At 41.9% G+C, this 72,089-nt stretch overlaps 3 protein-coding genes across 5 annotated transcripts in view; 2 read left to right on the top strand and 1 right to left on the bottom strand.

The window, feature by feature from the left end:
• Positions 1–5,658, top strand: part of rspo1 (R-spondin 1) — a 15,213-nt gene extending 9,555 nt beyond the window's left edge. The window contains exons 5-6 of the mRNA XM_084356571.1: positions 3,771–3,869; positions 3,963–5,658. Coding sequence (XP_084212697.1) covers positions 3,771–3,869; positions 3,963–4,075 — 212 coding nt within the window. The 3' untranslated portion in view covers positions 4,076–5,658. The remainder of the gene's footprint in view (positions 1–3,770; positions 3,870–3,962) is intronic.
• Positions 5,659–20,150: 14,492 nt separating this feature from the next.
• fhl3a (four and a half LIM domains 3a) lies at positions 20,151–51,299 on the bottom strand. Of its 3 annotated transcripts, XM_084356949.1 has the most exons (7): positions 51,079–51,299; positions 50,047–50,106; positions 26,089–26,261; positions 24,942–25,116; positions 22,354–22,523; positions 22,041–22,227; positions 20,151–21,485 (listed from the first exon to the last, which is right to left on the bottom strand). In XM_084356949.1, exons 3-7 carry the CDS (start codon positions 26,242–26,244, stop codon positions 21,334–21,336), a joined length of 840 nt encoding a protein of 279 aa, XP_084213075.1. In that variant the 5' UTR covers positions 26,245–26,261; positions 50,047–50,106; positions 51,079–51,299; the 3' UTR covers positions 20,151–21,333. The 3 variants fall into 3 exon arrangements, with proteins under 3 accessions (XP_084213075.1, XP_084213074.1, XP_084213076.1); XM_084356948.1 differs by lacking the exon at positions 50,047–50,106; XM_084356950.1 differs by lacking the exons at positions 50,047–50,106; positions 51,079–51,299 and adding an exon at positions 38,273–38,337.
• A 7,681-nt stretch (positions 51,300–58,980) lies between these two features.
• utp11 (UTP11 small subunit processome component) lies at positions 58,981–62,003 on the top strand. Its single transcript, XM_084356736.1, has 8 exons — positions 58,981–59,175; positions 59,371–59,432; positions 59,534–59,636; positions 59,739–59,858; positions 60,995–61,088; positions 61,208–61,338; positions 61,516–61,626; positions 61,743–62,003. Exons 1-8 carry the CDS (start codon positions 59,116–59,118, stop codon positions 61,824–61,826), a joined length of 765 nt encoding a protein of 254 aa, XP_084212862.1. The 5' UTR covers positions 58,981–59,115; the 3' UTR covers positions 61,827–62,003.
• The last annotated feature ends 10,086 nt before the right edge of the window (positions 62,004–72,089 follow it).

Below are 72,089 nucleotides of genomic sequence, written 5' to 3'. Positions count from 1 at the left end.
GCTACAGATAATTCGAGCTGTAGCAGTTATTCTATTGAACTGCAATCAATTATTGCTAATGAGGACTCGTATGCAAATATATTTTTCTCCAATTGTAACCATACACTAATCTGTTTTGCAAACTGTGCCATTTTTTAACCAAAGTTGGAAACTTTCTTTTATTTACAAGGATTTAGAGAACTGCAAACGAGCAGTTTTTAAAGCCTTTATTGGACGGTGGCACGCTTAGGCAACGTTGCATAACAATATTTGCACGATGTTGGCAACTGTACAGATGTTGCAACGTGAAACAGATTATACGACTGGATATATGTGAGCAAACATGGAGGAGGCTTGCAGATTCGAGCACTGTCCTCGACACTGACAACTGTTCCTTTAGGGGCTGTGAGTCCATAGAACAGAACATGATCTGACATTGTCCCATATAGATCTGTGGTCATGTCGAAGGGGGAAGGAGGTTGTTGTGGCTCGCTCAGCGAGGCAGCGACAGCATAATTTGAGAAATGAGAAGTGGATTTACTCCGTGTGACGCCTGCATCCTGGAAAGACTTTCAGCCTTGGGTGCCTGAAGAAGAATAATTAACTGTGAAATATATAAAAAACGACAAAAACTGCTAAGCTGCCAAATTTCTAAACTTGGAGCAAAGGTCGGTTATATCAGAAAAGACAAGGATGACATCAGCTGACGAGTGATGAGTCGTAGAAGCCTCGTGGATTGTGACAAGAAGAATTTTAGTTCAGTTTTCCATCTGTTTTGCTGCTAAATGAGAAGAAGACACACACTGCAGTGCAGAGGAAAGAATTTACCTCTGAGAGGTTATAATAGGTGATGGTACTGTGACTCCTGTGAACCGGTTCATGTGGGTACACTGTGCAAAAAGAGCACAGCTGTGAATTCATCTGTGGGAGTTGGCTGGCAGACTAGCTATATAAAACTCAGGGGGCAGACCTTGTATAACATTAGTGATTTAGTGGTCTGCAGATCTCACGCTTTGTGTTGATTTGGCTGCAAATTTTTTCCCCCTTTTCCTGAAGCTCCACAAAAGGGTCTCACGCGAAAACAGGATTTTCTGGATGTGTTATTGCATTTGTCAGGCAAAACTGTTTAGCTTGGATGGAGAGGAGGTACAATCAGGGCTGTCATAAACTGATGGAGTCCCCCTCTCTTGGCTCCATTAGTGATTTGTTAGAGAAGTAATTAAGTCCTTACACAGGAAGCACACCAGCTCAGATGCTGCAGAGTGTGCGTGAGGGCCCTTCACTTCGCTCAGGCTTCGCTCTCGTTCATCGTGCCTCATTGATATAAATTGGAACTATTACTGCTCAATATGAAGTGCTTGTTTGAATGGCGGTCATAAAAGCTCGGAAATATGTTTATTAATTCAAGACAACACATAAACGACTAACGTGTTGGAGATACAATTGTCTCACATGATTTGAGCCAACCCACCAAATGATGTCAGCAGTCTTGTTTTCATGATTTTGGCACTAATGGCTTTCGAAAAAATGAGTTGCTCTTCTTTGTGTACTACTGTGTGGGGCTGAGCCTTTCGGTTGAGAGCAGAGCAATTGTGACTCTGCATGGGTCTGCGGCGAGTAAATGTTTTTGTGTTAGGTCTGTCCACATTCAACTACATCGAATCTACTTTATCACCGTATAATGATTTTCACTGGCTGGTGTATAAACTGGTGAAATTTGAGAAATAGTGTCCCCGCCGGACTTTTAGATTTTCACTTTGACTTAAACCAAAGAATCATAACTGTTTGTACAACGAGTTTAAAATTGCTGGTAGGGAAATAAACACAGACCTACAGTTATTACTGCACAGCAGTAGACAAACATGGTGGCGCCATAAGCCCTGCTGTTGTCAACTGTGTAGTGAACACTGTCCAGCCCTTGGCATGTGTTCACTCAGTTTCCAGGATGTGCAGAGACTCTCAACGCACAAGTTCATAACAAACATCCTCCACCGTAACTATACTCCCTCAGATATACAAAACCAAATACTTTTGAGTGCTGCCTAAACAATAGCCATGTGACACTAGACACAATGTTCATTTCCACTTTGCGACAGCTCTTCACGCCCTTATGGGCCATTATCGGGCCCTTGAAAATGTTTAACTCATTATGCCAGAAGTGATTTTAAAGTGATTAATGAGACAGAAAATCGTGTCACTTGACTGTCCTGAGTGCTCGTAAGGTCTGTGCATGTGCTGCATTTTAAATCAGCAGCAGAGCTCAGCTGTCTCCTCTCCTGAATGTGTTATATGTGGACATTAACCACACTGTGGTGGATGTTTGTGTTTAGAGAGCAATTATGCTCTTAAATGTGTGGCAGGTGTGAATGCTAATTAAAAGGGTACCAGCAGAAAGGAGGTCGTAGGAGCCTTCTGTGAGTGCTTAGTGGAATAAGTAAGTGAGGAGCTGTTGAAATAGAAATAAGTATTTTTTGGCCTTCATGGCTTTTTATTGATGAGGCAGCTCAGGGAGGTAATGGGAGGTAATCAGCCTCGAGCCCTGGGCTGCCTGGGCTCTTCTCTTGTGTTGCTGTGACCATCCTGGTATCATCACAGTGCTATTTACCATTTTTCTGATGGAGATAGAAACGCATGAAGGCTCACAGTTTGTTCACAACTTCACACTTTCAATCAGTTCATCAAATAAAAAACACTGCTTCATTGCCTGGCCACTAACATTAGCGGATATAAGCTAACATTAGCAACCCGTGCTCCTACCCTGCCAGGCTGCACTGTTATTAGAGGAGCGGTGCCAACTGCAGAAACTTTGCTGCTGGACTTAAGTTTTGGGCTTCATATGCCATCAAAGGAGGGGAACGCAACATTGAAATTAGAGGCCGGCCAATATGCAGTTTGTTGCACACATTTTTTGCAGTGATCAAATGTGGTTATCAAACACTTTTTTTTAAAACTGATATCAGAACTGAAACAGTAAACTTCACTCAAAATTTAATCATAATGAAATGCTCCAAGCCTCGTTTTCTACACTGTGTATTATACAACCAAAAAGTTTCAATAGATAAGAGAATACAGGCAGAGGACAGGGTCTCCGCAGATGCAGACACCATCACACACTTCTATCGGGTCACAAGTAATGATTAAGAGTCTATACATACTGTATATTGTTTTTCCAGGAAAATCTTTCATAGTGTACCTTTAAAGGATCGCCAAAATTGTTATAATTCATGCTTAAGGGCTCATGAATATTTGGACCAAAATTTCATGGTAACCTGTCCAATATTTGCCACAATATTTCTCTCCCAAACACAAAAGTCAGTGTCTCACAAGAATGATTGGATTCAGCTTCTGGGGACCATGAGTGTCTGAGCTAAATGTCATGGCGATTGATCAGTTGTCCAGACAAAAGTGGCAGACCAACATACGGATTCACGAACTGATTAATCTGCTGAAAAACAAATGTTTGGATGTACTGTTTTGTCCTAATAGGTTTGATTATTATTTGTCAGCCACTTGTGGCACACTGATCGCTGCTTGTAACTCTGGACCGGATGTGTATGCTTGACACTTGCATTGCCTGTATTAAAAACCACTCAGCCGCAACCACAAGTCCAGAGCAACCACACATCCCTTATCATTCACTCCCGTCCCTCAGGGATCAATGTTTTTCCTTGTGTTCAGCCAAGTGGAGGCACTTCTACATACATCATCGGATGATGACAGCTATCTGACAAGAGTTTATTTAAGAAATAGTATAAACTATTAATCATACTTCCTGTGCGTTCTCATTTCAGAGAGGAAGGGGAAGGGAGACCGACAGGATGATACAAACAGAAGAGAGAGGGAGAATGCACGCGGGCGAGGACGCGATGGCAGTAGAGGAGGTGGAGGAGGTGGTGGTGGAGGAGGAGGTGGTGGAGCAGGAGGAGGAGGAGGAGGAGGAGGAGGTGGTGGAGCAGGAGCAGGAGGAGGTGGTGGAGCAGGAGGAGGAGGAGGCGGTGGAGGTGGAGGTGGAGGCGGAGGAGGAGGGGGGAAGAGGAGAAAAGGCCAGAGCAGGACCACCACTGTTCCCACCATCACAACCAGCTCTGTCTCCTAAACTCCATCGCCTGCTGGAAGAGGCTGATATGAAAATAAAGACCATGCCTCAGCCAGCAGCACCAGCCATAGACAAAGATCAAAGTGATGAAGAAATGGATTAATGCTGCTATGCATTGTTGACGATGCAAAGAGAACTGGAGGATTGCTGCAACACAAAGGCTTCTCTGAGCTTTTTGAATAGATGAACATATCTGGAAGATACTGGTGTCCTAGTGATATTCAGAAAGACTTGAGTTTCATTCCCCTGTGAGGGATCACCGTAGGACTGCAAGGCCACGTTGAAGATTGTGGTTCGACATGGTTCGTGCCGTGAACCGACCTGTGTCACTTCTCGAAGTAAGAACAGATTCCTGTGTATCGAAAGCAGCGGTCAATCTGGAAGTCTGATAACGAATGAAGGAACTCTTTTCAGTCTCCTCTGGTCTATGATGTATTTTGTTCCAGCCTGATTTTAATCACAGTCTGTTCTTCATTTGTTTTCATGTTGTTTTCGTGAGAGGTGGCAGATGGATTTTCTCAACAGCCGCTGTACGTGATGTAAAGACAATGAATAGTATGTCTTTGTACCTTTATTTCCTGTTGTGAGATGACACAAAAAAAGAAAGGCACTGGAAATCATTTGTGGTTGTTGTGGACAGAAGGTTCTTGATATATTATTTCGAGGAAGGAATCTATTACAAAAAAAACAAGCCTAAGAGAAGAGGTAGAGGAGGATTGCTTGGAGCTCGGCTCACATCCTTCTCCGGTGTCTTGACACAAACTTTTGCCATTTGATAGTTGCTTAGTTGTTTGTTTCGAAATAAATGTCGGTGTTTTGTATCAGAAAATGAAGGGTAAAAAAACACCAGTAGTTGCATGTGTACAAGGTTGCATGTGCGTGCCTTCGTGCATGCAAACGTGTGTGTGTGTGTGTGTGTGTGTGTGTGTGTGTGTGTGTGTGTTTGTCTCTGCCTAAAGTGTGGGTGTAAATGTGTGTACTCTGTATGCATATCTGCACGGAATCAAGTTGTTTGTCGACGGAACTTAGATGTTTGTACATGTGTGTTTACGTTTGCACATATGTGTTAATATTGGTCTCATAGGTTGAAGGAACGATAGGGTCTGGAAAACATGAGGAAGGAAATGTAAATGCACAGTGATATATCAAATATGCAGTAATTACAAGCCACTGATTATTATATAAGCCATCAAATCATCAGCTGCTCAGTAATCATGTCTGTTTGCAACAGGGTCTGAAGATTTTGCACAACTATAATGTTTCCTACTGCTCAAGTTTCAGAACAATCATAGCATTTTACACATTTATACTCCAAAAGCTGGCTTCATGACATTTGCAGATACAGAGAAATGTTTTTTTTGTCCGGGAATGTTTTCCATGGGTCTGTTTGCTTTACACAAGATATTAGTTTCAGGAGAAGTTACACGCTGCATTATTCATTCATACTATGGATTGTGATACTGAATATGTCAAACTGTGTTTATCATCAACATAAGAAGTATTAGTATCATCATGTATAGCTTATTCTGTGAAATCCTAAATAAAGTTCAGATGAAGCTGATGAAACTTCAGTCATACACTGACTTTGATATTAGTTTGTTTGATTTTAGCGTTATCAAAATAAGTGTTAATTAGCTCTATTAGTAGTCACTGTTATAACTCATGTCCCTCCTCCCCCTGCTCATGCACTAAAAGAGAAAAGACATTTTCTGCTTTGCCTGCCCCACTTTATCCAATCAGGACAGAGAACTCCACAACGAGGCGATCCTGTCTGCTACCATTTCCAGCGCTCCCGGCGACGGCTTACATTACCAAACAAACCAAGTGAAGAAAGGGGCTTCGAGAAAAGACAGGGGCAAAGACAGCTGCCTCTTTAGGAAATGAGAGGTGAAAGTGTGGTTGCGTGGAGAGGAGGGAGGGGATTGCTATCTGCGAAACGGACAGGAAGTTGGCTAAAGTGACGACAACGCTTACAGCAGCTTTAATAGCTACAGTAAACTATAGAGAATCAGCAATGGTGCAAGACACAAGGCGTTAGCCTACACAATCATACAGGTTGTAAACAAACCCCATGTTTAGCTAGACAGTAAGAACAAAATAACAAAAATAAAACAAACAATGACAAACAATTAGTTAGTTAGCCTGCCTGTTAGTTAGCCAGCTAGTTAGGCTAGTGATTTTTTGTTTAGCTGGTTAGCCAGCCAGCTAGTTAGTTATTACAGTAATCAGTCAGTCAGTTTGTTAACCAGTCAGTCAGTCAGTTAACCAGTCAGCCGGTTAGTTAGTTAGTTAAGAATTTGGCCACTTGGTTACTTGCTACTTAATTGGATTGGTTGGAAAGTTGGAGTAGTAAGTCAGTTCGTTAATTAGTTGGTTACTCACTCATTCAGTTAGTTAGCTAGTTGGTTAATTAGTCCAACTGGTAGCTGGTTAGCCAGTCAGTTACTTAGCCGGTTTGCTCACCAGCCAGCGAGCTAAGAATTTATCATGTAGTTATTGGTCAGTCAGTCAGTCAGTCAGTTAGTTAGTTATGGAATCCACCACTTTGCCACTTTGCTTTTTTCAAACAGGGCAAGGATGAGAACAACAGTAGGGACACACCATCAATAATAAAACTTGCTTTAAAATAGGCTACATGGATACAAAAATGAAAAAGTATTTGTGGTTTTACCTCCAGATACAGTGATTGATCTGGCTCAACTTGTTTTTTGATTTTGATCATCATTAAAAACAATAAACAGTTATCGTAATAGACTCAAGTGAACACATGACAAGGTAGGTGAGCTTCGATCATTCAGGATTTTGGAAATTTGTGGTCTGCTGGGAGCATGAAGTCATGTTTCTAGAGTCCTGGGTAGTTATGGTATGACCCTCCTCAGGCTACAGGAGGCCATCTTGGGAGGTGGATGAGCTTAGAAGTTGTGATGGTCCCGATCACCGGCCAAATGCAGGCGCCTGGGCAGGGGTCGAGACAGAAATAAAAACTAATGGTGTGTCATAGCCAGGAGGGAGGGGGTATACCATGCCTTGGCTTTACAACAAAACAGCCGTTTCTCATTACCAAAAGGGAGGGCAGGGGGAATGGTAGCGTATGCACCGTAAATTACACATTCATCGCTCTTCCTGACCATAAATTCTTACCCTGGCTCCATTGGACGGCGCTCTCCCTCACCTCCCACTCTCTCTTTTTCACTCTCTTGCTCCCCACTCCCGTGTTTTCCAAGAGAAATGAATGGTAAATCTTTAGAGTATATGGGTGCCCTTGATTTGCCAAGATCCATAACACTGAGTGATTTTCATTACTTTAGTTTGGCCTTTAAGACAGACCCCCAGGGAGTGCATCACTTCAATAGAGAGCATCAAGTCCATGTCTGCTTGACCTAAATGTACAAACCCTGATCCAAATGTAAATAACAGGGTACCACCCACCACTATACAACAACTCAAAATCAGAGGCCTGATATCACTCTCAAAATGACCGACAGGTCTTTAAATACAAACATAGACAAAGACTTGTAGTCTAAATCTAATTGATTAATGTTTTCTAATGCTGGTTATGTTTTGGGAGACAAAATAATCTCAAGTCAAAGGTAGCTTTTTCAGAGCTCTCCGCTGCATTTTACAGTCTTCATTAGCAAACAGAGCTGGCTCAGGTGCTATCATGTGGAACATATAGATGCAGTTGGAAGCTCCGGAAATTGATAGAGACGTGTGACAAAAAGATTTGCTAAAAACAAATAATAAGGCACCCCCTCTTCAATGTTGCCAGCAGAGCAGTGCCATTATCCAATCTTGTCCCACACACTTTTCCTGGGTCAAAACTAAACCTCTACGCTCTTGTGAATAATTTGTTTGTACCAGTAATGATTTCAAAAACAGTGAACTTGGGAGACATTCAAAGATGTTCAATTGTGTTCATTTAAAAAACATCAAATTCGGATTTTGCTTAGCAAAGTACACATAAAATGGCAACATCATTTTCCAGATATAACGTACTGCTACCTCAGGATGATCCACAGACCTCTCGCTAAGTTTTCATAAGGAACAGTTTCCTTTTAAATGTGATCTAAATTCTTTTTGTAATAAATTATAACATCATTCACCTCATTTAACCCGTATTGGGACACCAGTGAATATGTCAAAATAAAGGTGGCCTGACCCTTCAGACTCTTACTCTGGTTTCTATTCACTATTTCAGCGAAGATAACATTTCCTTGGACATGTTCTTCAGTTGAATTATGGAAATTATCAGTGACATAATTCTTGCAAAAATCTCTCTACAGATGTCCTGTCATCAGGCGGGTGGATGAGAGGTCCGGGGCACATGAGGCCATAGGAGTCTTCTATGGAGTCACCAGTGACTGCCAGCAGCATCTACTGGACCCTCCCAGTATAGTGGCTTCCAGCTCTTTTAAGATTAGCCTTCGGAGACGTCCTGTCAGCAATTCTACTGATCCATGATAATTTCCATCTCTAATGCTCCACAACCGTCCTCTTTCTATGGCTCAAGATCTGAGAGGTCGAATCTGGAAATCTACAAAGAGAAAATGTCCTCTTCGATTCGAAAATATTCCAAAAATTGTACATCAACACTGACAGCCTGGCATGTTTGATCAGCAACAGATATCTATAAAAATAGGGCTGCTAAATCAAAATAACAGAAATATTTCATGTTTTGAGAAAGCCAACACTCTTTGTGTGAAGGACAAATCTACATCTGACTGTTATTAAGAGACATAAGTCACTTGAGATGGAAGTCATAACTATGGCAGAAGTGTACGGTGTAGCGAGTTCAATGGTCACTGTCGATGCCAGATGTTCAGTTGTCATTGAGTGATTCACCAAACTTCTACAGTGTTATCTGTAAGGTCAGTAGCTGAATCTATGCTGAATGAAGCGAGGAACTGTAGGATTTCCCAGAGAAACAATGACGTAGCAAGCCATTCTTTTTAGCAAGCAAGTGGAAAACCCGAGGTATGCACGGGGCAAGCAGCACTCCTAATGAGGTTTGGTTGCTATTTACAAAGCTAATTTAATCCAAATGTGTCTCAGGCTGAGGAAAGGGTCAGAAACTCCTGATACAAGAGAAGAAAGTTAAAAAAGATGCTTGGAGAATTGTAGATGTGATAGTTAACATGTACTGCCACCTTTTGGAACCAATCAGTACTGCATGGGAAGAAACCTAGAACGTCTTTAATATGGTTGATAGATATTAAGGATGTGTGTTTATAGGGAGAGTCAGGGTTAGGGTTAGGGGTTCATCCCTGTGGAGGGCTTTTTGTCTGTGATATAGGTCTAACCTTGCTGCAGACCAAGAAGAAACCAGATATAATGTCAAATACCAACACATTTCTTACATTTAATTTAATGGAGAGATATTATGCTCCTTTTCAGGTTCATAATTTTATTTTGGGTTATAACTAGAATAACTTGTGCTTTAATTCTCAAAGAACGCATCATATTTCTCATATGGTCCTCTGTTTTAGCTCCTGTCTCTTTAAGGACCCCCCGCCCTCCCAAATACCCAGTCTGCTCTGATTGGTCAGCTCACACATGCCTGAGCCATCACAACTCACCCGGTCTCCTGTCAGCTCTGTCTCGTTTTCAGCTTCCAGTAAGTTTGACTTCTATCTCGAATATAGGCATAAATTATGCAAATATGTGACGTGATGACATAGTGTGATGTCACAAAGTCATGGAATTAAAGGCGGGACTACTGATGAGGCGTTTCAGGAGCAGTGCTTTCCGTGGGATAGAGGAGCTCCCACTTGGAGCTTTTTCATGCACATGAACCAATAACCAATGAAAACCTCGGGCCTCTGTGGCACAGAAACACTGATGTTAATAAAAAATTGCAGCTGAATGGGAATTTATATATTTTTTTAATAAACATTTAGAATGATCTTCAGCATAATGTATTACAAAACTTAATCTTGACATTACCCCTCTCACTCCTCTTACATGCAGGTCTTTGGATCTAAACTCATGAATCATGACTTTAAATCAACAATGTTATGACAGCATTAGCTCACGGTGAGGATCAACAATGTTGCGGTGGAGGGTTAGACAGCAGGATAACGTTTCATGTCATGTATTTTATTTTAGTTACACAACAACATCTTGCAGATTGTGGTTTGATGGTGCACAAATGCAATTGCAATGAAAGAAATAACCACAAGAGGGGGCCACAAACACATAAAATAATCATTGCACAAATAAGCCATGGGGAGACAGGCATTGTCAACTGAAATCGACGGTACAGTTGCCACATTACTCATGAGATCGTAGTAAAGGTCATGTAAAATTTGGCAACGCGTATATGTAATAAAAACTCTCTTTTCATTTCCAGGGTCTTGTCAAAAGAGTTGAAATGGTTTTGGACAAGGACAGAGAGCCACAAAGCCAAAATAAAAGAGAAAAACAACAAAAGAGGGGATTATAATGACTTCAACCATAATCGTCCTTGTTACAGTCCATCACTGTATTGAAGTGCCATATTTTATGATTAATCTGTTGATATTTCACAAAGAATCACTTTTTTTTTTTTTTCACTTTTCCATTGTATCCAAGGGAAATCAGTCACAAAAAGCTTTTTACGCCTACATGTTTTTCCATTCATGACAGTTGGCTTGTACTGGCGTCCTTGTTGAACTTTTGATGATGATGCGTGACTTTTAGTTCCTTCCCTGACACATCATTCCACACAGAGCACGTTGGGTGTGTTTTATGTCTAAATGAGCTGATGAAGATGATGTAAAAATGTTTAAATTCTATCCAATCCGTATTTACAGCACCAATAAACTCTCATTCATCATCATCATAGTTTGCCAGTCCAAGTAAATCCTTTCAAATGACTGATCTCAAATGGATAATCACTAGATATCCAAACTCTGTCTACTTGCTTTTTCTTTTGTTCCGTCAAAATCCAACACTTATCCAATTCTCTCTTTAAACTGAACTGAGACAGGAATCAGATCACTCCTTGACAAAGAGCTGGAGAGCTTGACTGCTTTTTTTCAATGCTAAATCTTCCTGACGTTTTGAATTATATAGTCAATCATGGTCAATCCACCCCTCTGAATTTTTGCATTCCAAACATCTTATCTCCAAACAACTGTTCCAGTAGAGCTACCCAGCTGCCAGCAGCAGAGGACTGCATTTACACTGCTGCTGCTCCAAGATGGAAAGCAAAGCAACTGCAGGAACATTTGAGATAGAAGCATGCACGCTCTGCAAACTCAGATCTTCACATCTTGCGTCAGAAATGTTTTCATTGACAACCATAAATCCCACTGAAGCAGAGAAGTAATCAAGACATTTCTCGTTTCCCGTCAACAGCTTTGCCTCATTTGATCTGTCTTTCATCCTCCTGACCGTTGGCCCAGTTGTGACTGCTGTATATTCTCCGAACAATCACCAGAGATTCACTGAACTTGGAACCACGCTCAGCAGTTTAAACCCTCCTGTGACCTTCTTTTATACCACTGACAGGATGAATCGTCCAACACCTGCACCACCTAACCTTACAGCGAGGTTAAAAGGGAAAAAAATAGAAGTTTATGTCAGGGACATCTTTGTTTCACTCTTTGAATATTGCCTTAAAGGCGACACGTGTTTTTCATTTGTTTCTTTCCTTCAGTGTTTTAAAAATGTTCATGTGCATGTTAAAGGTCATATAGTTAAAAAGCCTAACGTCTGCGCCAACAGGAGCTCCTCTCTCCCAAAGAAAACACTGCTCCTGAAGTGCCCGAAACGCCCTGTCAGTAGTGTCGACTTTAATTCCATGACTTTGTGACATCATCATGTACACATTTGTATAATTTATTGCTGGCGGCTAGTTTGCCAAGTAAGAATTAATTTAGCACAGTTGCTCTGTTGTTGTTATGCTGCTGGCTCAGGCGTGCGTGAGCTGACCAATCAGAGGAAACTGGGTATTCAGGAGGAGGGGCCTCAAAGAGACAGAAGTTAAAACGGAGCGTTTTAGACAGAGGGTGAATACAGAGCTGCAGCACTGGACAGCATGAGAAAACTGATGCGTTTTTTGTGCATTAAAGCGTGTAAACCTATTCTAGTAGTAACTCAAAATAAAATGAAATGAGCTTAATATGACTCCTTTCGCTGCTGCCAAAGTTTGGCCTTAAGTCTCCAAGCTTTAGTGCTTCAATTTCAGCATCATCCACTTCATCTCTGACTTTTCAACATTAAAAGTAAACAAATACATACTCTAGCAGATAATAATCTGCTGACAAAAACTGCTTCTCTCTTCAGAAGAAGCTTTTACTGCATACTACACATTTCAGGCATTTATATTTTTTATTTCTTTCACCAGAGCAATTATCCAGAAGGGCAAAGCTCAAAACCGCATCCAGACAATAGATGTGACTAATATTCTTGTGAACCCGAAGATGTCCAAGTCTAAATTGCTTTTTAAGAATTCATCACATTCCTACTCACCCACATTTATAAACTGTTTTAGTTCCAAAACCACATCAAACTCTTAAAAGTGTAAAAAAAAAAATTAAATAAAAATGTATGGGGAGGGAGAAAATGGTGACAGCACAAACAAACTGTGTGCTAACACATTTTGCACTGTAGAATGTGTGAAATACAGTGTGGGTGAGAAATCCAATGTTCAAAGTACAACGCATATACTGTGTCTCTATACAGAACATTTACGACACATTTATCATCATAAGGAGATTTTTAAATACAAGCTTTTATAGCTTTTTACAGCGGAGATGTCAGTTATCCCCTGTAAGAATATTAAACAGTACACATGTCATTCAGAGTTGCAGTTGTCATCAGTCGTCCTCAGGAAAGGAGGGCTTATAACAGAGGTTGGATCAGAGCGGTGGACGCATCCGACCCTGAACTCTGGAAAAACAAGGCCTTGTTTTCCTGCTGAGAGCGCTCATTACAAGACAGTGTAAGAGCTTCCCACAAGCAAGCACAACTCCTTGACCTCAGATGGGAGTGAATGGAGAGGACGAGAGCTCGGGCCAAGCCGCAGAGGCAGACTCCAAACCTCGCCAACAAGCGGCAGCCCCGTGAGTGTCAGCTTGGGACACAGATGTATGTTGTTTTTTTCTCTTCTCCATCCACAGCAGATAGGCCCTCAGCACGCAGAGTGGCCCTACAGCTGCTCTGCTGGGGGGTCTCACTTTATGTTGTGGTACTGTTTTTCAGCTGAAGGAATGCAACACATTTAGAAGAAAAGTAGAAGTGGTATTATGAAGAGTGTCTCTTGAGCACTCAGTGGAAAGTGGAAATGAGACAGTGTTAAGAAGTTGTCTTCAACCAGGTGTCTGTGAAAGCTTCAGGTGGTGATCTGAGTGTGAATCTACCTCCCCGGACATGAGACCACGAGTCACAGGGAGTAACTTCGTTCATCATTTTAGTTTAGCGTGTTCTCATATTCTTTAAAACTAAACAGCAAACACAGAGTACAACTGACACAGAACGTCTTACTCTCCAGGAAACCAAATTACTGGACGTATTGAAATTTTAACCTGATGGTGAAAAGTCAAAGGATCCTTAATTTCAAAAGAAGAGGGTTCCTACCAGCACAAGCAAGACCTCAGATACTAAGGTAAATTAATTTTGAACTAACATGAACAGGGCTTATTTTTGGAGGCAATGGGTTATCTTTAAAAACAAGAAAAAAAACTATCTCACAAATATTGAAACAATCAAGTGAGGGCTGTCATATCATCAGAATTACACCACACGATTATGGTGGCCAAACTCATTCAAGGAAACGATTATTGGTAGATCTATAGAAATTTGAAAAAGTCCTAGCAATCAAATCTGTTGTTAACTTTGTTCTATGAACACAATGTCAATATTTCATTTTTTTATATCACATGGTACAATATCACATTGTACTACTTACACCTACAAAAGGATTTTAGGCAGCTTAACAGTCCTTTTAAAACCAAAATTTAAACAGAAATTACAGTATAAATACCTTATATTGAAATGCTATAGATAAAATTATCAACAAAAACAGTTTAAAAGTGATGTTGTGAACTCGAGGTTTTCCTGTGTCTTCGAGGTTATTAAATGGAAACGTTTCAGTATTTGAGTTCAAATGTAAACTGACATGCTTTATGACTTAATTTCACTCTGACTCTGCATCACTCCATTCTGCAGCTTCTCCAGTAGCAAACATGCAGTTAAGTAGTCACTGAGGTATGCTGAATTACCAATGAGAGTATAATCTCACAGACATTTGGGGTTAACCTATGTCTGCTGAGGTTACATACTACAGACATGACTGCGGTGGACCAGTGCACTTTGTCAAGTGAACACCTAACGCTAAACTGAGTAATGACACAGGCCAGGGGAGAGCGGGAGATGTATGGCCCTGCTTTAAATGTCTTGTGACAGCTATGGCAGCCTCCACGTTCAACGATGGAAAATTTTCTGTCACAGCCCGACTCTTTCGGCTCTCAAACTTCGTACAGTAAACCCTAAATATTATGGTTTTCTGATGAATTAACATGAACTCATGTTTAAACCAGCCTGTCCTCACCAGGAAAACGGCTTTATAGGTCGTCTGTGCAAGCAGCTTCAGTTGACCCATATTTACCTTCATTGTGAGGTGGCGACCTCTAGTGGTTGTAGTAATTATGACGGGAGCAAGAGAGAAAGTCAGGTGACGGAGTATAAAGCTGCGTTCACGTGCTCCCCAGATGGTCCCATTTCCGGAGTTTTTTGGGGTTTTTTCCCATTTCCGGAGTTGGGAAGTCGTTCTTGTGACTTCAGTGTGTTTATGTGCATCATGTTGGAACGTGGGAGCAACATGGACACCAAAAATAACTTGTTTAGCATTTTATCACTCAGAGTGTTTAAACAACATGTTGACAGCTGTTTCCAGTATTTGAATGACAAGGAAACACGCACAGGAAACGATACAATGACTGTATAATACATGACTTTGGTAAAAGTCCCAACGTTTACTTTTGTCTGCCATGTTTCAGTGTCATATGACAACAACTCGGCAACTCGTGAAGCAACATTTTCTCAGACTTTCAGAGTTGTTGTTCCTACTTGAAAGGGAACTAATGTGAATTTTTTTGGAGGAAAAACGTTTTTCTGAATATTCTGATGCCACATGAGCGCACAGTAAAGATTGAGGGGGTGGGGTTGACCAATGTTTCAAACAAACACAGTACTTTCGTTCACTCAGGAGACCACTGTTCACTAGTTATTTAAACTTACATAACGGACATAACTCACGACATGTACGCAGCGTAACTTTTAGGCAAGTAAAATACTTATTTTAACCCAAACTGATCTTTTCCTAAACCCAAAAAAGTTTTTTTTCCATGTCATTGGTCAATTGACATATTCAGTCATTTAGGTACGAGGACGTTTTAAACACTTTTTCTAGTGGCTTAGCTAGACTAAATTCATATTCTTGCTTCTTATAGTCACATTTTTTTCCATGTTGACCTGTAATCATACATTCAGTGGTCAAACGGCTTCCTCGATTTATCCGATTCTTTCAAGAGTTTTTCAATCAGTGAAAATCCCAGAAAATTCCAGTATTTGATAGTGGAATTGAAGCTAATCCCTGAAACAAATGACCACAAATTTGATTCCCACATGAATCAAACTTGCCTCTACAATGCACCTGGATCTTTATCTTTTGTTTTTTTGCACTCACTTGTCGAGTGACTCATTCACAAAACAGAAACCAAGCAATGTGTCTGGTGTGAGAGGAGAGCTCACCTCACTGCCTGTTTTTCAGCTTTTGTTCTTGTGTTGCGTCACTGCTGATAACTGAGCTGTAGACTCACACACTTCCAGTCATGCTCTTTGTGGTTGTTGGATTAATAAAGATTTAATATGAAACTCCAGCTGATGGAACTTCCAGAGTAGACCTAATTTATGGGAGTCAGAATGACATGTGAGGTACATCTTTGAGTCATCTTCACTGATTATTTGAATGCTCACTCTGTCCTTCACAGCCCTTTCATATTTCCTCAGAAAAAGAGCATCTTTTACTTCACTCAAGGTTGGAAAGTCACATAAAAGGTGAAATCTTCATCCCACATGTATCGTTTGAGTGAAATTACATATTGATGGTGAGAGATTCGGACATTATTATGCTTTCAGTGCCGATTTAAAAGTCAAATTATGACTGAGAATGTCGACTGCGCTGCACAACACGCTGCAGATTCAATCTTGCGAGAAGGAATCCAAATTTCAACAGTCCTGGTGACACACCACAGTTTGAGATGTTTCCCATTGGAGGAAATTCCCCAAACCCCACTGTCAAAACCACATCAGGGACACGAGCAGCTTAAAATACTGTTTGTTCTGAAAATAACATATTCACAGCCACACTTTGATTCAGCTGAATGTCTTCAAGACGCAAACAGAACAAAGGACACGCCTCACTACTGTATATACACACACCGTATCACTCACACAGGTGTGTTTGCCAATCAGTAATCAACAGGTGAGACACTCGACACATTTACTGCTCCTACCAGGTGTGTGAGTAGCTACCAATTGGGTCATAAGACAGACAGTTGGACTGAGTACAGGAAAAAAATATTTCAAGTACTTAATTTTGCCGTAATGCTACAAGGTATCTCACCAAGTTCTTCCCTCCTCTCCTCACGCTGATAAATTAAACTGATGAGGTGTTTTGCCTGCGGTGTGTGGGACACGTGGGAATACAGCAGTCTGTGATGTGAACAGTAACATTGTATAACTGACTCATGTTATGTTGTACTTGTCTAGACATCGAACAGGACGTGATCTCAAGTTGCTGCAACACTCACCCGCGTCTGGTTCAGGCCTGATCAAGTTTCCTTGATTATGCATGCCTTGATGTTTGGAAAATGAAAAAAACAGGAAGACGGTCATTCATTCATATTTTTTACAAGTGGGAAATCCAAAATCAAGTCATTTATAAGACAAAGTTCACAGTGATGAACTCTGTAACAAGTGTCAGAGCTGACAAGGGTGGAGATGTATACTATATTACACTAAAGTATGAAAGGCTTTCTTTATTATCACTGGTCTATCAGGCAGATAGCACATAATTATACAAGGTCGAGCTAAATTCACACACAAGCCTGGTCAATGCTGATGCAGCACATACAGTATGTATCAAACTAAAAACTGTATATAGTTTAATATACATCACATATTGAAACACCCCTATGATCCCCACACAAAAAAATGCCTAAAATTATAATTAAGTTTGGTACTTTGGGATTTAAAGGTGCATTATGTAGTTTTTAAGAAAGACATTTTAATCAGAAGAGAAATATCTTCACTGACTGATTTCTTTTGACTAAAAACACAACTCTCTTTGTTTTTATGACTGAATAAACAAACTGACCTTAAAGGACAATGTAATTTCATACTGTTTTACTTTGTTTATATTTGGTGGACCCTGCCACCGTTCTAGCTTCAAACAGTGTTCAGTAATGAAGATAATAAGTATTTGATGAATTGTATTATTACCTCAATAATGTTGTAAATATTAAAATTCTGAGTTTGAATTTCTTCTCCAAAACTACATAGTGCCCCTTTAATGTTTGTTCTGTGACATGCTTCTTTGAAGCAGTGATGTAGTAATATACCGTGAATGTGGTGCAATTAATGGATGAAACCTTGTTCTAACAAAAGGCAGTTCCTTCCATTTTTTTTTAAGGGCCTACACACCCACACAGGTGTTTTCACTTACAGGAGCTCATTGGGCTTCTGCTCAGGTGTCTATTGGGCAAAGCTCTGCTGGGAATTATCTGAGGTTACAAAACTTTATGAATTGATAAGAATCACAAAGGTGCACAGTAAGTTGTCCCAACATGTGAACGACAAACCAAAATAGTCACATTTCTGACTGTTGTTTTCAGGTAAATCTCTCATTTTTGACAGAGATGCACTGTATTAAAGTCACTCAGCTCCTCATTACACTCTTTTTGAAAGAACACAAATTTAATGATACAAATTTCCTTAACATTCAAACTTTTTTCGCATAAAAAATAAATATTATTTTGAAAATTAAGTGCTTCAGAAGCCTTTTTAGCCTGATAAATAAGGCCACTGCCTTCTGTGAATATAATGTCATTTGCCGACTGGCCGATACCTATTTTCAGCCTTTATATCGGTGCATCCCTACATTTTGTCAAGCCTTCACTGATTTCTCACATAAAGAGACCGAATATTGTGTCCCAGCTGGTTCGAAATTTTCAGTTTGGAAGTGACAAACCTCATCTGTTCCTGCCAAACTGAAGGAAGTTGACATAATCTATTTACGGTCTGGTAAATCTGTCTATGTACACATGGATTCAGTTTAAATTTAATTACGTAATCAAGAAAATGAATGACATGGATTAAGCAAACTACTTTCTAACATCACAAAGGTCTGTCATTATAGGCTCCACACAGTATGATGCTCACTAAAACATAAATTGGATTAGTTTTTTGTTTTTTTCAGACGGGCAGCTGTTGGAAAAAGTTATTTTGAAACAGTTTTATTGTTTGATTATAATGCTGTGTTACTAACACTAACATGAGCTCTGTGTAAAGTATATTATTATTATTATTATTATATTATTAAAAGTATTTCTATCATGTAAAGTAAATTGAGGCGTGGGTAATGCATCTTAACACATGGTTGCTGTCACCCACCGTAAACAGGAAGAAGAAGAAGGAGAAGAAGAAGGAGGAGAAGAAGGAGGAGAAGAAAGGACCAGATGTTGCACTAACTTGTTACTGTATTTTACAAAAATGTCCACTTAAGTGCTCTTCAGCAGTGAAGTTCCAACTCTGAGGTTTGTGCTGATAATAGAAAATGTAATTTTACCCACATTACATATGCAGCTTTGATTAAACTGAGCTGTGTTTACTGTGCAAACTCGACCGCGGTCTCTTTTTAGTGAAACTGTGACAGCCTAACACATCCTGCTGGGTCTACTTGTGTTAGCCTTGTCATGTTCAGAGCCTAAATACAAGTCACACTGTTTGTCCGTGCGGTGTTTTAGGGAAATGTTCGGCCTAGCAACAAATCTGTGAGCCTTGTATCTTTTGTGAGAAGTGACCAACCTCTTGTAAGAGAGTGTGAGAAGCCAGCTGTGCAGCTGTTTGCACATTTAAAGCCGAGTGAAAGGGCAAACTCTCTCAGACATGTCCCAGTTTTCATGAAGTTCTGTTGGGTAAACTTTATGGTGGGACGAATTCAAGGAGAAAGAGTTTACATCAGACAGGAGGCAGCTTCTCAGATCAATAATCACCAGTAATAGCTGTTAAAGTTGAACTTGTTCACAGAGTGCATGTACCATATGATACAGTTAACATCTCCACAGCTCTCCCTCTGACCCTTCCTGCTAGCCGTCACCTCCCCGCCCGCCTCCTCCTTCCTATAAATCCAAAGGGGTCCGTGTGTGGAGCTGACCCCCCAGTGAAAGTGCCATGGAGCAACTCCAGATGTGAACATCCTCTCCCTCTCTTTCTCTCTCTCTCTCCCACACTCTTTTCTCTCCCACTTCCACCACCAGTCACCCCCTCTCCCTCCCGCCCTCCCTCCCCCCCACGCGGCTACGAGTTTTCCATTTCCTTTTTTGGTGAAAAAATCTCAAACGGAGGCAGGGAGGAGGACATTTCACCAATGCCGACAGGAGAGTGCATTTGGCAGTCTGTGTATGTGTGCTTCATCAAGGCCGTGAAACAGTCGACTCAGCATAAACAACAGTGTATATACAGTATATAAATACACATTCAGACACACACATAGGTGCACTCATTCTTTCTTTAACTCTCTCACACACACACACACACAACTTTTTACTCTTTTATTACACACGCATGGCTTCTCTCTTCAACACTTTCTCACACACTTTCATACCCTTCCCCCCATGCTCTCTCTCTCTCCCTCTCTCTCTCTCACACACACACACACACACACTGATCTTTCCTAGAAAGACTTTTTTTAAACACACCAGAAGGGATTTCTCTGGCTTAGACAGTAAACACAAATCCACAGAAAGCTATGACCTCATAAATAAGTAAAGGAGGTTTCACACAGAATGTAAAAAACTGCCCAGCGAAGACCAGTCAGTGTAAATTTATTTAATAAGCCTTCACAAATAAAACTAAACATGTAGCATTTAGCCATATCATCCATCATCTTTATTTTCCTTTTTACAGTAAGTTCATACTGTCATCACCGCTCAGTGGAGTATTTTCCATCTCTAAATGCATATTTGCCAACTCTGACTCACCAGCATCAAAGCTGAAATAATGAAATATAGGTATTTTTTAATCATTTTTTCACATACATGTAACAAACTAACAATGCAAAAAAACAAAAACAGTAACGGCGTTACAGTATAAGCGACAAAAATCATCATTGAGGCAAATCATGGCAGATACATGCATACTCCTGCAATTTCATTTCAGCTTCTCTTGGGTTATAAATGCTGGCTCTTAGAGCAACGGTGATGAAAAAAACAAAAAACAGATTCATTACAACAAATGAAAAAAAGACAGAAAAAAGAAGTTTTATGTAAAAATAAGTGTCATTGCAGAGTTCAACAAAAGCAGATACATGACATAAAAAAGTGGTCTGTGTGCCATGTTTTTAAAATCGTGTTCTTATGTGCACATAACTTGGTAGCCAGAGAGTATCTTACCCAAAGTGCAATGGACTTTATTGATCATTACTACCATCAGCTACCTCAGTTCTTCTTCTCGTTTTTTACTTTCTGACACGTTGTAACTGAAATGCTTAAAACTGCAGTTATAAGAGCATTACAACAGTACCTCCACCATACTTTGAAATACACACTGTAAGGTACGCATACTATACTGTATCAGTGTTCTGTGTCTTCTCTTCAGAGTTTGACCTCTACCTGAAGTGGCAACTTTTTTAATACAAAATATGAAGGAATTTTTGAGCAAAGTGACTCGCATTTTGCATTTCTTTGGTTAAATAGTACATAACATATGAGTAATGTTACTTTTAAGGCACTCTGTTAACTTTTTGGTTAAAGTGAAAATCTTTGTGGTCGTTCATTCAAACAACGCAGCATCAAAAAGAAAGGATTTTTGCGCACTCCTTGATGAAAATTTGAATTTGAAATGCGCGAGGAACTGCTATCTTAATATAAACAACCTGAGAGGCAGTTAGCCTGTGTTACCTTCCTCGGTAATGACTTGGGGTTCTTGAAATGCTGTGACGAAGGAGTGGAAGGTAAGTCAAGGGAAGGGTGGGAATATGGTGAGCGACTGCTCTATAGGTTGGTGTTGCATTCGCGGCACAAGATCTTTTCACCGTTAGGGAAAAAGCCAGCGCCCACCAGTGAAACTGAGCACTGGGAGCAGGTGAAGCAGGGCTGATGCCACTGGCGATCCTCAAATGAGATGTACTTTCCTCCTCCAAAACCTGGGACAAGGAGAGCAGAAGAGAAGAGGAAGAAGATTAAATTTTATGTCGAGCAACAGAGGGCTGACACAAACTCATGTCAGCTTCAAGTTTAAAAAGCTCCTGAAAACTATAATATAATCTATATAATCTGGGTAAAAAAAAAAGAAAGTATAACTAAAAAATCGGCTTCATCAGATCTGTGTGGGTGTGGCTTGATCAGATATTAACGACCCAGCAACCGTCATCAGGTTCTCGGGTTGTTAAATCTGAGACATTTTGCAACAGTTTCCATGGTGAACGACACGTTTTCGAAATGTTGCGAAAAAGGGTGTGCGGCTTTGAGGTATGTTTTCTCTTGTTTGGTGCGTGGGTCAGAGGTGTTACCCAATCAGAAGCAATGTGAATATTGAGGCTTTAAATCTGGAAGGGTTTGATGGAATTTTACCAGATGGCACGAAGTGTAAAATGCAGAAACTGTCCGCCAATCTCAGGTTCAGATTTTGTTTGCAGTGTTAATAGCACACAGCAGCACAAATGAATATTATCCTGTAGAAAGTAGTGATATGATCTTGCCTGTGATTGGTTTGCTGCAGGCCTCGCACTTCTTGGCGTACAGGCTGCCAAAGCACTTGAGGCAGTAAGGGCTGTCGTCTCGAGAGGTGAAGTGTTGCCCCGCCAGCTGCGTCTTACAGTTGGTGCACACAAAACACTCCTTATGCCACGGCTCCTCCCGATAGGTCACACCGCCTTTAGCCAGGGTCTGACAGCGAGACAGGTTGATGGTCATTAGGAAAGATCCTTATACTTCACTTTGAAATCAGTGCCCGGGCACTTGCAAGGTTTCTTTGACTAGCAATTCTGGCAGTCGTTTGTTCATTTAACTGACCTTTTTACAGCGCGTGCAGCGTGGAGCGAACTTGTCCTCGTAGCAGGACACACAGTAGTGTTCATCCTTGTCAGGGATGAAGGACTTGGAGCCAATGGGCTGTTCGCAGCTGTGACAGATGAAGCAGCCCTCATGCCATGTGGAGCCTGCGTACTCCAATTTCCTCGTGCCTGGCAAAGAAAAAAAGAGAGATGACGGGAGGCAGGGAAAGAAAAAGAGAAAGAAGGAGACTCAAGTTGTTTTCTGTGAATCTTTTACCGTCTTTCAAAGGATTGTTACGGCCATTTTGGTATTTTTTTGGTGGTAATTTTATTAAACTATGAAATAAAACACTCAAATTACATGAAGGCATATAAAACTCATTTTGTTTCACTGAGATTTATTTCATTTCAAGTCATAATACCACAAGCCCCACACTTCGTTCCTACTGCTGGAAACTGGCGGCAGGCCTTACAGAATGGGATAATGCCATTCCCCCCCCCCCGTGTCCCCAACCAATCTATCTTCTATCCCTTAGCTGTTGAGCTTTTTATGACGCTGGTTGGTTTACTCTATGGTGACGCAGCGGTTTATGTGTGGCCGACATTTTGTACTGCTGCTGTCTGCGGATTGCTAACGTTTCACTGCTTCAGGCTGTGTGCTGTGGTGTCCGCTAATCAAAAACTGCAAAAAATCTGCTGCAGAGGCATTCTCTGTTATAAGTTTACAGGAATCACAGAGGGTCAATGAGGACAATAGTAGCATTCAGTTATGAGTATAAGACTAATAAACTAATAAAACTTAACAAGCTGAAATGTTTAATACAGTATGTTTAACTTTTAGGGGCAATTTCACATGAATTCCAACAAGTTTTGAGAGCTTTGAAAGTCAGTTGAAATTATTAGAAAGGTGTAAGATGCAGTTGGTTGCCAAGAAAACACTTAGTCTGATAGACCTTTTTATTTTGTCATCTGCTCAATTTAAAGCAGCTACAAGGAACTTTATTTTTTTGTCGATTCTGGCGCCCCCTGTGGACAAAAGTGGTACGAGCACAAGCGGTATGCATTTTACAGGATGCAAGGCGATGAGGTAATGCATCTATTTGTGGCTCTGTTGGATAATAACTATAATATGACGATGGTGAAAGCGTCTTTCCTCGGACTGTGAAAACCCCTCGAGTCATCCTCAGCACTCCGCCACAAAAAAATGTTTTCCAACCCAGATTAGTCAGAGAATGACCTGCTGACAGGCCAGATGAATAACCAGGATACATATATAGATATGGAGACTGTTTCATAACTGGCTAAAAGTTCCTTGTAGTATGTTTAGGTACCGCAATCCTCAACTGTTTCTCCACCCTACAGGTCCACATGTCCTTGCCCCAACATGCTATTATGTTTGTCTTTTCATCAGTGGATTTTCCTATATGTATTTACAGTGACAACAACATAAATGCTATCTATGTCAGAGGATTTTCAAACAGAGAGAGAAAAAAGTAGAGCTCAACAATACATCCTACGTAACCATCTCTGGCAACGGGAGCATCGGCGCAGCTTAATCAGAGAGAGCGAGTGTTTTAACCAACACGTCTTGAGAGAAATCCGTTTCAATGGTGTTGGTGTTAAGTTTCTTCCCTCCTTTGTGTCACACAACATAAACCCTTTCAGCCAAGCATCCAGTTGTTAAACAAAGATAAGTGTGTCTAAGTGAGTGGATGTGGCTGCTGGCTCTTTTGTTGGCGGAAAGCTGACATTTTTAAAAACTGCTATCAAAGTTTTGATGATACAGAGATGGTGAAGAGCTTTCAGTATTGTGTACAACTGAATCCCAGGAGCTTTCATAGGTAAGGTATCAGTCCGCTGATCATCATTCTCCTTCTCAAGGTTACTCGCCTGAGCACAAACCTAACACTGTAAATGTGCGCTCTTCACAAGAAGACATGAGATTATCTACAGGAGAAATAAAGGGGAACGTTGTACTCTTCCTGTAATCTTTTTCTGCTGTATGAGGCCTGTGTAAGCTGCTACAGGGACGCTGGAATAACTGACTTGCTTATCTCTTCATATCATCAGACTGCTGGCAGCCCACCAGCCCTGGGGATCTGGCTTACAGACAACAAGTCAAGCAGACTGGCAATTACTGTGTCACATTCAACCCTGGCTGCTGCTCAATCGTGGACCCTCGCCTCCGTGTGTTCCTCGTCTCCTTCTTTTTTTTCTAAAACCTCTTTCCTTTCTATATCTGCTTGATCTGTTATTTTATACTTTTCATGTGTCCCTGCCTCCTGGAGTCTGCCGTGTCATCATTTTCCAAAGTCATTTGCCTATCTATCTCGAAACTTGAATTTGTATACTACATGGAAAATAAAATGTAGGGCAATGAGACGGATGCTTAGTGGGTGAGTGAAGCACCATAATATACGGCACTGTCAGATGCAGTATGTACAAGATATTTCACATGTCACTTCTTCTTATGTTTTGTTTCATTTTAATCAACTGTCTAATTCATGGATCAAAAAAGTGAATCCTACTTTTCCAACCTCAACTGTTGGAATACAGTATTCTCTACTCTCTGGAAGGACACTCTGCACAAACGGCCTGCACATTTACCTGGCATGACGATCTTGTCGCAGGCTACACACTTGGAGGAGAACTCGTTACAGTAGCAGTCATTGCAGAGCAACGCGTCATCCTGGCTGGTGAAAGGCTCGTCTGCCAACGAGCGATCGCAGCGGAAACAGCGGAAGCAGTGCTCGTGATAATGCCGGTCCTCGTAGAAGAGCTCCTGGCAGCGGAACAAGAGGAAATACAACACGGAAATGAAATCGCTTTAATTGTTATGAGGCTCTTCCAAATTTTGTTTTCAAGTTTTTGCAGCAATCTACAGGAGGCGAATAAGGAAAAGACTGCAAGACTTAACATCTGCAAATGTTTCTGGTTACAACAGGAGCAGAGGAGGTCAAACGGACACATGTAAGGTCTGGTAGGCAGTCAGGAGTATGTGGTTGCTCTGTGTACGTGTTCTTGTGTGCACACTTTTGTTTAAAAATGTCTCCCAAGTATGTTGAATTGAGTGTTTAAAGGGCACTCAGCCAAGAAAATGCTGGCTTTATTTATCGTCCACTGCCCATGAAGGTGCTGATAACTCGCTGGCCTTCTTAGCTAAGCAAACTACTGAGCACTGTAGCATGCGTCCTTCTGTAAACTCCACCGAGTAGCATGTGTCAGTCTCAAATGATCCACTGCATGTTAGTGTTTTCCATTAAGAGGAGATTACATTTTTAACCTGATTGTGGGGAAGAGGGAGATGTTCCCTCATGGCACATTTTTACAATCTCAGACAAAATTAGCCGGTTGGCTTATGTGGACTGAGTGGAAATTGCGTGTATAATTGCATGTTAAATTAGCCTTTACTATGTTATTGCCACACCAAATATATAGAACACGCCTCATTTAGCCTGAATTATGCATCATTAGCGTGACATAACCTCTGGTTTAGCTATTCAAAGCTGTGTCAAAACATGGTAAAAAAAAATGCTTTAAAGCTAATTAAGGCAAATGTTTGATGTGCTTTGTTTTCTTTAAACTGCTAGTGCGTGGCTCACAGTGTGGAAAGTCACATGTGCGGCACAGAAATGAAATGTTGCCAGACGTATTTTGTCCACTTATATTCAAATCTAAAAAAGATGCACTGCTTTTCTGTTGTGCAGCAGATAGCTGATTGCATGCCCAATCATGTCAAAAATGGATGCCTCACCCTTGCGTCATGGCCGATAAGCTCTTTGCACTCATCACACGTGTTTGAGAACAGGCTGTCGTAACAGGGGATGCAGTAGGGACTGTCGTCTGACTGGATGTACTTGCGGCCATACAAGGACTCCTTGCAGTTATCGCAGTCAAAGCGGTCGGCCATCGTAATATTCTGTAAGCCTGAAACACAGAAGAGGAGACACTCGGATCAGCAACATTTAAATGAAACAAGAGAAATTCCAGGACAAGCGCAGAGGGCTGAGACAATAAGGGTGGAGAAGAAAAGGAGGGAGAGTCTTGAGAAATGATTCTGTCACCTTTTCTGGCACAGCACTTGGACATCAGCATAGGCTTTCGCTGCCAATATTTATGCTGTAAATACTTCGGCTTGTACCAGCGATGAGGCTGAGCTCGAACCAAACACGCAGAGCAAGTGGGAGCAAGTGGAAAAAGAGAGAGCGAGGGAGATTGCGACAAGAGAGGCAGCGCAAAATGCCTATTAACTTTTATTGCTGTGTGATTGAAGTGTGGTGGATGCGGAGGGAGGGGACGAGAGCCGGAGCTGTCACTGCGCTTTCTCTCGGTAACTACCTTCCTGTTGCTGCCGAGCGCTCGAAATCTGCAGCCCAAAGATTAAAGCTCCAATGCAAACCGAGCATCCTCTCTCATGCCTAAGATGCACTGAAGTAAGTAATGTATTTGTGAGTGGAGCATGATCCACCAACGGATACAGGCGCCCCGTCAAGGGAGTTTGTGTGTGCATGGACACTTGAAGCCTAACAAGTAGCTTCCTCGCCGCATGAAGACGTCCCTACAGCAACATGCAAATACTGACGCAGGAGGTCCGAGTACATGGTTTTCACTGAGCGACAGGCCCCTTGATCATGACTGAGCACACAACAAAGTGACAGAATAATATTGTGAGAGCATTATGGCAACAATATCAGGTTGCCAAAACATTACAGCATGGCTGGAGGAAAGCCCAGTGATAAGTGATACAGCCCTCTGGCACAGCGCACTGCTGGCTATTCATTCCCACCATCCAGTAATAATAATCACCTCTGATACAATAATCAATCAAACTTCAAGTTGGCTCTGTGCTGCCTGTCTTACACCCACGCACACAAACAGCATGTAGGAGGCACGCAAACACACAGTAAAACACAGGGTGACATCGTAAAAGGAACAAAACCCAAAAGCCAAATCACACAAGATCCATCATCAAAGAAAACACCAGTCCCAGACTCTCATGTTTCATCCGTCTCAGCCCTTTGCCAGACAAAAGCTCTTAATGAGTCGGGGTGAGAAAGTCAAGATCCGACAGACTTCACCTGCTCGCAGTCCTCATATTTAACACAGTGACAGGCTTTTTGCTAACACAACACCACTTCATCAAACTGGAGAGACACTCTCAGCCCCGTTTGACGACCTTAAGGCGTAAATTAAACGGTGTAAACGTTCAACAGCCCTGCCGCCATGGCTGCCAATGCCGTATCTCTCCATCTGATCACTGCAAGAGTACATCTTTAGTATCTCATGTCTTGTATTATAGCATCCATCTGGAGCTCATGGCAAGATATCAGAACAAACAGCTGCGGTTGGCCTGTGGATGTAGCGTACAGCAAAGTGCTGAACTTGTGAGTTTTAACGTCAATTTCTGTAGATTTGTCAGTGAATTCTGGCGGCCCTGTCATCAGCCCACGTAACCGCAACGTCAAGATTATATCAGCAGGGTATTAGGCTAAAAATGAGGCACCATGGCTTTAATGTTATCTGCAGTGCCAGGTAGGTATGCGCTGCCTTCGCTTGCCAGGTAAGAGAACGAGACGAGGCATGATTCACAAAGCTGAGAAGCCAGAGCTATGACGTCTGATGTCAGCTTTAATTTCCAAGGCAAATCAGGCAGCTGCCTATTGCCCTCCTTGAGTTCATATGCCTCATCCACTACTAAAAGGCTGCAGAGAAGTAGGTCACGAAACTTTTTCAGAAAGCTAGAGATATAAATGTTTTCTGACAAAATGACAAATATTCAATACCTGAGATGGATCACTCAGGGTGTTCATGGTTACGTGATTTCCCCACTTGTCCCACGCAGCATTGGCTAATCTCCCTCTACACAAGTGTTTTTATGGTCTCAAGAGAGATGTGTTTTTGAGCCAAAATAGCTGGTTTGCCAGCAATCAGGTTAATATTAAGTCATGGAGAACTCGCTAGAGCACAGATGGGAACATTACACTCGATTGCAAAGATTCCAAAGCCTGATATAAATATACATTACTTGAGAAGTCAGAAGAAGGGCTCGTTTTGACCTCCAGGTCCTGTAGCGTTTCCACTTCAGAGAGATCCACTTTGAGTATCGGCGTTTGAGTGGCCATCAGGAGCCTGAAATGAACTCCTGATGGCACAGGCTCTCACAGAGAGGGGCATGACGTCAGCACAGTGACCCCGGAGGGCGACGGACTGAGACGTGACTGCATGCAGAAACTGCTGACCCAAAAAACCCAACTTTCCCAAATTGAAGAGAAGAGAAGAGAAGAGAAGAGAAGAGAAGTTGGACTAGTGTCACAATGAACTCCAGTCCTGAGGCCAGTTCTCACAGGGCTTTGTATTTACTACAGTGTACGCTAACTTCCCAGCAAAGGTCCATCTCCTTCATGTCCAGGACCCAGTGACTAAGAACCCTACTCTGGGTTAATAACATTCCCAAATACCAGAGCTGTGACTGAATTCAGCCCCCTGGGAAAAGTGTGGGCTTGAAGGAAATCACTGCTGCCTCCACACAGGACAATGGTCCAGACCTATTTTACTGAGTTCAATTATAGTATTGCGGCACAAAGCAAGAATCTCTGTTTAATACAGGCAGCAGTGCATTCCATTCTCTATAATGATCCATCAGAGAGAGAGACTAAAATATATATCAAATGCAGCTATATGGGTCAGTAGAAATGACTCTATCTGGTTTTCTTAACCCTTGTGTAACCGCCAACAGCAACTGAAAAATAGGACACACAGCTTCTCAGTGCGATATTTGCATGAATCTGGACTTCCAGTCAACTAACGATCAGAGGAGGAAAAAAAGGACTCAGTGGCTTCAAAATGCCACCAAACCCAGAGAGAAAATAAAGAGATGGGGAGAGGAGAGTGACAGAAACAACAGACATTCACATGCTCAAGACGGCCCAGTCGCCAGAATGAAATGTATAAAAGAAAGTAAAACGTCATACGTATCATAACTGTGGTGACATGACAGCTATACAAGACGACTGTTGAGCGAGACGGCTACCAAGTCAGAGACCAATGTTCATGACAGTTTCTACATTTGTAAGCGTGAAACCACTGGATATTTTTTAGGAGATGTGGGGACATTTTTCCAGCCATGTTTCAATAACACCAAATATTTTGACAAGACTTTGGGAAAATTTCCAGCTATGTTTGTAGCAATAATAAGGGACATTTTGATGAAACATCGGGACATTTTCCATCCACGTTTGTAGCAATAATACCAGATATTTTAATGAGAAATTGGGACATTTTCCAGCCATGTTTGCAGCAGTAATACTGAATATTCTGATGAGCTGTCGGGACATTTTCTAGCCTTGTGGTGACAGAACCAGGTCAGCCAAAACATGATCTTTTACAAACGCTAACCAAGTTGTTTTTGTGGTTAAACCTAACTATTTAATTGTTTAAAACATGGAAAACACATCAAAATTAGCTGTTTGTTTAAATTAACAAAAAAACATTTTTGCTTTGATTACACATGGCATTTTGTTGGCAACTGGCCTTGGTATAAGCAGGATAATACTGCGTCATCCACTACAATGATTAATATAGGACTTCCCCTCGCTTAACATAGTCGGGTGTGATGAACTTTGCATCCGATCGCAGCTGCAAACAGACAGTTAGTTTCTGTATGTGTTTTCACACATCCGGCTGTAAGATAGCTGAGGAATGCCAAGGCTACGTTCTATTAGTCATCACAACCCTCCCTGATTGGCATACGGGGGTGAAGTTCAGGGCCAACTCTCAGACACCACAGAGCAACAGGCCAGTGCAAGCAAGCAGACTGTATGCTGTTGCCGGGCAACATAGTCATGGTTGGTTACTGAAGGGCTAGCAGACACCCTGTCCAGTCCGGTCCCACAGGCAGGCCCGTTAATCCCCCAGCCCAAACTTTGCTCACGCTCTGGTTGATTCCAAATGAACAGTCCTCACAGCCTGCTGGGAACGAGCCTGCCAGTTCTTCCCCCCCTTCCCTGCTGCGCGTTAGAAGAATCTGCTTGTAAAATATCTGTTTTACTAAGGCTAGACAAAGCACTTGACATCATGTTACATCAACAGAGAAGGCAGATCATCCTGACCGCAGTGTACCGGACAAGAAAAATGACAACATAAATACGAATTCTTCTTCTCTAATGTCTCTCATTGCCATTAAAGGTACAGTTTAGGGTTTCTGAAGTGGGGTTGTATGAGTTTGTCATCCATAGTTAGTATATTAAATACAGCTCTCATATCGGTTTAAGGGTACGCTATATTTAGAGTATTTTCTCCGCTTTACTTTGCCGTCCGACAGCCCTTTCAGATGGGAAACTGACCCAGCTATATCCATCTACTGTAAGCTTTCTTAAGACCTACCAGAAGCCTTTGACAAAAACAGCAATTTTACCTTGCAGAACACGAGACTTGTTGGTCTACTGGTCAGTTTGTTTGTGTCATTGTGAGATTTTGGTGATTTAAGGGGTTAGTTCAGATTCACGAAAGGCGCACATTAACACAAACAAACCAAACAATTGAGGCAGCGGTAGACCAGCAACTGAGATGTTCTGCAAGGTAAAATTACTGTTTTTGCCATAGTAGTCTGGTGGCTTTGGAGAGAGCGATATACCTACTGTAACCTTACAGTAGAGGAGAAAAAGATTACACTACTGTGTGTAGGCTCATTATAGAATATGTATTTTAAAATGCAGCTCATGAATTGTCATTGTATGTCATGAAAAACCGGCTTACTTTGCAAGCTGTATTATCTCTAAATGTGTAGTTCGAGACACCTGCTGTGGATCAGTGTGTTTGCTCGAGTCAGTGCGGCTACGAAAACATGGCCTTGAGACAGGAGCTTATCTAGTGAAATCACACCCATTATACACATAGTCTACAGGTGTTCAGTGCTTACACATACATAAGACAAATAATGACAATTCATTATGTGCAGTATATATACAAAGTGTCAACAATCATGGTGCGTTCAAAAACACATTTATTGCTGAGGAAAGAATTCTAATGTGCTATGATCATTGATTACTTCTATTGTCAGTGTTCAGACTTCAAATCTACTTACATGTAAACTACTTACATTGCAAATTGAATCTCTCCTGGACACATACTGTATATAGTACATACAAAGATATTCATGTGTCAGCTATCGTGGCTCCAGTCTGACTTTTTACACTGGTTGCACTGGTGCGCCTAACATTTTCATTTAGGTGCACTCAATAATACATTTTATTTAATTTGTTGACACATTATGTAAATGATTGTACACAGGAATAAAGGTGTTTTTCTTAGATTAAATCACATCACATAGAAAAGAAATTGCTCAAATTTAAAACATAAAGTCAAAAAGAGGTGATTTTTATATCTGACCTGCTGAATATCAGCGGCACCAGTGCAACCTAGATGGTGTTAAGTCGCACTTTACAGATTTTTGGGCGCATGTGCGAACAAAACAGTCGCACCCTGGATCCCTGGTTTTACATCTAGCAACAGCTCCATTCACATTAAATGAATTGGTTCCCAAAAGGTAAACAGAAAAACACAAACTATTCCCAGGGGATAAAACACAATGATACCAAGAGTGTTTTTTCAACATTTTGGACATTGTTCAGTTTCATCATATACAGTCCAATGAAGTCCTATTTTGTGTTAAGGAGTCCTTAAAGACAGCGTGTCAACAACGCACAATAGCCCAGTCTGTTTTTTTTTCTTCTTTACAACCAAAAAACACATTTTGTGGCTATGATAATGCAGGGCCAATGTGGGAATGACATCTCCAACATAAAAAAGTCACAGTGCGGAAGTGGCTCGACTGTATCCACCCTGATAAGACAACATGACCGCTGGTGGAAACAGCATCACCGTCTGCCAATTTTAAATGTATAAGTTTATTGCCAAGTGGGAAACGGGACAAGAGTGGAGGCGACGCTGTAGAATGAAGCAGTTAAGAAGAAACTATTTAGCACCAGGGCAACGGCTCCATCTGTTCGGCCTGTGTTTATAGGTCCATTTTGACTAGTGGCCTTTTATGTCCAAGTGGATACTTTAAGAAGTGTGGATTTTACTGCGCATAGTAAGGTCTGATTTACTTTTAAAAAGTAGTGGCTACAAAAGCCTCTCAGTCACCTCTAACTGTCGGATCTTTTGGCAGCAAATAGACTCACACAGCAGAGGAAGGAGTGTGTTGTCGAGCAGGTTATCTTAAAGTACACATGACTCTGTTTCCTTTTATCCAGGTTCCAGAGAGAGTGATGAAGGAACAGAGGAGAAATCAAACAGTGAGACAAGAAAAAGGAGACGAAGAGAGACGAAGGTGACATTTAGAGGCAAATGAATGCCGGAGCAGGAACTTAAACCTATGACAATTCTTACATCAAATTAGAGGAAAAGTGAAACGGCTGCGTTTGGATAAACACATACAATCACACTGCCCTCTGTCTGGTGCCTGGACATCTTCCAGACACAGTAAAGCTCCTTGGCTTGCTTTGAGATGGGGAAAAAGTACAGCACTGGACACTTAAGTATATCATTTGAGGGCCTGGTCGAGCGTATCAAAAATAAAACACAATGTCAAAAACACACTTCAGAAAAGATCATTTGTGTCTCAGTGCAGTGGCCACTTGAAAGGAGTCCGATGGAGATGTCAGATCTTATTTATTCCAGCACCTCATGACCATGGAAGACTTTCCATTTGGTGATTAATGCGACAAGGCAAAGGCATGAATTGCACAAGACTTTTTTTTTTTTATGGTTCAGAACTTATGTTTATGACACAATGTCAGAGGGATTACATTCATGTTTTTTTTTTCAAGGGGGCTGGAAACCGAGGTCAGCTCCTTCCAGATCCGCATATTCTGAGATACTAGTCACTCCACAAGCCAAATGACATCAACGTGACTAATTGTGTGCATGAACTTCATCTAAAGTGGTCACGAGCATTTAGGTCACCATAACACAATACGAGAGCTGGACGCTGAAATATGTTTGTTATATATAAGCGTGGTGAGCTGCTCCTGCTGGCTTTCGCTGCATCAGATAAATGAAGGCCAGTAATCGAAAGGACACACTGAGGCAATGAATCTTATCACAGGAAGAAGAGGAAATTGCTCATGAAGGAGAGATAATGCTGCAGCCCCATTCATAAACAGATGTGCTTATTTAAACTAGCTCACAAGTACTGGTTATGGCAATACAAAAACATTTTAATTGTGATCTTAAAGCTGCAAGGAACCTTAATGTTTTGTTGATTCCTGTGGCCCCTGTGGACAAAAGCGGGATGAGCACCGCTGATTTGTGTATAAAGATCTTGATCACGCTAGCAAGTGCATTTGTTTTGAAATCGAGTGAGGATACAACTTTATTGTGATAGTATTTTTCCTTTTTTTAACACAGCTGTTTGCAGGATGCATGGTGATAACATAACGTATCTATTTGTGGCTATAGGATTAATAACTGTTAATCCGCAGCTCTCCGCCAAAAAAGATTTAATTGTATGCCTTATCCCGGTGACAGGCATTAAAGGCTAACTCCACCAATTTCACACATTGAAGTGTGTTTACAGGTTTTGAGGATTACTACTGCATATGTAAAAAAAAAAAAAAAAAAAAGGAGGAAGCTGCATGCAATCTGCCTCCAGTGATGTCACTCTAAGCCAACGCTAAATTGCATTGTGGGTAATGTTTTGAAAAGGAAGAACAATGCAATAAAAAGGCATCTCTGGTTCTGTTGTTTGGATATGATCATTTGTTTTTTAACAGTCCATGATGAGCCCAACAGTGTTATAGGAGAGCATTGCAAACCTGCAACCATTTCAAAACCTGGAGTCTACATTACCCACAATGCAATTTAGCCAGAGTGACATCACTGAAGGCAATATCAGATACATACAGCTTCCTCTATACCCACTTTATACCTCTATTTTTAACATATGCAGTAGTACTCCGACTCTTATTGCTTCACATTCTGTTGATAATTTATGTTATTTTTTAAACTAAAATTCTGACATATTGCCCCTTTAAGAAAAACTATAATAACTACACCAGTCTTCTCACTGATGGTCTTTGCTTCGAGTTCATATAGAGGCATCAGTATTAAATTGAGACCATTCATAACCGGTTAAAAACCCTTGCAGTGCAAAAGAATTTTGCTCACTTAAAGGTAATAAAAAGCGACTACAATGGCAGTTTAGTGTCACAGAATCGTGCTGTTTGGTGTAGCTGTGACACTGATTCGAAACCAGAAAACCAAAACTGCAATCATCATCATGACATTTAAGACTTGAAGCAATCTGCGGTCATCAAAGTTTATAGGATGGGGGTTGGTGCGGTGGTGTGGGGGCACCTGAGACTGCTCCTCTGTGGGAGCCCGGGTCAGACTTGACGACAGAGTACAGGCTGCAGGACCAGACACTGGAGCGCAAACCTGTTATTGTCCCTGAGCGTTTAAACACCGCCTGGTGTGCAGTGGGAGGCGACTGAGGGCTCAAATGAGAGCCAACATCATAAACATAAAGGAGGGAAATGACTACCTGCAGGAGAAAATGTCACCACGGCCTTTGTAATTTGTCCTTTCTTGGCAACTTTTAATGACCATGCAAGTGTAGGGATACGACTTGATGTCTTTTAATATTAGCCTTCATTCTACACTGCAGCATTAGAGGAAAGCTGTATAGCAGCCGTCCTGAAAGAGCTGTATGTCAAAGCTTCTGGGCTCAATTATTAAAAGGATTTGATATGGAGATTTAAATATGTACAAAAGATAAACAAAAGCACAGCTCGAGCCTGCGCTGACGTATGTTTAGTTATACTTCAAACATAAATTTGTAATAATCTGACAGGCGCTTGGAACGCAGAGACTTCGAGGACGTGCTAGCGCGGAGGACTCCGTGTGCATATGGATGAAAGCTCTCTGAAGGAAAGCGCAGCTGAAAATGCAATTGTCACATCTCATCTGTCGCTTTCCACAAGCCAGTCTCAATCCCAATGTTCCACAATACTCTACCAACACCAAACAATAACATCGCAATTACTCTAAATCATACAGTACCGTCCCAACCACCATGAGGGAAAGTTTGGAGCTCAGGAATGAATCTGAATTTATTTTTATATCACTGTGCGCGGATGGCCAAAAGACTACATTTTTGGCCTACATTCGTCTTCCTTTGAAGAAAAAAAAACAAAAAAAAACGCTGCCATACATTAGTGCTTCACATCTGGTTTGCATTGGGGAAACTATGCAGTCAACTCCTGTGTGCCAGTGGAGGTTTTTGGAGAGTCACTGCCTGGAGAATGCAAGAAAGTTTGTCTTTTTTTTTTCTCTCTCTCTCCTCTCTTTCTCTCTGTGCCGGTATTTGCCGGTAAATGTTTGGATGGCAGCAGGAAGGCTGGAGCGGGAGTGAGAAAAGAGAAAGCAAATCTTGAAAGCAAGCAAGAAAAAAAAAAAATTCTTGACAGTCTCCTAGCTGATCTTTGGATGCACTTTGAGGTGGTAAACAGTGTGGCGGAGAGGAAAGGTAAGGAATGCAGTTAAAGAGAGCGTGTGATAAATAATAATTCAACACAAGGATCAAACAAAACACTGATGCCTGCTGAACAAAACTGTTCCATCACACAGATAAAGGCACTGTATATAGGAAGAAAAAACTGAGAAAGGTGCTGAAAGATCTCAGGGTAACAGTTACTGTTTTCTGGGGGTCTCACACATTGCTTTGGTGTGGCTGCTGGTTTTAGAGTGAATAAGTTGAGAAGGGTTGTTCTAAGAGTAGTATTTCTCTTTGAACAAACATAGTCATTAATCCTACTCCAATCCCCTTTACTCCAACGTTTCCCAGGGGCAGATTTGTGCCCAAAAATGGCTTTCTTAGTCCCTGTCCTGATATCTTCACATCCTCCCTGTCATTCTCTACCCTGTGATTCAAGGGACAGGGAATCCCTTTGAAATCTAAAGCCTCTGCTGTTTAGTGGAGACCCATCTCAGTTTGGACACCTGCTTTGTTTTTGCTGAGGAGTGTGGACCTGCACAATGTTTTAATACATATACTCGGCAACACACATACTGTCCCTAACATGCGCTGGGCCATATTTAGATATTATATCATTATCATGATATGAGACTATATATCTTCTCTCTTGTAGCTCCTGTCTCTTTAAGGCCCTGCCTCCTGAATTCCCAGCCTGCTCTGATTGGTCAGCTCACACATAAAACTACTTACCGCCAAACTAGCCGCTAGGCATACATTAAGCAAACGTGTGACTCCAAGTCATAGTGTGATGTCACAAAGTCACAGAATTGAAGGCAGGACTACTGGCGAGGTGTTTCAGGAACAGTGTTTTCTGTGGGAGAGAGGAGCTCCTGTTGGTGTGACCTTTTTAAAGTCATAGACCCATTGTCATCTCTACAATATTGTTGCAATGTTGCTATCAAGGTATTTGGTAAAAAATATTGTGATATTGGATTTTTTTGCCCTCTTTCTGCCCAGTGCTTATGAGGAGATTTCAAAATATTGTCATATCATCGATTGCGATATAGCCAAAAAAATATTGCGACGTCATTTTAAGGCCATATTGCCCGGCCCTATGCGTAACACAGCCCAGTCTCCATTCAAATCTCAAAAAAAGTCAGGATACTTTCACTTGCCAACTTGGTGAATCAGTTACTGGTTTGTGAGCCCCTGGAGAGGATGTCATTTTCACGAGACTAACCCCCAGAGGGGAAACAGAAAGAGCCCGTCTGATGCAACATCATCAGTGGCAGGACAGAAATATCAACTTTTGACATTTGTGTCTTTGCGCCTTTGCTACAGTCCAGGCAGACACTGCAAATGTCTCACATGTCACCACAATGGAAAATTACCTCTGGACTGCTGATACAAATAAAACAAACTTCTTTAAACTGGCGGAGCCGAGAGATTTAGGGCCAATTTGGCCTCATTTGATTTACACAGGTCCTTATATGGATTTGAGGCACGTGCCTTTGAGCTGTGGAGTTGACCGTGAAATCTGATAATAGAGGAGATTGATATGGTTTGACTTTGTTGTCTTTGCTTCTGATATGATAAGAAATCTATCATGGATGACTTTCCGCTAAGGCTAAATGTCATTATTGTTGGTAGAGGTGTGTTGTACATCAAGTGTTGTGGCCCAAATACTGTCAGTCATCACAATGCTACTTTGTCACACCCTTTACCTTTATTAAAAAACTGCAACCTCTACCATTTGGATATTGCACTTGGTCATACTGTGATTTCTATAATATTCAAGTTAATTGTTCAGCCCCTGTTGTGTATGTCTGTTTAATTTAAAACCCACTGGTTAGACATAACTAAAAAGCTGAGCCCAGTAAGCATGACAATAATGACTGCATCATCATTTTGACTTAAACATGTCCTAACCACTGGCGCTTACACTCCAGCTTCATGACTCTAAGTAACCCACAGGGACCGAGCACCAAGGTTAACTGTGAACCAAAAGACACAAAATGGCTCCCGCAGACTGGTCATTCCCAGGTGGTCTCCTAATGTTGCTGAGTCAGCACAACTAGCCCGGACTTCAAGGAGCTCAGCTAAGGTTTCACAGGCCGCACACTCAGCAGCAATCTAAGCATGCCACACACAACTGCGCGGCACACACCCACAACTGCTAGCAATTATTTATAACTCATTCAGACTTGCGGCTCGTGGCTGCAGTGATGGCACCTGACCCTGAGGTTAATGCCCAGACAAGGAGGGTGTTTTTAAAGCGTACATCCCAACATCCCCAGACATGAATATTCAGCGTGTTGTTATAAGCAGGTGGATGTTTCCAATCACCGGGTTCAGAGGGCTTTCGTGGGTGTTACACATCATAAGCATTAAGAACAATCTACATTCTTGACAACAGCTGCACGAATTATCTCCCCCAACTGCAACAGACCAAAATACTCACCTCTCCCGCTGTCCGACTCTGTAACCCTGACAAGATGGGTTCACATGAAGAAGAGAAAAAAAAAAGCATTACGTTAGCTCAGAAAACCGAGGGGCGCCTGCCAAATGTGAAACGACCGGGATGAATATCTAAGGAGTCATTTCCAGTATATGCAGCCATTTTTTCCCTTCTCAGGCACATCTCCCTGGCAACGTGTAAACAGTGCCCTCATACCCCCGGACCATAAACCTCCTGGCAGTGACGTTTAGCTCTCGTTTCATCCTGCGCAGCGCTGACTGAGGGCGCAACCCAGCGTTTTATTAGGGATGCTGTGGCAATGTGAAAATAAATGTGTTGTGCCATTAAAAATACTGAACCCATCAGGGAACACAGATACTATATTAATGCACCCCAAATTTAGATACTTCAGGCAGATTTTAGACTTCCTAAGTATTTCTCCAGCGAAGCCTGTAATGCAGATGTAGAGAATCGGGTCAAACTGGCCTAAAATAAACCTGACAAGTGCGTACAGTTAAATCCATACTATTATATGTGTTTTAAATCACCACACAGCATAAAACCAAAGAGCTAAAAATAGATGTGATAATGTGGGTTGACCTCTGAAAAATCCCCGGGCACCGTTTTCCTGTCATAAAAATATAATGTCTTCTTCGTTTACTCTGGTATGTGCTGTTAGAACCAAACGGGGGTTCATTTCCTTCTGGGCAGCGACCCCTTTCACCAGCGTGGAATTGATGACAATGAGGAGTCCAAGCCAGTATGCAGACACACACTGTGCTTCTTCCTGTTACCCTAAACAGAGACATCTCTGGGACTTCTCAGAGAGACGGTCACACACATTCGAACACACCGTCACAATGAAAAACAGGCGTGTTATGTCTAAACACACTGACACAGTCCTGCAGGAGGACAAGGTCGCAGAGAGGCAGATACACCTGCTGCCACATGCGCAGGGCTCAGTAGAAATGGATTACATGCCGGATTACATTTTTGATTTTGTCATTAAAATAAGGCGCATCCGAAATGTTTCAGAAAACACACAGTTCACCTGTAGTGCAGCTGTTACAGTAACTGATTCAACTTAATGTTTGTTTGAACCTTTATTCAGGGATATTTCACTTTCAGGATCAGATTGTGCATTCACAGCTGGAAGCGGCACAATATAACCACAGACTGATGGCCACTGAGCAGCTCCACTCAAGTGGTTGAGGTAAAGCAGCTTGCTCATTGATGTTAATGAGGCAGGGGCAAGCGCGGCTTTTTGTGTGATTGCTGCTCCCACCCAGATTTATCCTGCAAGCTCGCTTCTCCAGCCTTTAGGCCAACACTGTCCAACAATGCGAAACAATTTTTAATTTGCATTGGAAATGTTTAGAGACCTTAAAAGGCAAAAAAAACAGCATAATTGTGGAAACATATTTATATTTTTTATAGTTGCGTTCATTTTTAGACAAAGCTGCAAGTTATCCAAACTTAATCCAAATTAATTCACACAAGATTGTTTTTTTTTTGTGTGTGTTTTTTCTTGTAATCAAATGATTATGTTACTATTACTAGTTACAAAAATTGCCAAGTCATTTCTAATTCCACACTGGCTGCATTTCTCAGTAATCCAACCGAAACCTGCACGTGCATACATGAGCATTGACGCACCTAAGCTGAGGGAAGATAGATGGATCAAACAAGAAAATAAACACAGCAGCCAAACTGGGGTACAATGGGTGACTTGTGCAGGAAGTGCAGACACAGTGAGCAGTTTGTTTAAGTCTCTTTGTGGGGACTTCCCGTCGAGTGTAATTACCGCTCATACTCACAATCCCTGGCTTTTCCGCTCACATAAATGAAGCAGATAAGATCAAACAATTTGATGTATTTAGGAAATGAGTTTCAAACAAAGTGGGAAGATATCGGTTATAGCAATCCAAACACATCGAATATATGATGGATTTAAAGCAAACTGGCGCACTGGGACTGGCTACTGCCAAGCCACCCTGCTTACTCCTCAGTGCTCACCAGCAGAACAGAAGATGGAAGCTTTACTCAGTCAAACAATGATGTCACCATTGGTGAGACTACTGGAGAGAGAGATTTAAACTGCAAAGGATGATAAAAATCAGTTTCCATTCAGACTCTACTGGAGATACTATAAATTTCCCCTGATAATTCTGCACACTGCAGCAAAAAAAGAACTAGCAGGACTCTGTAGGAACATATCTCACTTGACCCAATTTTTATGATCCTGGAGAGGGACCACCTCCTTTTCCTCTTTGTCACTCTCCCCGTTTGCTTTGACCTCTAAGTAGGTTACCGAGGAGTGAGTCACGTGTCCGTCGGATGCCCTGGCAGCTCATTTTTGCTTGCTGGAAACCAAACACACGCTGATGAATTGCCACATAATCAGGAAGTGCATATGTGAGTGGTACACTAGTGGAGGTTAGTGACCTCAGGGTCATTTATCCCCCTTGCCGTAGCGCCGGGAGAATGTCCCTGCTCTGAAATGCAGCAGGCAGGCCGTGTGGCTGGAATGAGCTCACTTCAAAGGTGTCCATAAATCATGCTGCCATGCATCCCAGGACTGCCTCCACCCTCCACATCCCCCAGTCACTCACCCAACTACCCTTTTCTCTTTTTCTCCGCTGTCCTCCAGTCTAGGTTCAGACCTTTTGCCTTTGTGCATTACTAGTCGTGTGATTGCTTGCATTGTTATCTTCGCTCTTCATTTCATATACTTTTTTTTTTTTTTCTTCTTCTGCACATTTTCTGGATCGCTTCTACTCACAATTTTGCCAATTGACACATCATTCCAGTTTTCAACATGTGTGTCTCATTGTGGTCATTAATAAAATGCAGCCATATCTTTTAGCACGATTCAATTACCACCGATTTTGGGTGATATTATCGGACATAAATCACCAACACAGCTGTGAAATGGGATGTCATTCACTGTGGCGCTTCCGCACGAATCTAATTCAACTCCATGCTCTATGACCACAAAATTTTGTGATCGGTTTACCATTTACAGGACTATCGTTCTTGCACACATCACTCACCAGAAGCAGCAGCAGCAGATGCAGCAATCACGCAGCAATCACATGCACTTTTCACGTTGCTTTTGCATTCACCCATATTGCCAGGAAAGTTCAATTTGACTGTGCTCTATGACCACAGATATTTGTGATAAATTTACCATCTACAGACCAACACCAACCAAAAGCAACAGCAGCTGATCGAGCAATCACACACATTTGCTTCCGGAAATGCGTGTGATTGCTGCGTCTGCTGCTGTTGCTTCTGTTGGAAAATTTCATTTGTTTTTGCAAATTCTGTGGTCTTCCTATGACCACAGAATTTTGTGATAAATTTACCGTTTACAGGACTTTGATTATCGTACGCCTCACTCACCAGTGCAACAGCAGCAGATGCGGCAATCATGCAGCAATCACACGCATTTTCTTTGGGAAATGCGTGTGATTGCTGCATTTGCTGCTGTTGCTTTTGCATCCATCCGCATTGCCAGCAAAAGGTGAATTTGATTGTGTGGTAACCTGGTTAAAATCCCAGCGTAGAAATCAATCATAACAGAAGAACAAGGGAGCGTTGGGGTGGCAGTTGGTAGATGCAATCATGTACTTAAAACCGATTAGCAGTGGTATCAAAAAGCAATACTCTCTTTGGGAGACAATGGATTTATCCGAGGTTCATTCAAGTCTCGAGAAGAGCCGCAAGTTCAGACATCCTATAGCTAGTTGCTCGACTTTGCCAGAAGAGAGCGGCAATCCGTCAGGTCCTTATCTCCCGGTGTCACACACTGGGATCTCTTTATCATGCAGCCATGCAAAACACCATTCATCTTCCCCGCCTAATTCATTATCAGTGATAAAATGCAAAGTCCCAGCTGCAGTTGTTAAATGGAGAGACGACGTGAAAACAGGTGCTTTGGTAAACACTGATAGCGTGGTTGAATTATGTTGCTTCCCAAGCAGACCTGTCTATCTCTTTCAATCTATTAACCACGACTCTCGCCCGACTCTCGTCCGACCTCATTCTGCCTTTTTCTCTTTTCTATATAGGAGTATTCTTGGCTTCGAGGGGTGCGGGAACAGTGCTGAACACAAAACAGACCCAAACAAAGTGAAAAGCTTGTAGAAGGCATAAGGTTCTCGTCACGGCTCCACAGCCTCTCCATCGATCAAGCGATGTGTAAATGTGTGTCTCATGTCGTGTAAATTAACAGGATATATGGATGCCTTGATTATTGGGCGAGCGGAATCCAGATGAATGTTAAAAGCTCGATGGCCTAATTTACACACGGCGCTGCGCAGTGGCACTGTAATACTGCTCTGACGGATCACCGCAAGCGTGACACGACGTGACCAATGGCGGTCATCCTGCATGACTTCTCATACTATAAGACACTTTTCCTCCATTTTTTTCTCCAGCAATCATTAAACCTTAAACAGTTTCCACTCACCACTGTTGAGAAAGCGTGCGATGGGATGAGGGATGGGGGTTTTTTAAGGGGGGTTGAATACTTCCACAGTGAAGTCATGGTGCTTGTGTCATTGGCCCTCTGCTGTGCTTTGCTCACCGTCTGGCCCCCATTTTACCCATTGATCTAATTTCCATTGCCAACATTGGATGTGGTTCTGTTTGAAGCTGAATGTTTAGGCCCATTAAAGCACTGACAGAATTGCAAACGTATGGTGGACCTAAGGAAAAGTAAAGAAGAAAACAACTCGGTGATGTTTGCCAGACTTTTGAGAGCATTTCAGTAAACAGAACGTACAGTTGTGAGCAGCGTCCAGTGAGGTGGGAAATTCCACGATCGTATTTACGCCAGGTGTTAACGAGCTTCTCGCATCCTACCTCTGAGCTGGTTTTAATTTATGTTTGGCATGAAAATGTAACAAAAGTAAATATCACCTCTTTTAATTATATTTAAAAGAGAGAGTTCATCTGGTCCATCTGAAAATCTTGTGATTGTATCTTAGTGCATAACTGCTTGTGCTTCTTGTTGGGTCAGCATTTATATCACCTATATGTAGATTGGTGGCAGAGACGTGTTACATTTGCACTTTGCTGCTGCTAATGTGGTCAAGCCCCATCTATGTAGGTGGTTTGGCTGAATGCCCGAGACATATACGCTACATCAAGCTGCCAGTTGTAATGGGGGTCTGTATCCGTCACATAAGTCGTCCAACATCACAGAGACGGCTTCATTTCTGGGCGTAGCTGCAAAAGGACAGGATCTCCTAATGGTCAGATATGACAAAATACACCATATTATCGTTACCTTCAAGAAGTTAAATCCACACCTGAATGACAGCTTTATTAAGTGCAGAGTGTCTGTTTATTTAGCGATGTTCCAGACGATAAAAGGTTTTGAATGGCAGGGACTGAAAGACTTTTCCATAGACGTAAAAATATAGTTCTCTTAAGGCTGAAGCTGGCACTAAAGATGATGAGGTCCAGACATCTATAATTTTTCGCCATCAAATGAAACAAAATTGCTACAAAAGCACACCAAGTGGCTGTTCATCTACTTTCCTGTACCATCTGTATAAATAATATATATATATGTGCTCTTATGTGTACCCATCTATGCTTTTCCAGCTGTGGAAGAGAGACAGGAGGGTATGGTTTGTAATAAAGTATATTTATAATTATGCATATGTGTTTTTGTAATCTATGCATCCAAGGACTGCTTTTCTTTAATACTGTATGTGGCTTAAAACGCTGATTATAAAAATGTTTAAATTCTTTATTGGTTTCTGCATTTAGGTGACCTTATAGCTCTGAAAAGTTCCATAGAATAGAGGTTTCTATAAGCATTTTATGGAAACAAAGGGATTATAGACGTGTCTTTTGCTTCACATAGCTCAGATGCAAAATATATCAGAGAAATCTAAGGGATAAAATTTAAAACACAAGAAATTTCTTGCGTGCTGGACTTTTGGAGCTTGGTAAAAACAGAACTGGCCGGGCTACAGCCCCAGTGGCTTTTGTATCTTCGGGGGTCTACCAACACCAGATGATAACACTAAATAACCATCAAAGCAAAGCAGCAACATCAGTATTCTCTGGTACTGGAGGTCTGTGAATCATTTGCTAATTGAGTTGAATGCAAAAGCTCTGATCTCCCTCTGGACTGAGTTATGTCCGATTACTACAAACATCCTGCGCTCAATATGATCTTCTGGTTGTGAACACGCTGTCAAACAAAGCAGTGCTTCACCGTAATGATCTCACTGCACCACGTTCAAGAACTTAACCTGCATAAGGTGAATGAGAGCTGACGCCGAAATGCTTCGGAGGAGTCACAACATGTTCGTTCTCTTGTGTACATTTGTTGCGATAAGGGTAAATAGTTCCTGCACACTAATAGAAACTTTTCCGAGATGGAGAGGTGGTACGCGCCAAGTTAACTATACACAGTAGGGACTTCATTTGTCTTTGATTACACTCTTATGTGACGGACCGTTGACAGAGGCGCCCACAGGGAGGAATAGTGTGCTCGGGCCACTCCTCTCTCCATCCCATCCTTCTGTTCTCCCTCTTAACTTCAACTCAAGAAGCCAAGAAATCCCTCCTCAGCTCTCTGTTACTGGTCGCTGTCGTAAATCACCATCATCTTCTCGTCGAGTAGCTGACGTCCTTTTATAGCCACACCAAGGACACTTTCTGCCATTTATGGCACCGTGCGAGGGCCGGTTAGAATGAAGGTGAGAGAACACAGGGAAGCAGAGGAGGCCAAGAAACATCCTTCCCGCTTCCTACTCCTATTCAATGCAACTCTGACAGCTTTTACAAATTAGTGCCAAAGTGTGCCCGAGCGGTGCCAAGTGCACTCTTCTCTGTGACTGACATAAATCCACACCTCAGTGCACGTAGCAAGTCTGGCTTGTCTCAGCCTGTCTCCTCTGTAGACACTATTGTCTCTCCAGCAGAACCACGGAGACGAAAGTGAGAGGTCGGGACAAAGCGTGCATGTGCGAGCGCCTGCGTGGGCAAAAGACGTATAGAGAAAAAAAACACGAGGGGAGAGGGATGGCGTAAGACACAACACATTCTTGATCGCTCGCTAGTTTCATCATGCAGAGCAGGCATTTTCACAGTGTTTACTTTCAGCGAGGGGAATGCTCTCCCTCACAGCTGCACTCCAAATAAACAGTCTTGTATTTATCAGTGACAAGATAATACACATCTAATCTGAACAAGTAACAGCTCTTCGCGCAGTCCCAACAAGTCTGGGTCTTCTGGTTCATCCCTGGAAGACAGTTGTGCAACACGGAGAACATTCAAGCACACTTATGAATAAAAATGTGCACATGCTGAATGCAGACACCTTGCCATACACCCACACTCTCATGACTGCACTTCCTCTGCCATGATCTCACAGTCTGGGTTCATTCTTTGCAGATGTTTGAGCCTATTAAGTGTTTGGGAAGCAATCAACACTAACGCAGTTGGCATTGTGGCAAACTGAAGTTACTAGCCATATAAAGACACAACTACCACAGCGGCAGGGGGCGAGTGTGGGGATACGGTAGTGGAATGGTGGAACAAACACCACACGTATGCAGTGCCAAGGCTAAATTACCTCTCCAAGACATCTGTTATGAGAACAGAGTCCTGCTAGCATGTAGAGAAATACTTTGTTAACGGCCCGCTCTCTCCGGGTTTACAGTGTTTTGAAAGGTGACATTTTGAGCCTCGAGCATTGTTGCCTTGTTTAAGGCCTGCTGTGTATCACTGCGTGGTTAAGGACTGCCTGCCACATGGTCTCAAATTATTGCCCAATTAAGCCTGTGTGCAAGAACATCCAATGGGAAGGATGACGACATCGCTACTCCCATAGAAATAAAACCACTCTGTCAGTTATGTAGGCGAATGCTTTCTGTTAGTCTGACTGCTCACACTATGGCTCAGTGTTACCTCAAAGATACCATGGTGGGTTGAAGTGTCACTGAGATTTGGTCATTCTTTACTGATTCTACAGTAAGAAAAGCCCACAGTATAATTGCAGGCCACTGAATCCCCTCAATAACAATATTATCCAGAAGAGGGCCAGGTATGACGATGTGGTGTTACGGTATGAAGTGTAAAGCCACGGCTCTTTACTGTACTTTGTCATCTCTCTTAGCAGAGATCCATCAGGGTGAAATAACATCCTATTGCCTCGTGTGCTGGAGAAATTCCCCTCACCCAACATTCTTCTCCCTAAGTGTCTCCATTAACCATAGGTTATCCTATGATTTAGCCATTAGCCACAGGCCAACGTAGCCATTAGTTATACGAATTCATAATACATATTGCATTACCAGTTGTTTAAAAACCACTGCAATTTGTCTGCAGACTTCAAATTTGTGCTCCCCTTCTCCCTGCCGCTTGATCTGACTCGCTTAGTTGGTTTTGGAGGCGAGTTTGCTGACAAAATATATCCAGCTGTCACGCTTATTTATGGACTTTTGCGACATTTATTCCCTGTGTAGAAATGTACTAATTTCCCAGGATGACGTCTTCGATGGGAGCCAATTATATCTGAATAACCAGTCACATGAAGCAATTCTTCGTGTATTTGCACATTTTGTTGGCAGAGTCTCCCACAACCCACACGAGAGGTGAGGGAGTTCCAAGGAAACACAGACAGGTTTATCTGGGATCTAATGCGCAAGAGCAAACGGAGGCAGGTAAGGCACATGGTGGGAGAGTTGGTAACCTTCACACGATTTGCATCACAGCGATGTGATGCATGTGAATTTGTACGTGCCATCCACTTGTGTTGGCGCATGACCATACCCTCCTACCTTTAGGCGAGGGTGCAGGGAAACAGTCAGGCTGACTCACGCGTCCTCTCGCCACGCGTTTATAAATGACAGAATGTGATGATGTAGCAGTGACTCGACAGGCTTCCTGCAGCCAAGTAACGTCTGTTTTTTATGTGAGACATGCAAAGGAAACACTGATAAGGTAGACGGGGTACCATTAATTGAGTGTGTAATAAATATAGCAGACAGAAGAGGCGAGTGAAAGGTAGAGTGAGGCAAAGTGAATCCCTTTCTTCCGTGACATATAATTAGTTTGTATTAAACTAGTAAGTGTGTAGTTATGAGGCATCTTACAATTTGGTATTTCCTTTGAAAACAGCACTTCCTTTGAGAGTAGCAGGTAAGTGCTAGGTATGGGCCTGTAATTGCATGCCTAGAAGAGTGTAATTACCCCATTAGCACAAAGTCCGTTACCTTTTACACTCCGTCGCTGCCTATGTAAAGTTTATGTCGTCCTTACAGAAATTCTCACACGGAGTGAAAACTGAGGAAGCGAGTGTAGTGAGACAGAAGAGACAGAAAGAGAGCAGAGAGGCAGGATGGCTGCATTGTGAGGGGGGCATATCACCTCCCACAGGGGCCCTGGCTCAAAGGATCAAGTTTCAGACGTTTACCAACAAAGCATCCATGGAGGAAGTCTTGCGCCCCTCACAATAACACCACAGCACCTGGCCGTCCCCACACAGGAAACCTGAGGTCACTTCCCCCCTTTCAGGGAATTCAGACACACTCGTGCTGCCAGCCACGCGCCCCCACAGCCTATTGAAGAGGCAGTGAGGGCCTGGATCTAAATTATGAGAAAATGCGTTTTTCACAGATACAGTTCTGTGCCAGTCAGGTTCTGTTAAGACCAAAGCAGAAAGAGTTTCGATTTCCCCTTTTTTGGTCTCACATGTAACACAGATGTGATGTTTTTTTAATCAGTCAGAACAGCTAAAAGCTGGATTGGGTTGCAATGTTTAATTCTGGCTGGAACCACATGAATAAGAGGTTGAAAACAAGGTATGCACTCTAATAGCTCGGCTGGAATGTTCAGAATGTCAAATTTAAGCAAAAATGAGGATGCCAAGACACAACAACAAAAAAAACTGTAAGTGAACAAACAGTGGATGATTAGAGAGAGAGCTCATACCTTTTGGATTTGGGCAAATGGCTGGATAAATGTGTTTGAAACGCACACAAGAAGCATTATAGTCTCGAGTATAAATCATCAGATATAACCAGCAGGTCGAAACCTCCTGACTGAACGCAGCCTCACACATAATGTGACAGAAAGTAATAACACAAACTGTGTCCAGTGTCCTCTGAGACGGAGGGACAGACAGCTGCAGAATGTCAAAAAAAGGAACTGCTTCAACACAAATCTAAATTCTGCTCCCTAACCACCTGCAACCACTTGACCGCCGATTCTCCATCATTATCGTTGGCCTTGTTTCAAACGATGCCAACCCATAAAAGCAGCCACAGCCAGTCCGAGTCATTTAGCTGCAGTCCCACTGCAGTCTAGAGCTGGCCGGGGTCCAACCACCACGCGGGGCTAACCTTTGGAAAACACTGAGACCTCCGAAGAATGTGACCATGGTCAATGAAACAGACAGGGAGGGAGGAAGAGGAAAAAAGCAAACAAATACATTATACAGCCTGTGGGCTCTGTCAAGGCAAGCTTCCCAGATGCTAAATGGGACAGAATCACTGGCGTTTGGCTGCTATAGGGGATTATTTCTGCTTGTTACAAATAGTTCGTGTGAAAACAACCTGTCAGTGGTGAAAGCACAGCGTGATGCCTGGGAAACCGAATTCCTCCAAGGTGTACGAGGTGTGTAAGATGTGTGAGAAATGTGTGGGAGCAAACTCTGCTGAGAATTTGTGGCCTTCAAGACTTCGGATCTGAAGAATGGCTATGACGGTTTAAGTAACTGAGTGGAAAAGTTCTATTAGGTCTTTCCAAATCAAACCTTCCTGAGAGACTATGTCTACATGACTACATGTAATGTTAAACCAGTTGCTTGTCGTGACAAACCCACAGAGAATGATCACCCAACTCTGCCTCTCCCCCCCTCCGCATCTCTTTTAGCGTCTCTCATCTAATTGTTTTGGTTTCAGAGTTTGGTCCCACAGTCCTCGTCAACCTCATTCCACGCAGCTGTTTACAACAAAAAATGCTCTAATGAATTCACCCCACACTGTCTGATGAGAACCAAACACTCAACAGACAAAATGAACAACTAGCTGGTGAACATAGTGGAGCAATTACAAGCTACAGAGCCAGAGCTTTACCTCATGAGTTGGTGGAGACCAAAAACGGAGCTTAAAGTAGTTACTATATCAAACTTACATCGGCCAGGTGCCCCGAAACATCCAAAATAAATGTTTTCCATATCCATCCAAGTCATACTTGAGTAAATTAAAGATATCGTGTTGAAATACTACTTTGGTAAAAGTGAAAGTCAACCATAGAAATAGTACTTACACTACAAAAGTGTTAAAGCACCTGATATTAATTATACTTCAGTATCGAAAGTATAAATAAAAGTGAATTATACATATATTTACATGTAATTCTCATGTAACAGTTTCTCAGACCTTAAATGTTCATAAACTGTCAGTAAAATTGGTATCAAATCATTTAAAATGAACTAATTTCTTTGTTTTTCTGACATAATGTTCTATTTGTGTGGTTGAGGTGTAGGCAATGACATCAAAGGTTCGTCATACTTGAACCGAGACAAAACACTGCAGTCATTTAGTGAACGTCTTTCACCAGAAGTGCTGAAAAACATGTAAGCTCTTGATCAAATTTTCCCCCGTAGGAAATCTCCAACGCTTTACTTTCCCACAGTGCCCGCTGCACCCACATGACGCAACAGGTGAACCACCATGCAATCGTCATGAGGGTGACACCACTACTACAACGCTGTGATGTGATGATGTACGCCCATAACAAACCTAGAGGCTGCAGCACGGACACACCCTTCCCAGACACACGCTGCCATATCCCACTTCCTGCTGCCGGAGAAAAAGACAAGTTTAGCCTGAGGGACTTTGCTCTCTGAGGCCTTCACACACCGCTCAGCTGGGAGCTTCTGTGACACAACAGTTGTTCCTTAATCCTCCCTCCGCACAGTTCAGTGGGTCACACAGTCCAGTACAGTCTGTCGCTCCACTGACCATGATGTCTCCATGCTGTCTGTTTGTTTTTTTGTGCATTATATGACAGAGAGGCACATGAGTGCAGGTGTGAGACTGCGATTAGAGAAAGGAAAAAAAAAAAAAAGGCATAAACAAGAAAAGCAGAAAAACACGCAAGCAGACAGAAAAATGCCCAGACCCCCCCTCAGCTGTCACAGGAAGTGGTTCCTCTTTTGTCAGGGTTTTACTTTGCAGGCTTCTCCCCAGGCGATGTGTTTGACTAAGGTGTGAAGTATTGAGGCTTGTCATGATGTCAAGCCCACGCCTGCTTCAATCTTGACACTCACAGATTTTAACTAAACAGCCAAAACTCTTAAAACACAAAAAGCAGAGAGCAGGTATGACCTTAAGGTGTTAAATGATAACGCTTACAGATCACAGTTACTGTGCAGCTAATCATGCTACTAATACATTATAATAATTAGCATTATTATGATGTTACTGCCTTTAAACTTTTCATTTTGACAAACTTTAACCTATGGAAACAACTTCCTCCCCAGAGAATTTTATGTCAGTTAATTCTAGATTGAAATGTTTTTACCATGGTTGGTAATCACAACGTTAAAAGACTCAAGTGGCTCTTTATGTCATTCATTTTAATTTGAAAACCTCAGCCAGAACCTCTTTAAATGCCTTTAAAAGTCAGTTGCGACACGTTTGTGCGTTTTCCCACTAAATGAAACACTTTACAAAAGTCATTTCCCAACTGATGTCGAAGAGTCGAACAGTGAAAACGTTCATAAAAGTCAAAGAAAGGTATGAAACAAAACCCAAAAAAAAAAGTCGTACCAGGAGTAATGTCTGGAGTCTGGAGGCACCTTCTTGCAACAACAGTGGTAACCCGCCTCCCTGCCTCTGTCAGCGGACACTCGCTCAGATCAGGGCTGGGATCAGTTCGCAGGTCGCTACTCCGGCGGCTCAGGAGCGTCGCCCTCCAGCAGGAACAAACTTTTTTGTGTTTCTTCTGACAGTAGTCAAAATCTCTGCGGCGGAGACTGATGCAGCTTGCCGGCTACATTTGTCCTACTACTGAGGAAGTTGCCTGTGAGTCACAAGATCCCGCCTCTCCCCCCCAAAAAAAACCATTCCTCCCTCCCTCTTCCAGCGACTTCAAACGAGAGGAGTCCAGGCAGTGGAGGGTGTGATGGGAGCTCCCAGCAGGGCCTTCTGTCTCTGGGCTCTGCTGCTGCTGCTTGTTTTCAGTCTGTTCTTGCAGTAATACGTATTTGTGGATAGACCAAGCTGAATGAGGAGGTTTTTTTTGTAATCAGCCAATCAATGAATCAGTAGGCTAAATCTACAGGATAGATACTGAAAAACTAAAATGCTTGTCATATTTAGTGATATAAACACCTCAGTTCAATCATCTGAAGTACTGTATTTTCACAAAAAAACTAGATTTCAAAATAAAATGCATTCTTCTTATGTAATTTCATCACAGATGCTCCTGATTGAGCTCACTCGTTCTTGACCTACATTTGTTGGACATATTCTCTCAGATGTAACTTCAACAAACAATATTCATGTAATTTTAAGACTATTATTGCCACTCATATAATTATAACATTATCATTCAATTCTTAAAGAAGTCATATTGTGCTTTTTGGGTTATGTAGCATTTTTGTGCATGTAAAAGGTCTGCCAAGTGGAAAAAGCCCAAAGGGAGTTACTCTCTCCCACAGAAAACACTGCTCCTGCACCGCCTGCTTTGGAGTCGAGCCTTTACTTCCGTAACTTATGTGCGTCACTATGTAACAGGCGTTACATAAATATATTTTTTTGTATATTTATTATAAAATCCAGTCAGTCCGTAGACAAACAGTTGCTACTGCTGTAGCTGCGTTATTTTAGATCACACTACCTTGCTCGGCATGACCCGCCCTACTCTGCCTCTGATTGGCTACATCCTGCCTGTTAAGTAATGTACATGTGCAACTCTCACCAGAGATTGAACAAAGGCGAGATGTATACTCTGTAGCTAAAACGGAGAGTTGAAGACAGTGTGTAAAGGGATGGCTAATTATTATTTTATAATTAAAAATGGAGTTCACCTGCGAATCAGGGATGGTGGATGATTGGTCTTGGAGCTACTGATCACCGATAACAGCGTATTCAATGGCCGCCCTTATGGCTCAACTTTTAGAGCAGGTGACCCATGTAGCGGCTTAGGTTTGAGCCCGACTCTCTCTCTTCCCTGTTTCCTGTCACTCTCTAAGCTGTCCTGTCAAATAAAGGTTAAAAAGTCCAAAAAATAGTCTTTAAAAAAACCCAACTGTAATTACAATGGGTTTTGGCCAGACTTTGTTTTGAAAGTCTGAATCTTTTACTGTCAAGTGACCACTGAATATCAGTAAAATGTCAAAAGAAAACCGAACCTTCACAATTCCTTTTAGAAAAAGGTTGTGCGGTGGTGTTGTGACATTTTCTAGAGAATCAGTCAGGATTTTTTTTTCTTCTCTGTTGTTACTCAATAGTTTTGCCATTACTATGACCCCTGGGTTCTAATGGAGAGTTTTAATGTCCTTTAGTCTGAAATCTGTTTGATACAAAATAAATATTCTCATGAAAACCTCCAATACATGTTCATATTTCAGCATTAAATTAGCAAAACTGAGCAGCGGCAAACAGTTTCACTATGAAATAGAGACATTTTAGCATTCAAACTACCACATCACCCTTTTCTGCATTCTGTACTACCTTGCACTTAAATGACCTTTGTTGACTGTCCTGTACGCACTGACATTACCAAACAGGGTAAAGACCAACTGGTAAATTTCACTTCCCAAATTTAATGTGTGGGTCCTTTCTCCAGTCCTGACATTTAATTTTTTTCATGACTCAACAAGTGGGAGTGGCGTTTATCCTGGATGCAGCTGTCTGCTGTTTTGTCATAAATGATATCACTTACATCTGATCAGTTGAGTCATTACTGTTAATCAGTCTGTGCCCTACCGTCGGCAGCTCCACCCTGTAGGATAGATAGCATTGTTTTACTGCTTCCCATGACATTAAGAATTTAAGAGCAGTTGAAAGTGACCAGCTGAGCGGGCACCATGTGCCTTATGTGGTTAGTGTTTTCAGCCTTATCTGCTCTAACTCAGAGTGTGTCTGAATGATATGAGATTTCATAGGCCGTCACCAAGACTGTATTCACCCAGTAGAAATATGTTGTGAAATTACAAGAATTCACAAATAACTCTGTTCATGAAGGAGTAACGAAACATGTTTAAGAACAATCTGGCTGTTGTCTTACATCGTTTAAACGCACAGTAATTTCTGACACCAAAGGAACTTCTATCAAAACAATCTATCTATCTATCTATCTATCTATCTATCTATCTATTTTCATAACTGAATAAACTCAATAAACAAAGTGACCTTAAAGGACATCACAATTTCATCCCATTTTACTTTGTTTATATGTTGCGGACCCTGCCACCTTTCTAGCTTCAAACAGTGTTCTGGGGACCTTATTTCCCTCTGAGAACAGCTTGTTGATTCAGTTATAAAAATTAGTTTGTATTATTACCTCATTAATAGTGTAAATACTAAAATTCTGAGTTTGAATTTCATCTCCAAAATCACATAGTGCCCCTTTAAACACAGATTTATTTATTTATTTATTTTCACATAGCTGACTGAACATATGACTCTTATCTTTCATGGTCCTGTGACAACTAACAGAGTTCTGGTCTGACCCCTGTATTTCCCACAACCCCCTAATTATAAATTCTAATTTTACGCTCTGAGGCGTGGTCCTGCCAGACTGTGTGCAACAAATTAGAGGAGAGATTCCTGTCAATTCATCGCGATGACTCCCTCACTGTTTGTTTCATCGTTAAAAGGTCAAGGGGTAACTTCTTTTTACCTAATACATAGAACATCTCTCTGTTTCAGGTTGAAAAACAAAGGTTAATGGGGTTAACTGGGTCATCAGGTTAATAAGCAAGATAATTTACACTAAAGAGGACACATTAAATGAAAAAAGCATCAAAATAGCATGAGAAAGCTAATAAAATGTATCTTTATTAAAGATATTTAAAACATATTTTACCATTTGAAGCAGCTTATGAACAGTGAAGGTGACATCTCAGGTGACTTGACATGCCCTGCCGAATGAAATTAAAATGAGTGCCACACTTAAACTCTTTTCTTGGATGTGTGGTTTTGAAACACCTGAGTAAAATTAACTCTAATGAGCATCATGGCCCTGAGCACCAGACTAATGAGGCAATTAAATTGTTAAAATTCCCACTTAGATAATGTGTAAGTATGACTTGTAACAGTATGTCTGCACCATGATGGCGAGTGGAAATTGTGGTGTTATACGGCATTGTGCTGTCATGGTTTCTGAGGTGGTGTGACGCAGCAAACATCACATTCTCAGAGGGAGCATGAATACAGAAAACACATTTACGAGGGGACGTGTGGAATCATGTGCTGGCTTTAAGCTCAAAACTATAAAAAGACCATCAAGTGAAAGACCCTTTTGATAATATTGGTGGTAATAGTTTCCTCACAGAGCACTTGAAATACACTTTGCCTCATCACTTCTTGCCACTTCACCGCTGTGATTGTCTAGAGTATAAAACAGGTCGTGCTACAATATACACTTCACAACTCAAGCAGGGAAAATAAGCACCGTATTGGCACTTAATTGTAGACAATTTCTGTTTTACAAGAGTTTGTGGTTATGGGACTATGGTGAGAATCCCACCCAGGAGTGCACCTACATTGAGAAGTACAGGGGAATGAAAGAAGATTTCAGATATTTACATAAAGGAGACCTATCATGCTTTTTGTTTTTTCCTTTCCTTCAGAGTGTTATATCGGTTCCTGCCATTTAAAAGGTCTTGAAAGTTAAAAAGCCCAAAGTCTGTGCCAACAGGACCTCCTCTCTCCCACAGAAAACACTGCTCCTCGTCAGTAGTTTGGACTTTTCCGTGATGTCCTGACATCACAATATCTCGCTATGTCACACATTCGCATATGCCCATATTCACAGTAGAAATTAAGCTAAGTGGAAGCTGAAAACATGACAGAGCCGACCAGAGACACAGTGAGCGGTCCTGGCTCAGGCCTGTGTGAGCTGACCAATCAGAGCAGATTGAGTATTCGGGAGGGTGGGCCTTAAAGAGACAGCAGCTAAAACAGAGCATTTCAGACAGAGGGGGAATATAGAGCTGCAGCACTGGACAGTATGAGAAAACTAATGTCTTTTTTTCTTCTAGAAGTAACCCTTAAACAAAATTATGAACCTTAAAATGACATTTATATGTCTCCTTTTAAGTAAAAGTAGCAATACCATAATGTGAAAAAATACACTACTACAAATAAAGGTTTTTTAACCTAAAAAGTAAAAGTAAAAATAATCAAAGGTACTTGTACGACAGAAAAATAGCACCTGTGAATGTTATGGTAATATATTTGATTTTTAATACTGATGCATCAATATGTAACTTCACTGTATTCGGTCGAGGTACAGCTAGTTTTTAATACTTTTTACTACGTTCGTGTGTTTAGTCCAGTGGATCCGGAAACCGAGAGGTCGCCTTCTCTAAGCAGTCCCATAATGAATCAAATCATTGATGGGGTATGAAAAAAGAAAAAACTAAGTTCTACTCTTCAAATTTATATCAAGATTTTTCAGGATTTTTCTCTCCTCCTTGGTTTCTTGTGAAATATTGGAAACGTATATGTATCTGAGAAGTGCTGGTGAAGTCACAAGCCAAAATGGTTGGGAATCCCTGGTGTTAACCTTTGAAAAATCATTATAATTTGTGTTATCCTATGCCAGTTCTTTATCTGAAAAGTAATGCTGTTGAATAAATAGTAAATATACTATTTCCCTCTGACTTGTAGTGGAGTACAAGTCCAAAGTAGCAGAAAATAGAGTGAAGGATTAGTACCTCAAAACTGCATTTAAATACAGTACTTAAGTAACTGTACTTTCATCCCACCATGCCAATAATGACTTCTTTAACAAGCTGACCTCTGAATCGGTCTGATGTTGTTTTTCTGCCTCGTGAGAATTAAGAGATGCAACAAAAGAATCCCACAGGAGGAACTTCTGGCTCATGCATTTTTCAACTGGGTTGGCCTGGCGGCTCGCTGCAGACGAGGACCAACCATGGTCAGGGGAGACATACCAAAGCCCTGAGCTCAGCCCAAGTGCAGCAGTCTTACAATATGTCAGCAGTGTTATTTTTACAGGGTCATATTAGAAAACCAAACGGATCTGCATCTGCCCCACAAGGGCATTCCTCTATTGCTGACCCTGAGCAAACCCACAACCTCTTGTCCTCCTGCTCTTGCATCAGCTTGTTACAAGCCCCTGATTTCCAAAGTAGCATTTACCCCCGCCGCGGCTCACCAGGCATTTCACTTGTAATGATAAATACTCCCATGAATTAAACAGCGAGGAGCCAACTAATTCAGAAAGCAGACGTTTAACCCCTAAATCCTGGTTGCCTTCTTCGCCTGCCTAGTTAAACATGTTAGTGGGTGAGTGGATCAGTCGGGCCTTGGGCTGAAACTTCACAGGAATCGGGGTCATTAGGCATCAGACTGATAAACATCCCTGTGACATAATGTGGAAACAGTCATCCCATTCATAGGTCTAATCACCCGCAAAACATCCTGCATGCCGTGCAAATCTCACACATATAAAACAAATTCCTTGCGGTTCGAAGGGGGGATAGTGAGCCGCCATGGGGGGAAAATGGCTGTTTAGTGGAATATCAGTCTCTGTCCTACAGGCCTCTTCTCACATCCACAGAGAGTTGAGAGTCTGGGTGAGATTAGCCGACTGGTGCCGTTGCGGCTTTGTCTTTGTCTACCCTCTACCCAAAAATATCATGTCAGGAAGTGGATCGTCTTTTCCCCTAGAGTAGAGTGATGACCCCGTCATCTTCCAAGTTCCTGCAGCTCTTTTTCCCTCTTAAAACGGAGAGAAAAAGCTGCTGATTGTGTAACTGTCTTTTGCATGATAGCTGTTAGTTCTACCTATAGGACACAAGTAACAAAATGTTTGAGTTTAAATGAGATGGTGGATGCCATTCCTGTTTGAGAGTGTGTGAATTTTTTCTGCTTAATCTCTTTTAGGCCTATTGGCCTGGACATAAATCACAACAGGAGTCTGGAACCCAAACGGAAACATGCAATAAATGTCCATGTTGGAAAAACATAAACTTGTTACCAATTAGTGTTAACTGTGCGCTCTGGCAAATGCAAGCCCTCATTATAATGACCAAAATGATTTGGTGGATGAACAGTGAAGCCAAAACATATTAAGTCGGCAGCACTGTGATAACCCTCGCTTGTTTTAGTGGTTACTGTGCCAAGGCAGGCTTGTACACAACTTGAAACTGGCAGATACCAGCCGCATCGGTCTTCCGCTTGGATAAATATATTTAAACTCATTTCCCTTTGTAAGTCCAGTGACGCAACTTTGTGGTTGCGATTACTTAAATGATTTATCACAGTGCTTTGAAGCTAAATGACATGAGGTCAATAGATAATAGACACTATTAAGAAAAGTGGATGATTAGGTTGTTTCAATGTTATTGAATTTCCATCCATTCATTCTTTCTAAATGATTTATTCACATAATACCAGCAGCGGAAGACATGTTCAGACCATTAACTTAAAAGTAGCACAAAACAGTACAAAAAAAGTAAAAAGTAATGCATACTTAAGAGAAGTATTTTAATGTTTTAGCTGGTGTAAATGGAACAAATCCCAACTTCTATCTATACTGTGGGTCAGTTAAGTCTTTAACAGTGATTCATGGGCCTGTTTTATGAACTGACCACTTGATTTGTTTGTAAAGATCTTAATACTGTCAATGCAGCGGAGTGAGAAGAAGAAGAAGAAGAAGAGGAAGAAGAAGAATTGATCACATATCATACAATGTACAACATGCATTTAGCTCATCCTGAGGGAGCAGTGGGCAACGGGTTAACCCTCGCTGCTGGGGACCAACTCCAGATCTTAGCCAGTGCCTTTGGTCAAGGGTACGGACTGGAGAATCAACCTATCTGTGCATGTTTTGATGGTGGGAGTACCTGGAGGACACCAACGCAAGCACGGGGAGACCATGCAAACTGCACAGAAAGGCCCTGCCCCAGCGGGATTTGAACCATCAGCCTGATAAACAGATAAATCTAGGACCTTCTAGCTGTGAGGCAACAGCGCTAACCACTGCACCGCCATGTAAATAAATATGTTAAGTTAAAAAGTGTATGCATCACATGCTGTTTGTCTCTGATTGTGTATTGTGTTCCCTCTGTTGAAGAGGAGATTTTAATCTGAAATGTGCACTGTGAGCACTGTGAGTATAAAGTAACATAACATTAAAGTACAGTACAAGTAAATGTTATTTTGGAAATGTAGTTACTTCCCAGTATCAAAGGCTTGTGCAGCAGGGTTTAAAATGTGTGCAACAGCACCACCTGCTGTCTGTTACGCGCTTCTACAACTCGCAGCAAGAAATTCAAATGCCTTTATAACATCAAGAAAATAAATAATTCTGCTTCTATTTTCTCTAAAACAACAAAGGTTAATTTAAAGATTTTTTCATTGTTAATAAAATGCCCGGAAAGCTCATTATTGTATAACTTCATGATGTTTTCAGAGTCAGTCGCGAATCTGCGGACCGGAAATTGAAAACACGCCGTGAAGCAGGCAGGAACCCATGTGTTTAACGTGTACTGGGAAAGAGCTAGACCTGAAGCAGCTAGCAGGGAGGCTTCAGTGTCTCTAGAGCTTAGAAAAGCCCAACATAAACCTGACTTTTCTTCATTAAGCTTGAGGAAATTTTCCAAAATGTCTTCGTTCAGGAAAGCGTTGAAATCCAAACAGAGAAACCACCATGAAAGATCTCAGGTGAGCTTGTCAGTGTTTTGCTAGCTAGCTTGTTAGCTTGCTATCCTGTTTATGAGTTACTTCTGTACAGTGACACTATAGAGATGTTTACACACTATGACCAACTCAATAAGTTGCATGTTATGTTCTTGTGACGATAAACACTAATATTTAATGTGTATATGTTGTCTAACCTGTCTCATTTTGTTCCACCAGCCTGTTTTCAGGAAACATTTGGGATTGCTGGAGAAGAAGAAAGACTACAAACTTCGTGCAGAGTGAGTTGAAGACGTGTTCAAAGTCATAAAATGTCAAACAGATTAAAGAATAAATCTTGTATTGAGCTTACCATTTCTGTTTGTGTGTGTTTTGTTTTCAGTGACTACCATAAGAAACAAAACAGTCTTGCTGCCCTGCGAAAGAAAGCTCTGGAGAAGAACCCAGATGAGTTTTACTATAAAATGATCAGCTCTAAGCTGGAGGTGAGATTGTAGACGTTATCAGAGTAAAGAAAATGAAGTCAACAAAGCCGACCCCATCTAAATGTATATTATAATACAATATATAATACTATATGCTGACAGGATGGAGTTCACGTACCGAAAAAAGGCACCCAGGAGGTGGAGGTAACAGAGGAGCAGAAGAAAGTGATGAGGACGCAGGATATCAAATATGTGGAGATGAAAAGAGTCTCAGAGGCTAAGGTGAGTTTATTTTCCCTGTAATAGATCATGCACTGAGAACCTCTGGTGCCTGTAGGTCTTCATTTAAGACAGAAAAAGGGCTTTATTCACACTGACAGCTGGATAATTTGCTACATAACATTCATTGTAATGAATAGATACTACAAATCAACCGATGTGGCTTTTTCAGGGCCGATACCGATTATTGGAAATCAGCGAGACTGAAAACTGTTATTTAACCGACTGATGAAACTCTGTGTAAACATTTTGAACAACTAGTGATGAAATAAAGCACAATTTACTCAAGTACAGTTTTTAAGTACAATTTTGAGGTACTTGAGTGTTTCCATTTGCTGCTACTTTATACTTAAAAACATTGTTTGGACAGATTATTCAGTGTCGGCAGGTGGAATATTCTGTAAGATTTAATCGGCAATTTGACACAAAAACACTGATACCGATAGTCAGAAAATGCTGAAGATCGGCCTCGATAATCGGCCAGGGTATAATCAGCCTACCCCTAGTTATTTGGTCCGTAAATTGTAAGAAAATGTTAAAAAATGTGGATCACTATTTCCCAAAACCCAAGATGACAACCCAAAGATATGTATGAAAATTCTTATTTGAGAAGCTGGAATCAGAGAAGTTATATGTTTTTTTCATAATATCTCAGACAGATTAATTGATTATTATAATAGTTGGCTGTAAGTTTAATAGTTGACAACTAAACAATGAATCGTTGCAGCTCAATGCTCAATTTACACATTGTCATCATACTAAAAGTACGCTCTTCACAACATGCACAACTTCTCAAACTGCGCTTGGTTTTTCCAAACCGCAACAAGACAACAAGTCTCAAAGATTCTGGCTTTGGTCCTGAATCTTCGTTTGCTGATATCACTTTCACGTGCACTCGCGTGCAAATGATTAACAATCATATGGTAAAAGTTGTTTCCCCAGAGGAAATAAGACAGTACTAGTTTCACATGCTTTTTTTATTCATACTGGCATTTTACTGGAACTTTTACACACACTCTGTGTCGAAGGGAATTGATCAAAGCTGTAATGATAACCTTACTTCCCACAGTGAAATTAATCTAAACGAAGCTTCTATCGATGCCTTCAGTAATCTGTGTGTGTTCATCACTTACTTTCAGAAAATTGAAAGGCTGAAAGGAGAGCTCCATCTTCTGGATGCAGACGGCAAACAAAAAAACAAGCATACATTTTTTGTGGGTTCCAAGAAAGAAGGTAAATAGAACGTACAGTAGACGGTTATATTGATGTGAACAGATATCTGTCTTTGTGGGCTTTAAAAGTTAATATATGACCTGTGAGGCTTAAGTTTAAGTTTTTCTTTGTCTCCTCAGTGCAATCATTTGACCTGGCGAGCCACCTGAAAACAGCTCCCGAGCTGGTGGACCGAGTGTACAACAGGCCAACTCTGAAAACTCTGGAGACTAAGACCATCCAGGGAACTGTAGAGCCTCGCAGCATGATGGTCAGTCAGTGTGATGCATGTCGATCACCATCATTTGTTAAGTGACCATCCCGAGCCTCTGTAATCTGAACTGACATATATCTGAAATGTGCCTCATTCGTATTGTGGTGACATAAAGGTTCAGTTTAAGATGCGTTTAAACCCACTGATGATTTTTCCCCTCACTTTAAACTGTAGAAAATGGCCAAGCAGCGGAAACACAAGTATAAGATCCTCTCCCAGAGGATTGACAGAGAAAAGAAAATGTTTGTAATCAGCCAGAAGATTCAGACCCGCAAAGACCTACAGGTGAGGAGAAGATGTTTCACAATAAGCATGTTGGTTTTATTTTTAAATGACTCTGTTGCTGTTTTTTTCCGTATGAACTGTCAAATCTTAAGCTTTTTTTCTACTCTGTGCACCAGGATAAGAACAAGAAAGTGAAGGTAAAAAAGGAGACGCCCAACGCTGCAGCTATCTACAAGTTTGAGCCCAAAAGGAAACGCTGAGAGGGGAGAAATCACCGGACTTGCCAGTGAGATACTGGTGAAATAATGGACTTCTACATCACACCATGATCCCACACGAGATCATTTTCCATCCCTGAGATATTGTTGCAGCCTTGCAGTTTTGTATATATTTATCTTTTTAGTTTCTTTCAAATAAAATCCAGAAGAACATTCAAATTCATAACATGTGGCTGATCTTTTTGAGACTGATTGATTAAAATTAGTATTTTACATATTAATTGCCAAGATAGAGACTTAATAAATGGTAGTAGCAGACAACGACTACTGAAAGAGGCCTCAGGCTGAATTTCAAGATGTTGTATGCGCTCCGGTCAGCTGGGCTGGTAGCAGATTGTATTCTGGTCTTGTACCAGTAGGTGGCATTATTGTTCTTTATCACAATGTTTAGAAAAATACATCTGTTGTGAGCTGAGGTCCCATAAACATGGACAGTGAGAATACAAAACTGTAAGTCAGTTATTAGTATAACTCAACATCTGGACTTCAGAGTGTTGAGTTAAGTGTGGTTGTGCTCTGTCTTTGAGGGGGTCACTAGCAGCTCTCTAGTTCAATGAGTTGTGAACTGAGGAGTTGAACCCCTCACTCACACTTCAAACCTGTTGTCAGTGGTGGAGGAAATATTCATCTCCTTTACTTAAAGTATCGATACCACGCTGTAAAAAATATTCTGTAAGTAAAAGTCTAGCATTGAAACCATTACACGAGTCACAGTACGTCAGTAGAATCAGGAAAATGTACTTTGTAGTATTAAAAGTAAGAACTCAATGCAGACAAATGACACCCTTACTGTTGTGTTATTATATATTCTATCATTAGATTATTATTGCTCATGCATTCATGTAAAAGCAGGATATTACTGTTGCAGCAGGCTGAGGTGGAGCTCGTTTTGAACTATCTAGAACTGCAACTAATGATTATTTTCATTTTGAATTATTCTGCTGAAAATAGTGACACCTTCACACTCAAGACTATTAAAGTTTTTAAAAAGCCATTTAAAGGAAAAGAAGGAAATCATATTTTAGGAGCTGGAAATAAATTTTCACATTAAAAATGACAAATAATGCTTTCAAATCATTTCAGCTGTACTTGTCAATACTGTTAGGTGGTTTAATTTGTTTGTCTGCAAAAATCTTATTTTTTTCCTAAAGTAACTAAAGCTGTTAAAAAAAAAAGGTAGTGGAGTAAAATGTACAATATTTCCCTCTCAAATGTGGACTAGAAGTTTAAAGTGGCGTGAGATAAACAATACTGAGACTCAATCTCATACTTAAGTACAAACACTTGCATAAATGCACCTAGTTACATTCCACCACTGCCTGTCATAATGAATCATGATGCTCCTTCAAAGGCTTCTCCAAAAAGCGGCTGAGAAATGCATTCTTCTTCTGCCAGAATTTGAAGGACACACTCATACCCTCAGTATCCTGCAGCTCTGCAAGCGTGTCCGTAGTATTCAGGTTGTCCTCGTCAACTCAAAAAGTGTGGAAACATCACGTCCGAGCCATGTTAGTTAGATATTTGCATCCATGTGCTCATCAGTCACACAACTAAAGTCAGCCAACACAGGTTACCAGTCTGTTGGTCATTTGAAGGCAACTTCCTGGTGTTAAACTTGGAAATTCCTGACTGAGGATGAGATGATGACGCTGTTAGTGCAGATCGTTGAGGCCAGAACCATCTTGTGCAGTGGAGGTGCAGGTTCAGAGTCTTCAGAGCCCGTGAAGGACGCACCTTTGTTGCAGCCCTTGACTTCGGATGCGGCGTAAACCTCCAGCACACTGTTTCACAGCAGGGTAGACGCAGCTGCAGCTAATAAAATTAATTTAGGTGTCAATTAACAAGCATTGATAATAACAATAGTATTGTCAATGCTCGCTCATTAGCTCACTTTAATCAAAATTACCCATTATTAATTTTATTAGCTGCAGCTGTGCGTATGCAAAAATACCTCTGTTAAAAGGCTCCCTTGAGAGGCAAATGTAACAATTGTTATAGCCACATCCATTTCTACAGCCTAATCTAATTCACCGAGTTATGTCGCTGATGTGATGCTGCCTGGGATTTGTCACAGGTCGTCAGAAATCTCTTTTGTCAATAATGCACCCTTTTTGAAATAATTTTTCAATTACCCCTTGACTGAAGCAAAACATCTTTGGTAGGAAAAAATGCCTTGCCTATACAAAGAGGTACAATGCAGCACTACGCCATCAGTGTCTGATTTATTAAACAACCTTGTAAATGAAAAAAACACTTGAATGCGACAATTCAAATGTTGGAATCTGCCACTAAATTCATGGCTGCGCAATCTTTTGTCACCATGCATCAACACTAAGGTGGCATTGAAGTTGCACTGAACTGCAAGTTGCTCGCTTTCTTTTTCATCGTCTCCCTGTTTTTAGCTGTACAGCTGCTACAGTACGTTTCAACCACAAATCCATTTGCTTAAATTTTGTCTGTCATTCAATAATAAAACTAGCTTCCTGCTCAGAGTGAACAAACAGAATCTTGAAAACATAAATGCATTTGTTGCTTTCTTCTTCTTCCTCCTCTTCTACGCCTCCTCTTTCTTCTTCTGTGAGATTTTCATACATTCAAAAATGTACTAAACAGTTTGATATTACGTCCATGTATCGTGTTGCAGAGATATCTCCTGAAGTTAGCATGCTAACCAGCTAGCCTCAGCCAGCCCAAAGGTCCAAGCTCCCATCCTGGACCGCTAGCTCCACGGCTAACTGAGCTACAATTAGCAGCAGTTGGCGGTTATTCTTGTGATATGCGGCCCCAAATTTTGCCAGTTCTCGATTGCATTTGGAATATTGAATATAAAATGTGGTTTATTGAACTTATATTTACATTTTTTATGAACTTATCATAGTATAATTATTTTTGGCACTTTAGCAGACTGATAATTCTTTTAAAAGTAACATTTTAAAACAAATCTCACTCCGCTGATGCACTCCAAAGTCAAACCTGGGGTACGCATACCCCCATTTGAGAAACAGAGATATCCCATTTCTTATTAACCAAATCGGTGACTTTTCATAGCAGGAATAGCAAACCAAAGCGGCACATTAACAATGACTCGCTCTATTCAGGTGTGAGCGTGTTCAATACCATGTGACCCAGAAACTGAAGCAGCTGAATGGAATCAAGCCATCCTTCATTTTATTAATTAACACCTGTGCTTCTCCTACTGTGACATGTCAAAATGTCTTCCATGAGAAAGGCCCATGAGGACTGTCACTTCACGTGTCTTCCTCTAATCTTCCTGCTTTCACAAGACCCTCCAGCTCACACAGGTTTATGGCCTTCGGCTAATTAGGCTTCTCAGGAAGGTGTGCTGATCATTTTGGGTGCCATGTTGGAGCAGGGATTAGCTCAGATTCCTCATTGTAAGATCCCTGGTTCGACTTCCACCAAGGCCAACTCTTCTGCTGAGCCTCTTGCCATCATTCCTCACCAAGTCTCCTGTCCTGACAATTGAAGTCACGACTCTCTGAAATGTACTGACGCACCATCTTTCAGGATCCTTTTCTAGTTCTTCACAGCGCTGTCTTTCTCCATCACGCTCTCTCTGGCCACGTATGTGCATGTAGAAAGGACTCACAAACTGTATGTGCGGTTCCTCCAGCCGATAGTGTGAAATAGACTGAAGACCTGGCGCCAGGCAGCAGATCACAGTGACCCGGGTTTGATTGATCACTGTGGTGGCAGCAGCTTCATAAACAGGCCCCATCCATCAGCCTCTCCTGGGAGCCACTAGAGGGGAAGAGGGGAGAGAGGGAGCCAGGCAGAAATGTCACCAGGCACAGTGAGAGGTAGAGGGGCTGGAGGAGAGAGGACCAGAGGCTTTGGCCCAAACACTGCTGACCAGAGCAAAGGTGAGCCAACACCCCAGGATGGGCCAGAACGGGAGAAGAGTGATGGTGGGTGTACGCTTGGAAAAGGTTGATCTCATTTAACAGTGGCCTAATTGCGGTAGAAATGTTGATGAGGAAAATGAAAATGAAACAAATGTAGTGTACAGTTTCTGGAGGCATTTGTGGAGTTGTGTGCCACACAAGCACGCACAAGACCCGGCGAGGTCCTTCAGTGGCATTTCAGCGTTGACCATTCATGTCAGAGTTGTGTTGTGCCCAGTAAAAGAGTGATTGACGTCCTCCGCCAACTCTCCTTCCCTCCTTCCTCACGCCTTCCTCCCACTCTCCCTGCCCTCTGCTACTGCGTCACACCGCTGAGAGAGCGTGCGTGTACCGGGACCCTCGGGCCCAGCATCCATAAGCGGAGGGGGTGGAGGTCGTAGAGGAGAGCCCAGGGGTCAAAACACTATGTGCGCAGTTCCGGGACCCCTATGTGGCTGCGCGACCCAAGCACAGATGAGCCACTGTTCCTCCTCAAGCTCTCCTTTCATTCCCCCCCAGCAACGGGACTCTTGCGCCGGGGTGCAGTGGCATGGCAGGGCTCACGGGTGGGCAGTGGGCGACCTTCTGATTTTAAAGATATAGACAGGCATTTCTCTATTGTCAACAGCCTCGTAATTCATTTGACGACTCGCACAGGCCATCCTGCTCCCCCCGAAAGTTAATGACCCTGGAGGTTTGCTAACCAATAGTCATTTTTGGAATGGGGGGTTAGAAGTGGAGTGCCATGTGGTAGTCACACAGCTGCAGGGGATGACATTGACCCCAATATATAGTAACTGTTTGAGAGTGAAAGTGTAGCCTGGTTAAGAGGGGGTACAATACAATGGATCTTTGTTCTGCAAGTTTAGTTATAAAACACATTATGGCAAAAACTTCTCCTTTAAATAAAGGGGACATTTTGTGATCAGTTATTTTGTTCTTATAAACTCTGCAGTTTGAATATATTTCATTGTTCCGGGTTTTTTAAAAGAAGCCTTGAGATGCCAGTGAGTTTTCGATTGGATTTGTTCCATTTATCTGGGAGAATTTATAACATTTTTTTAAGGCTAGCTCAAGGGACTTTCATTTTTTGTTGATTATGGTGGCCTCTCCGGACAAAAGGTGACGTTGGTGAAACAAAGTCACCCTTTTTTTTTCCTTTCCTCAGGCTGCAAGACTCCACAATTCATCCTCAGCACTTCGACATAAAATAGCTTTAATCACCTGATGACAGCTATTAAGAATAACTATTTTAATTACACAGAAGTAGCCAGTCCTCTTGCTGATGGTCACATTTGCTTATGTAAGTCATATAGAGGCATTAGTAGTAAACTGTGGCTGTTCTTATAACCAATTTAAAGGTTCAGTGTGTAGGATTAAATGGCATCTAGCAGCAAGGTTGAAGATTGCAACCAACCTAATATCCCTCACATCACCCTCCCTGGCAGTGGCCGCTAAAGACGTAAAAAAAGCAAAAGGTCTGCGCTCAAGCTTGGTTTGGTTTGTCCATTCTGGGCTACTCTAGCAACATGTTGGACCCAGTGGAAGAGGACCCACTTCCTCTGTAGATATAAAAGGGATTGTTATAGCCCCCTAAATCCTACACACTGGACCTTTATTGGGTCAGTTCACCCAAATTATTTAAAAATAACATAATTTTCTGACTTATTGGCATATTATTTACCCAAACTTAGATTTGTTTCTATTCGCTCTGGGTTTGAGATTTAAGCCGCCCTGCCGGTACAGGAGAGGGTAAACAACATCTCCTCGGACCTGCTCGCAAAAATTACAGTCCCCACTTTGAACTGTTTTTGTTGGAGCTACATTCTTCTGGAGAAATAACCTCATCCAAACTGTTGACGCCATGTGATATATGATATATGTGAACGTGATGTAGCTGTTAAATTTTTAAAATCTAATATTTCACTGCTTGCCTCATTTGGATCGGGGTGGCGGCAGAATTCTCAGAGGCGATAAAATCTGGTAAAAAAAAATTACAAAATGTTTATTGTAATTTTGGGGGGAGAAAACTCATATTTTTTAAGCAATAACAGCTCATTTCTGCTGTCACATTTTCTCTCCTATTAGATGACACAGAATGCAAATGAGTCCCAAAACACCATCACCTCTCCACATGGTTTTAACCTGGCACTTGATCCGTGCAAACCACAAGTGCTGCACCTCCACCCACCTTGTTTCAGCAACACAGCTCTGCCCCGCTCCAAAGCCTCGCGCACAGAGCCGAGGTTAAGGATGGTTAAGGACAATACTAATCGATCCCCCAATTACGGAGAGCTGGAGAGCGAGAGGTGGGGAGAAGAGAGAGGTAGCCTGGGGATTGAGCGTTGGGAGGGTGTCTCAGAATGCGAGGGGTGGGGGATGAGAGGTAGTCTTTATCTTCGGATCCCTCTCTCCTTTAACTTGAAGCTGGGTGTCATGGGGCTTTTGAAGTAGTGGATAGAGAGGAGGGGACAGAAAAGGGGGAGGAGAGGTGGGGTGTGGGGGGGGGGTTTAGGCTGGCGTGCAGGCAGGGTCTCTCTCCATGCCAGGGGGAAGACGTCTGAAGGAAAATCTTTACAGCCTTGACAGTGCCCCTGACGTGTGTGTGCTTTTGTGTATTTGTGTGTGAGTATTTGGATATGTGTGTGTATCTTAGCATGTTTATGTGTGTGTGTGTGTGCGTGCGTGTGTGTGCGCCTGAGTTGAATGTCTGGCTCATGCAATGAGGTGGGGATCACAGAGCCCCCTTTTTAAATTGCCGCTAATGAGCCCTGGCTGGCGAGAGGTACTCGAATTGATTAAATTTGCATGGGAGCCTAAATCATGACGGGGGCCTGATACTTGTGCCCCCCACCTCTAGGTGCACACACACACATACATACGCAGCACCTCTGGTCCCCCCCCCCCCCCACAACCCACCACACCACCACCACCACCTCCACATCAGACCTACAGGGGGTACCTCTCTGCAGGAGAGAGGGACAGGAGAGAACAGGGGGAGGGTGTGGTGTACATGTGTGTGTGGTGTTGAGCGGGGCGTGGAGGGCACCCCATCTGCCCCAGTATTACTGTCAGTCCATCATTCAGGGGAATGCCAGGCGCGCGCCTCGGGGACGTGTTCATTACGCTTTAACTACCGGATCTGTCCTTGTCTCGCAGCCTCCCCGTGTCATTGTCTGCCTGAGATTGCGTGTGTGTGTGTATATTTATGCATGTGTCTGCTTGCATCACAATTGAATGCACCCACTTCTTGTGTATGGCAGGGGGGGGGGGCAATGTTTGTGCGTGTTTTGATATTGAGCAATATTCTGGCAATACACACTCCGGACACTTGGATTTGATACTGTAGCTGTGTAAGTTTTTGAAAATTACTCATGATATTAGTTTCCTCTTCTGTCAAGCTCCTTTTCACTTCATGATAACATCCCAGGTATCTTAATCTCTGCTTCTATCTGTCACACAAACACTCCCACTCCCGTCATGCACGTGCGTTGTTTCTCTAATGCTTACCTCTCTGATGCCACTGCGTGATGAGAGCTACTTTTTGTGTACTGGTGCGCCTCAGATCAATGTTAGAATCAGTGTGCACGTGTGTGTGTGTGTGTAGGTGTGTGCGTGTGTGCTGGTAGGGGACAGTGCTTGCGCGTGGTTAGCCCGGGTGATTGCAGTAATCAGATGGGGGGTGTTAATCAGAGTTTGTTCGTCAGTGGCCTGATGAGGGGCGATGAGGGCCGCTGATTGTAATGCGATGCTTCAATCGGTCCCTCTGACGACTACAGAGACAAACCGCCAAGAGAATCATTATCATGCCGTGCACTTTTTTTTCCCCCCCACTTTTGGAGCACCACGACAGTGTAAACAAACAAGCAAAACACCACACTTCTATATGCATGCAAGTATGTCACTGACTCAATTATAATAACACGGGATGTTTTCATTCCAGTGGACACAATGAAGCACTGTGACACGACCGGGGTATATATCACTATTTAGGTGTCAGTGTCACCCCTATTGAATAACAAGAGCAGGGGGGGGAAGGGATGTGTTGGGGTTAGAGGGGAGAAAAGACGTAGTTGAGAGAAAGGTTGGGGGTGGGGAGGTAAATATGACCCCGTGGTTTATAGTCCTGTCTTGTCACAGAGAGGCTCGCATCAGATCTTTTTTTTTTTGCTCCTTTTCTTTTTTTTGCAAGGGAGGGGAAGGGTGGGGGGGCACAATCGCTGATGCTATTATGGCTGCCTCATCAGCCAAGTCCCTACAAGGGCTGATACAAATTAATTAACCTAATTAGGGGCTGCGATTGCGGGTGTGATTATAGGGGCTGGAAGGGGGAGGGAGGGAGGGATGGAGGGATGAGGCAGAGAGGGATGGTTCGTGGAGGTGGGGGTGCGCTGGCAGCCAGGGCCCAGGCGATGATGAGCCGGGAGGTGTGGGAGAGGAGCCAAGATGCTCTGCATGGCTAATGAGGAAAGCTAGCTAGCTTCAGCCTTCCCTCCCCTTTCAATTCTCCATCTACTATTTACTCCCATTGTGTCCTTTTTATTTCTCCTGGTTTTTATATTTTACTTCTTTTCTCCCTCCTTTGATCACGTTTTTTTTTTTTTTATTTCTGTAATCTTTACTCTTTCTCAACTTCTGATGCATTTTCTATTAATTAAATATGTTTTTTATAGTTGTTTTGTCCCTGTGCCTTTGCTTTGACTTAATCTATAAAACTACACAATGCACCTGTTGCAGTGCAGTTACACTGAATGCACTCTGCTGTCTTTTCTAAGTAGAGGGTCAAAGCCAAGCCCAGAACGTCATCTCGGTTTACGTTGATATTCAAGGCCTTTTTTTTTTTGTCTAAAATTTTGGACCGTTTCCAAAACTGAGGTAAGATTCCAGATTCCTGAACAAAGCTGTAGTCTGCCTTTTGTTGATGTTCTGTAGTATCACGCTGCATAGGGTGCAGTGCAGCACTGCCTATTGTTCACTTTAACTGTACTCCACACAAGGAACAGAAATACCCTCTGGGAACACACATAGTGTCACACACACACACACACACACTTTCACAATTTCTCATCCTTTCGTATGCGCAACCAATCGCGGCTCGACACACGGATACACACAGTACACTCAAACTCTCTCTCTCTCTCTCTCTTACACAGCCACACTCCAGAGGAGCAATATTTAAATCTCCTTCTATTTGTATTGGAAACAGAACAAAGATATTCTTCAGACCGAAGCAAAATGTGTTTTCTTGCCGGCATCAGCAATTCTAATGTTTCTAATGAGTTGGAGGAGAAGACGAGCGACTGGAAGCGGTTAGGTATCAGTAAATAAAAAAAGAATGAAAAGACAAGAAAAGAAACACCAGCAAGAGTTCCTCAGAAGTGCAGTTTTGGGTCGTCTACCTTCCTAAGAGTGCAGGAACCCGTGCCAGTATTGTCCACTGATTGCAATGTCACCTTTGAATATTGTCCCTGTATCTGTGCCATACTAAGCATGCGGTGGATTGTGGCATTTGATTTCCAAGATTGTGCCTTTAGCTGCCTCTCTCTCTCTCTCTCTCTCTCTCTCTCTCTCTCCTTTCTCTTCTTCTTGCTCACCCTCCCTCTCACGTTCTGTTTCTGCCTCAGTATCAGTTGCAGGGATGTGATTAGGAAGCCACTACCAGACAGTGATAGGGAGGTGTTCATATCGCCGCTCTAATCTGGAGCCCCAGGAAAAAAAAAAAAAAGGCCCCTTCTGTTTTCCTCTCCCAAGGATTCTGCATTGTAAATGGCTGCAAGGCTCCTCTTCATATATGGAAAATACAAGATGGATTTTCATCTAGCATGAAGGTTGACACGAAATAAGAAGGGTGAAATAATTTAATTATATATTATATATTTATACACTTTATATTTGCAATGGATGAAATGAACGTGAGAGAGGAAGCTCATACCGATGAACCAACAGCCAATTATCATCCGACCATCATCTGTAGTTCCCCTCAGTTCTAGCATTTTAGCATCTTTCAGCTCATTGTTTTGGCCAGAACTGTTTCCAGATGTTTTTAGGTGTTTTAGGAAAAAAAAAATCATTCAAAACCACACTGTACATTACCTCCACAACACCAAACGGCATTCAAAGGTTGGGCACTTAGTTGTTAAAGAGCCAGATGTTTCCTTCAGCAGTTGGCGAAGTGCAGGGAGTGAGGATATAGGAGTTACTGTTTTATTTTATTTAATAGGACAGGCTAAGAATGAAGGGAATGGGGGGAAGAAAGGGTCCAACGCGCAGCAAAGGGCCATGGGTCAAAGCCAGGCTGAGGTGATAAGGACACAGCATTTGGGTGCAAGCTCTACCAAGA

The sequence above is a fragment of the Pagrus pagrus genome (assembly GCF_965226575.1).
Source record: "Pagrus pagrus genome assembly, chromosome: 7".
Taxonomy (NCBI): domain Eukaryota; kingdom Metazoa; phylum Chordata; class Actinopteri; order Spariformes; family Sparidae; genus Pagrus; species Pagrus pagrus.
This window is presented reverse-complemented; position numbering and strand designations above follow the sequence as displayed.

Coding starts and splice junctions, on each gene's coding strand:
- fhl3a (XM_084356949.1), bottom strand. CDS start 26,244: ATGGCCGACCGCTTTGACTGCGATAACTGCAAGGAGTCCTTGTATGGC. Junction 25,117..26,088: donor TTATCGGCCATGACGCAAGG/GTGAGGCATCCA, acceptor TTCCGCTGCCAG/GAGCTCTTCTACGAGGACCG. Junction 22,524..24,941: donor CGACAAGATCGTCATGCCAG/GTAAATGTGCAG, acceptor TTTCTTTGCCAG/GCACGAGGAAATTGGAGTAC.
- utp11 (XM_084356736.1), top strand. CDS start 59,116: ATGTCTTCGTTCAGGAAAGCGTTGAAATCCAAACAGAGAAACCACCAT. Junction 59,176..59,370: donor ACCACCATGAAAGATCTCAG/GTGAGCTTGTCA, acceptor TTGTTCCACCAG/CCTGTTTTCAGGAAACATTT. Junction 59,433..59,533: donor GACTACAAACTTCGTGCAGA/GTGAGTTGAAGA, acceptor TTTTGTTTTCAG/TGACTACCATAAGAAACAAA.